Genomic DNA, 60948 nt, shown 5'->3' on the forward strand with positions numbered 1-60948 from the left:
CATTTAAAGTAAGCTAGACAAATTATTTAAAATAGTGACGCACGGGATACTGGTGTTGTCTGAGGAACTGATTAGTTCGCTTTACAAACGGGTAAGCACGAAAGATGAAGTTTAGAAGGATGTTTGGTAGATAATTTAAACAAATTTGGCCCGTATGAATTCCATTTCATTACACAACCAATGAAGATTAATGACGCGTACAGTTTTACTTGTAGCGTGATTGTTTATTACACTTGAGGCGCCTGCAGTACCCTCCTTCCTTATTTATCGAGTGGTCAAACGACCAAATTAAATCTTTATTCCTTTTTTTTTTAAAGAAACATCTTTATTCAACCGAGACTCGTGCATAAATTGTTTTATCCCGCTCAAGCCGTTTTAAGACCCTTGAGGGGTCACTCTAGCCATTCTACCCAAGAAGTCCAGACATATGATCGACAAGAAAATTGCTGGGGCGTATAGCTCTTCAACAAATCAGCTTACATTATTAAACAAAATATACGAAACAAGAAACATAAGTCAATTAGGTACATTAATTAAACAAAAAAGCTAATATAACTAATAATATAACAAACTACAAGTTAATATATTAAAGAAATTGTCACATAGAGTTAGACTTAGAGCTAAATAGAGTCAGTCTTTCCGCTTCCTAAAATATATCCTTACTCCACACACACACTTATAAACTGGAAAATGTCTATATCTTCATAAATTGTATTGTAGTTAGCTAAAACCCGATACATTGGCGAAATACGCAGATAATTCGTGTTCGAACGAGGCACATGGAACAATATTGTGAATATTTTGTGACATAAGAGGGACTCTTTAAAAATTAATGGCAGCAAATATATCTAACCAGCCATTAAGAATAGCGTATAAAAATAATAATAATCTTGTTGATTCTGCCGACATTCCAATGAAACTAAATAAAAATATTGACAATAATCTGCATAACTATTGAAATATTACTGTTTACATTTTATATGTTACAACTTTTATATGTTTTAGTATATTATTATAGTTTACTGACTTTACGACACTTTATCGAACTTAATTATCAACGAACACTATTGTAAAACAAATAACAAGTAAATAAAATGTATTATTTATTTAAGTCACTGTAAACGACTGTAGGCAATTAGAATTATTAAAATAAAACATCTAGTTCTCTTGACTATTAAGTTCAGCGAAAGAATATTTAACCTGCGGGCATCAGAGAAGTTAATTTTCTGCAGTTTCTCACAATCTCGAAGTGAAAATTCACAATTTCCTCAACAATTTGCTACGTTATCTCTTCTGAGTTTTAGAATTCAATTTGAGAATCAGCAATCTTTATGTCCTTCGATTTAAATAATGTATACTCCACTGTGTATCTCAGTTATAACCTGTTTTTGATGATCACTATAGAGTATGTGAGTAGAGAAAAGCTAAGATTAATAAACAATGACGGACCGAAGAAGGATATTATTAAGAAAATAAGGCAAATGAAATGGCGATGGACCGGGCACATTACGAGAGATAGTAGGTTTAAATGGTCAAAATTATTACAGAATGGCAACCACGAGAAGGAAAAAGGAAAAGAGGAAGACAGAGAAAGAGATGGGCAGACGATATATAGAGGATAGGAGGCACAACTTGGACAAGAAGAGCTAACATTAGAAAAAATAATGTTAGATCTGGAAGAGGCCTATTTGTCACAGGATACGCTGATCACCAAAACCGTCATATCTGATGTACCTATTAGATTAAGTTAGGTTCTGTAACTTAAAGAAGTGGTTATATATATTATACTGGGTGGCATAAATAAAGGCTAATAATAATAAAGTATGCTTATTAAAAAAACATATAGGGATGTTCAATGTACATATATAAACATCAATATTTAAAAATGTACAATTCTCTGAGCTGATCAATAATTAAACGACAAATTTCGATTTGGCGTGACTTCAATGACGTATAAACATTAATTATATTATAGAAGATGTCAATGTCAAGACAATCGTATTATATTAAAGGTCGATTTACATCAAACGAACATAGAGCTAGAGCTAGAACAAGAGCATTCTTTCGTAATCTTTTAGTGTAAACGAAAGCTAGAGGTATCGATTTACATCAAACGAACATAGAGCTAGAGCTAGAACAAGAGCATTCTTTCGTAATCTTTTAGTGTAAACAAAAGCTAGATCGAATGTTCTTTGCTCATTCGTGTCAATTCTGTGGTTAGTATTGGTAGTGCTTCGTTATGTCTGACTCTGACTTCGTACTCATTGTTTTTTGCCTTTCCCGGCGGTAAGATGCAAGAAGCGAGTCCATCTTTTTTTTTAACTCTTCAACATTACATTCCAGTTGTTTTGCGATTTCCCGCCAAGCATTTTGTTTGTAAGTTGTATTTTCATAGTTTTCATACGTCGGATCCCACAGGCATCTGAAATTGCGGTAGGCTTCTATCATTAATAAACATTTTTCTTGAAACCAATCCATAATTTAATCGATAAGATACGTAAACAATCGCTAGAACACAAGAACGCTTTGAAAAGACCGCTCAGTGGCGCGAGCACGTCCGAACACGCTAGAACGCTCTAAGCAACTGTTCGCGCGCTCTTGCGCCGTTTACATCAAGCGAACGAGCATTCTTAGAATATTCTATAGAATCTTTGCGAACGCACTAAGAACAACGAAAGAATGCTCTACGCCTGTTTACACTAGAAGAATTTGATGTAGTGGGGATAGAATGAGCATTCGCTCGTTTGATGTAAATCGACCTTAATATATTGTTCAATACGTATCTTAATTTCGTCCCTCTTCTTTATAAAGAAACGAAGCTGTAATCAATTAAGAGTATCAATACTCTTTGATACATGACATCCACTTAATGAGACACATAACAACACATATTTATTTATTTTGATTAAATGAGTTCAGTCAAGTTATATTGCGATTCAAGCCATATGCTATATAAGGCATAACAAAAAACTTTCAAGTCTATTAAATTTTGAGTTTTACTGCACGATTTGAAGGTTGGATATACTACCTATATCAAAATTGCATACAAAAATGTCTATTATCACTATCGAAGGTTACGCAATTGCGTCGCCATCTGGATATAAAGACATTTCATTACTATTTAAATGTTTTTACTAATATTTTTATTTATGAAATGTTTTGTGAACAGCGAAAAAATTTGCGAGTTGTGTTATCAAAATAATGGCAGCAAAAATCCAATATGCAAGGTGTGTTAATGTATTTATAAATATTCCAGCGTTACTAGTTGTTGTGGAAGTATAAATTTTGATTTTGATTCAGACTAACATGTTTTGTCCAAATGATCTAAATATAAAATATTATAAATAACTATATGGTGAACTACTAATAATAATAAATCATTTATTTGCAAAGAAAGTTATTTTTCAGATTGATTAATTATAAAAAACCGCACAATCAGCCATATAAAAATAGGTTTGCAAATGTCACATTAATTATCATGATGTCATATTATAAGATTTTCTCAAGCTTAAACTAACATAAGCTTTGGGAAAACTGTCAACGCATCTTTATCGTATCTTTTTTCTAAAATACCACGCTCAAATCCCGGTGTTACATTTTAATAAATTAAAACAGAAACCAAATTCCTTGAAAATACTATGTTAATGTAATTTCACTATGAGATAACGAAGGATAATGAATGCCTAAACCTTTTCCTAAAACACCTGCGAAAATTACGTCAAAAGCCTTCATTTTATTTCAACAATTTACTTGGGCGGCAAAATATTTTCTTAATACCATATTCGTGTATATACTTACACCATTATTTACTCAAAATATATTTATTTTAATTGTATAAGTTATAGAATTTGGTTGGTTGAACGCGATTATTTCAGAAACTACTGGACCAATATTTTTTGTAGACTTTACTACACAACAAATGTTGTGTAAATGGGAAACAATATTTCTTATTGGAAGGTACTGTTGCGCTGTGTATAAACGAAATTACACTAAAATTGTTACTATTGTTATTATAAGGTTTAACTGTAATTTAATACTATTTAATAATTAAGTAAACTAATCGAAAGTCAATAGTTTCAGAAGAGCCCAGCAACTAATTGTTATATGCATGAGACATTACTAAAAAGTGACAAAGATAAAGATGAAATTCTGGATAAAATAAATAGCCGACGAAATAAAGTAGCATCGGGTGCCATACGGTCATTGCCACCTGCTAAAAATATGCTGAAATTGGTAACTTATATAATATATAACTGATATAAATATTAATAGTCCAGTGGCGCTACAATCCAATGGAACAAAACGTATGAATGGCGCCTAAATTGGAATGTCATAGACAATAGAAATCAACCTCCTTTCTGATACAAACTTTATGGAACGTTTTATTTAAGTCTAACGAGGATCATTGACTTGTAATACTATTGTTTCCTTCATGTTATAATGTTTTATCCGTATCTTCTTCCGAGATTCTATCATAATTAATTGCTTTTTGATATGTGAAATCGTTTCTAAAAGTTTAGAATGAAGTCTTAACTGCGTATCTACGATCAACTTTTGTATTGCATTACATGAATCCGTGAGATTAGTTTTTAGGTTTTTTTTTGTATTATTTTAGATTAAGTTTGGTAATTCTATCATTTTTAGTGTTACTTGTGATTTTGTTTTCGTTGATTTGGTGAACTTCTTGCCTTCTGCAAAGGGTAAAGTACCCTTACTATTTTTTTTTTTTTTTGTTTTTTTCCTTACTAAGATCGCTAAGGCCGCCCGTTGCATCCGTTATAGTTTTGATGTTATTTGTTTTTCTTTTAATGTAACGAAGTATAAAAAATAATTAAAGTATAAAATTTTTGAATTAATCTAATTTGTTAGAAATGATTCTAATACACCGCCGATGCATCGTAATTTGTAATTTAACTAATGTATACTTTATTAATCATTTAGAGTCTTGACCTCACTTTGCAAATCTTGATCATTGTCTTTTTCATGGAGTAGGTAAAAGCAATCTACATACACACATAATTTCTTGGTTTAAGACGCCGATGTTTACTATCACCGCATGAGCATTTGTTCTTGTGGCATCCTCATCTGACCTCATTGCTTAGAGATGCAAGGATTGCTTAGGCTGAAATGGAACCTAGCAAAATGACCAACTGAAATTGTTATTTTAATAATTATACTAAACTTGAATAATCAAAACAAGATAAAACAATCTAAATTCTTATGTAGAACATTTGATTTGAATTCCTCCACAAATTATCAAGCAAAAATAAGATTTGTTAGCGTACAAAAGATATATTACGCAAGTAAGCATAACGTAGGGACGTTTTTTGAAGGAGAGATTTTTTATGAAGTATTAATCATACTGTATTTGTCATCCTTTATAGGGGCACGAGGCCACTGAAATTCTTTGAAAATAAAATCAACACCGGCCTACGTAGTTCCTTTATAACTCAATTTTAAAGGTTCCCTAGTATAGACAAACGGTTTATCATAGACACTTGGTGGGAAAAATACGGAGGCCCATTCGATGAAATAGAGCATCATCACTGGATGACGTGATGATGCTCTATTTCATGAACATGTATAAGACTTGTGTTTGATTAGTTGTAACACTAAAAATACTTTTTCTCAAATTTGTTTCAAAAAAGTACCATGTACCACTGACTAATTGTTATCTAGGTACCCACAACACAGGGACTCCCTAGTGTGGGGACTAGCGATATATGAAATTTGTCTTAAATAAAGTTTCATATTTATTATTATTATAAATTTTTGTATTTGTATCACTAACAGTACAAAAACTGCAATACAATGCATTTTTTTTTGTTTTTGTATTTATTTTAAAATTGTATGTTTTAGTTTTAGCACTTCATCACAAACTTAATAAATTACTATTTATTAAGTTTGTCATCATGTGCTTTCCGTAATGAAAATTGTTGACTGTGTTTTGTTTGTCACTTCTAAGAAATTTTGATATATTAAGAAATTTAGGCGAGCAACCGTGTATATTTTTTAAAGTCGTAATCTTCGGTTAAGATTCATAAATAGAATAGCCTTTTTAGTACCATGAACGTATTTTAATTTCAAGATCTAGTTTGTAAATTTTGTCGTTTAATCTGGAATGTAGGGTCAAATTGGATGACGGAATGCCTTGTCTATATGGGACACGAATGTTAAATTTACATAAAATGCTGGAGCAATCGTGGAGAATGTAATAATTTGATACATTTCTCGACTGATATATATACATATATATATCTAATGAATAGCAGTCATTATCTATTCAATAATGTATATTATAATCACAGGAGTGGAATGATGAATTGGCGCTTTTGGCACAGCGTTGGGCTGATCAATGCTTGAGTAACGACTTGATGGATGAGTGTACAGGTAACATTTGGCATGTTTCTATTTCCTTTATACAAGCTAATTCCGTTTGTTTTTTTTAATATAACAGTGGCTCGGCTCAACTGATGTTAAGTGATACTGTTACCGGCAAACATCTTTTTTCAAATGTTTGCGCAGAATCGATTTTTAGGTATCTACTTGGGGGATAGTGACGTGTCGATTGCGTGATTGGTAAATCAGTTGATGTTTGTGTTTGTGTGTGTATGTGTACGATGCGCAAACTTTCCGTAACTCTCTTGTTTAATGCTCAAGAATTTTGCCGATATCTGTACCGCCGCTTAGCTTACATTGCGAGAGAGCTCGCAGGTTGCCGGCCTTATGAAGATACCTACAGTTCCGCGTCACTATGTTCTCTTTTATACAGTGCCAAACTTAGAGAGTCACACGCTTAACCACTAGCCTTACACTATCATATAAATAGTAATTCAATTAGTGCCTTTTAAATAAAATTCTTTTTTTATTTCATTCTTGTATGGCGGTGAATTTTTAGGATCCTGTAGTGATGCAGCATCTTTTAAACATGACTTGTAATGGTTCTTACATAACCAACTTAAAATTTACTATCTTCTTTTACTTCATTAAATGACCGTTTTCTTTTCTCTGTCTTTCCTGTATTGGATATAAGTTTTTACCTACGTTTTCTAAGTTCTTTCAAAATTCTTCAACAATGAAAACCTTTACTGAATAATTGAATAAATTAAAATTATATTGTATACAACATTTGCTGCTTCACGGAATCATTTGAAACTTCTTCAACTTTGTTGTTCAACTAAATTTGAAAAGATATTAACAGCTATAGCTAATAGCTAGCTATCTTACAGTTTTTGTATTTACTAGTATAACAAATTGAATTACGCTATATTAAATATATTAACTTACGGTACATTAATTTATTATTGTACGTATCATAACAATAATTACCCTTTAGATAAAGAGCAGTGTAACCTACTTACCTCTACTTACCTATTAGATTAACAAATGATCATGAAACAGATACAAAAATCTGGGGCCCAGACCTAAAAAGAATGGAGCGCCACCGATTAAATAGATAAATACAGTGGTAAAATATGATTCTTAATCACGAATATTTAATACAAGTAAATGGTAAATGGTAAATAATTTTATACAAGAAAACGTTAATCAAATAAAAATCAAACGGGCATCTCATAGCCATGAGTTAGCCCGAATCTTACCCTATATTATGTGAAGGCAAACGCCTGTCTAACTAGTATTAAAAATGTAAAATTTTTTATTTTTCAAGGTAACGGAACAATCGGTCAAAACATAGGCACACTGTACGGTGAAGCACCAAGTCTCAGTCCCGCCACATTAGTCGATCTGTGGTATATGGAGCTACTTAGTTTTAATTCAAACATCATATCTGATTATCGACCGTAAGTACGATTTAAGTGTTACCCCCAAATAATCATAACTGTGTTATTTATCTTTATATTTATCTAATATATAACATTTTTGTGTAATTAAACTCCTCCGAGAAGGCCCGATTGATTTTCGTGAAATTTTGTGTGCATATCGTTAGGTCTGCGAATCGGACAACATCTATTTTTTATTCCCCTAAATGTTAAGGGTCCACCCTTACATTTTATTTTTTTTTATTTTTTAGATCAATTCTTCTCGATCTTTGATCTTTTTTTTATGATACAACATAAAAAAAACATACAACCCTTAATTTTCACCCCTCTACGATCAACCTATATTTTTTATTTGTTAATTTAAAACTTATGACTCATTGGTTTACTGGTTAGTACCCTGACTGCGAATCCATGGGTCCCGGGTTCGATCCCCGGCTGAGACGAACATCGATGTGATGATTATTTGGTGTTGTGCTTAGGTCTTGGGTGTTTAAATATGTATTTATATGTCAATCTATCTATATAATAATATGTATGTATATCCGTTGCCTAGTACCCATAACAAAAGCTTCACCAGCTTAGCATGGGACTAGGTCAATTGGTGTGAATTGTCTTTAAAAAAAAAAGACTTAAACCCTTAGGCTTAGGAGAAAAATTTACAGAAAAACCTAAAAAGTTTTGATTCCGGAAAACCGTCTCTAGGGTAGCTTAGCAAAATGTCCCATGTTGGTTTGTACTAAAAAGGTAGGTAAAGTAAAATCACATTAAGGAGAAACGAAGTTCGTAGCGGCAGCTAGTATCTCTATATATTTTATAACTAAAATACCTATTTTAATAGTTCTACAACGACACGCCACGCACACTATGAGTATTTCACCCAACTTATATGGGCAAACAATAGACAAGTTGGATGCGGCGCTGTCAAATTTCAGGTAAACTTTTGCAGTATAATTCAGTTAAGCATGGAGCAAACATACTGTAATTATAAACGTGATAGTTATATGTTACAAATAGTATGAAGACGGCTGTCTTGCTGTTGGATTTGCCACCATCATTATTTTTTATAAAATAAATCAGTGGCGCTCCTCTTTAGGTCTTGGCCTCAGATTCCTGAATCTATTTCATGATCATTTTTAAGGCAAGTAGGTGATCAGCCTCCAGTGTTTTTGGGTCTAAGACATGTCGGTTTCCTCATGATGTTTTCCTTCACGTTGTTCGAGCGAATGTTAAATGCGCACATAGAAAGAAAGTACATGGGTGCACAGCTTGGGATCGAACCTACCTATCGACCTCAGGTATGAGAGTCGCTCATTATTTTGTATACTTTTCAATATTAGCAATAAAACTTTTTATAAAATCTTAATTTTCAATCTTATTCTAATGCCATCTAGTCTGAATTTTTGTATGTGCACTGTTATGTTATAAAAGATTACCTGTGTTTTGTTCTCTATGTTTTATTTTTGTTAGAGTGTAGGGGTCTTTAAAACCTGGGTCGCTTAAACCCTGGACGCCCTTGGATTAGGTTATGTAGCGTTTCATCGATTGAAATTTGGAAACAAATATTTTTCCGTACTATCAAATGTTCTTTGCTAAAAATATAACGTATAAATAATGCTTTTCAGGAAAGATCAGGAATTAAAAATAGAACAGTTCAGAGACTAGTGTGCAATTTCCTGCCCGGCGGCAATATAAAGGAGCAAAGTGTTTATAATGAAGGAAATCCTTGCAGTGACTGTCCTTTTAAAAGTGACTGTGATTCAAAATATACATTTCTTTGCGGTAAAAACTTAAATAAATGTGTTTATAAATATATTTGGTCTCAGGTTTTGCTAATTACTTTTAAGCATTAACGAAAGCAACTTGGTTAGGCTTTGTTTGTAAGTGACATTGATAAGTAGTATAAAATCACCTGCGTCTTATTCCCTTAATATATGGAACTAGCCGTTTCGCGCCCGCTTTGCTCTTTTGTTTTTATTAGCGGGAAAAATTTTCATAAAAGTAAAACAGAAATAAAAAAATGAAGGAACGTTGGAATTTAAATAAATAGCCATAAACCATCTAGGAAAAATTTCGCATCGAATGGTGGTAGTTTCATGTCGATACGATCAGTGGTTTAAGCGTGAAAGAGCCTCAAACGAACACCATTTTCTTTATATATATATATATATATATATATAGATATAGATATATAGATAACATACGTATTATAATCGACTCCTAAACGTGACAGTAATAAGTTAATGGATATAAAAAAATCGTGTTAGTATAAATAGGGACACACATAGTATGGTTTATGTTAACTGTAAAATTTTATGATATATTTCTTCATACAGGGCAGATTAGTGTCTTGAAAGAAAATGTCGAAAGGAGAGTCAACGACCTATATTCGAATATTTTAATAACCAACACTTCGACAGACTTAGATACCAATAAAGATTATTCCAATGAAAAATTAAGAGAATCAAGCAATGATACAGAAACAGATATCGCATTTGATTTGTATGCACATCTCTTTAACGTCAGCAACTACGAACATACTACAAAAAAGGAAAGTACTACTTTTTGTAAAAACCTGTTGGCTGTCGATGAGTTCATAGACTTATTGAGAAAGAAATTAAGTACAGATAATATATTTAGAGAACTATTACTTACAAAAGCTCCTGGCGGAGAAAGTCAATATACTGATGCTAAGATAGATGCCATAGTAAGTAAAATATATAGCAAAAAAACACAATCCACAACGACAAAGCCAACGGACAGTGATGTCATGAATTCTACACTACTTGCAAATTTAATCGAAGCTGTCATATTTCGGAATCGAGGTAATATTATAATTAACTTCATATGTAAATAAAAAATATTATTTAAAAAAATAAAACCTGGAAGAGATCGCTCGAAAGCGATATGGCCGCCAGTTGCTCTCCTTTTTATTTAATTATGTCAATAATTGACATAATTATACAATTATTGTACTATATTTATGTATATGCAACGAAGTGTTAATAAATAAATAAAAATAAAACGTTTATTTTCTCACAGATAAAATGACTACACTTGAAGTTGTGTTTCCCAGTACAGAAGTTATAGACGCAAAAACAGTTCAGATGCAAGCCGAATTAGGTGAAATACCACGTAACTTAGAATTTACTGGACATTACTTTTTCCCAGAAGATAGTGAAGAGGATCAAACTGATACGACAGAATCTTATTATGATCAGTCTAATATACCTGTATCTGAGATAATTATGGAACTTGAAGAATTAAAAAGAAAACAACAAACAAAAGATTTTGTAGAAGAAATTCTTGAATCTGATTCTAATCCAAACACAATAACAAAAAGTCATATTATACCAAGTGATAATAATATGAATGGTAATTGATGTAAAATTTAAAGAGTAGAATGTACCGGTTGACTGATATACACTGTCAATACAAAAATCTTTAAATGTTTCTGTTTTGTTACTTACAGATACAATTACATTAATAAGAGACAAAAATAATTTTGAAATTTGGAAACATGTGTTTATTGGTCCAAAAGGTATTGACAGAGAAAAGCGAGATAAAAGAAGTAAAACTCGACGTAAAATCGTTAGAAAATTATATCGCTACGGAGAAACAATATTAAGTTACGACGAACTGTTAAAAAATTTGGCGACAGATTTGAAGAAAATTAAATTAAACGCTAAATTCCATTGCTTTCATCACACAACTTCAACAACGACCTGCTCAAAAACTATATCCAAAATAAATTTATTTTCGTATATTATTTATTTTTTAAATAGTCAGTGAAAAATATAATTACTAGAAAATAATGTTAATATTAATAGCCAAGCATTGTATTGTTTTTCATTTGCCAAATTACATGAACACTTGTCTGATTGTATTTTTTTGTTTAAATTCCAATTTTTCATCAGTTTATTCACGACCAAATAAAATAAATCTCCATACGACAATGAACCATAACTTTCAGATTCTCTTTTCTTAATAAATTTCTTTTCACTAGTTGTTCTTTTATTTCTGAGATAATCATTTTCACATTCACAGGTTTCCGATTCTATACCTTCGTGTTTGCTTTGAGCTAGATCTTTGTCCTTATTCTGTACAAAAGGTAGAATAGTGTTAGGGGAAACATTTAAAATTTCTTGTAGCTTTGAATCCCTTCTAACATTTAATGATCGTTTTTCACAATAATCTTCATCACTTCCATCTTCGATTTCAGGCTCAGTACTGGGTGTTGGGATTGTGTCCATTTTATTTCGATTCATGAAGTCACGTGTACAAGTTGAAGTTCGCGTGCAGCCTTCAACATAGCCAGGAGGAGTTCGAGAGCCTCTGTTGCCGACATCCGCATTTCCTTCATTATCCCCTAACGATGCAGCGGTCCAAGTACACGTTAACTTTCTCGTGCAATGTTTTAAACGTATAAAAGGGGTATTTGCTGTATACTCTGATGTGCTGGATTCGGTTTGTGTGGCGGTTTCTTCAGATTGGGGTGGTGCTGATTCACCTGCACGACGTGCATTAATATCAGCAGTATTAAGTTTTCTTAGCCGTAACAGTTCATCGAATGACAAAAACTTCTCGGTGGCAAATTTTTTATGGCTTACATTCATGGATATTGTAATTGGTTCAGTCACTTTAACAAGGTTTTGTGTATTAGATGATTTTATTGGCTTCCGTTTACGTGTTCTTTTAGTAAAGCCTAACGTGGTATATCTTATCGATTTTAATTGGTGCTGTTTTTTATCAAATTCATCTTCTTGCCAAAATGGTTTAAAAGTAATGTCTCCTCTTCTTTTTCTTTCACTACAAATATTTAAAGACAAACAATTAGCATTGTTCAAATTGAAATATTAAAAAGGATACAATCTAAGCTTTCTACCTTGAATCGAGCAACTTTTTGGATTTTCGTAATAAAAATCGTGTAGGTACATCTGATTTCGGAAATTCGTTATCTTTGAATTTTAATTCTGTTTTTGGTGTATCAAACAAGCTGTAATCATTCGCAGCATACTTATCGTAAGGTTTTTTATATTCATCTATTAAGATTTTACTTGGCCTGTGTTCTTCCAAATTTCTCCTCATTGGACAGTTGTTTGATTGTTGACCGGCTGTTATACATTCACAATTATTGTTTTGAAGGCATGGTGATAGATGAACTGAGGTTAAAGATTGACATTGGCAAAGATTTTGTGTATTCTGGCAAAAGAATTGTTTGGTAGTAGTATCCATTTTTTGATCGTATGCAGCACAATTATTATTCTGTCCCCTAGTGCACAGCTTTAGTGGACTAAATGAAGTCCAACAAGTGGGTGACACGTAATCGTTTGAAATCTTTGTATCAGATTTCCGAGTGCATTGTTGAACGCGATTTCTTCTATAAAATCCAGTTGAATAATATTCCGGAATAGGGCTTGCGGTATCGAACTTTCTAAATTGACTTTGATCCGGATGCAGATAATCAAACTCATCGGTGTGATCATGACTATGATATATGCGGGAATGCCCTCTTTCTCTTTGGATAATATGACTCTCAGTTCTTCCAGCATTAGGTGGGCTCCAGCGTACCTCCTTATTATCCCTCTTTAAAACTGAAACTAAATCCTAATATTAAATTTTCTTCTCTATTACCTATAGCAATAAAACAGTGAACTGTTCTTACCAGAATATTTTTTACTGTTTTCAGTATTTTGACCACTAATTAAATCCTTTACCATATCGTTATGAAGATATCTGATAGGATCAATTTCACTCGTGACTGGATTAATAAGCAAACTAGTTGGCGTTGTTAACCCTGCAATCCAATTACGTTCAGAGGCGATTATATATGCATTACACATGTATAGCGATGAAACTGGGATACATCCTAGTAGTATTGCATAGATTTGGAAAGACCCATACATTTATTACAATGAATATAAGTTAGAATGTAAGTTTAGGTGAAGATCACGTATTTAGGATTGTTTAATAATTTAATTTGTAAATAAAGTAAATAAATTGTGTAGCTCCGTAATATTGAGTGCTAAAAAATAATTTCGTACACTGTTCTTGAGACTGCGACGTCACAAAACACAAATCGAAGTGTCGTCCGTGTAGTGGAACTACCGATTTCACACAATATCACGTAAGTTCTTGAATTTCAACAAAAGTATCTCCAAAAAGTGATAATTAGAGGTTAGAAATTCACCAATCATATTGAGCATAGACAAAAGATCAATGACATTGACACTTGTCACAGCAACAGCTAACTAGTGTTGCCAGAGCAAGTAAATAAAAACTACCACTAATTACGTTCCATAACACGCAGATTTAGTTTACAAGAATGGAAGATCAGTTTCAACTATTGTTTGATAAAATGAAGAATGAAATCTTGAACCAAACAATAGAATTGAAAGATTCGATAACAAATAATATAATGGAGAGATTAGACGAAAAACTTCAACCTATTATAACAGAAAATAGAAACTTAAAAATAAAAGTAGAAAATCTCGAAAAGGAAGTAGAAAGTTTAAAAAGAGGAAAGAAGCAAAACAATTTGATAATGTTTGGAGTAAATGAAGGCGAAAGGTCTACACAAGAATTAATACAAAATACAATACATATTTTCAAAACTGACCTTGACATACAATTACAAGAACATGAGATAAACAAAATATATCGTCTAGGAAAGGGAAAGTCTTCTGGAAAACCAAGACCAATTCTGATTTCCTTTACGAGCGAATGGAAGAAGAATGAAGTTATGGGAAAGAAGAAAAACTTCAAAAATGTATATGTTACAGAAGACTACACAAAGGAAGTAATAGAGAAAAGGAAAACGTTGCAGGCGCAGCTAAAAGAGGAGAGAGAAAAGGGAAATATCGCGTACCTGAAATTTGACAAACTAGTAGTAAAAGAAAAAAATACTAACATAAATAAGGAAAAGCGCAAAAGAGAAACGTCATCATCCCCACAAAACAATGCTCAACCAAGGAAACAACAAACTCTAATGCCGCCGATTAACAATAGACCAAATGCTTTCGACGTAATGAGGATTAGAGCTAATTCTCTTTCGTCTTTTCCCGCTAAGACAACAACTAACAAAGAATAACAATTAACTGTCGGTAAACGGAAAAATAAACAGCTCAACATGAACCAACATAAAATAACAAAACAAAATACTTCCCCAAGCCGACTGGTCATCGTGGGGAAAAATGACCACGACCCTCTAAAGGAAAATAACACTAACATGAAAAATAACACTAACATGAAAAACAAAGTAAATGACATCCACATAGCAACTATTAACTGTCGATCTCTTAGAACACCTGAAAAACTCCAAGAACTAGAGCTGGCAATAGAAGAGTTAAAGTGGGATATTATAGGTATTAGCGAAATGCGCAGATTTGGAGAAGGTATAGAAAACCATGGCAAATACGTACTACATTATAAAGGGGAGACGCCCGGGCTGTATGGAGTTGGATTCATGGTGAAAGCAAATCTAGTCAACAACATAGAAGAACTTAGTGGATTCTCGGAACGTATTGCAATCCTTAATATAAAACTGCCCGTGAACGGAGATAAAGAAGAGAGATGGTCTATTATACAGGCATATTCACCAACTGAATCTGATAAAAAAGAGGACGTAAAAACAATTGAGGAATTCTATGAAAATCTCCAAAACGCTATTGATAACGCACACAAAAACGTCATCGTGATGGGAGACTTTAATGGACAAATTGGGATTCAAAATAGTGGGGAAGAAAATACCATAGGAAACTATGGGTATGGAAATAGAAGCAAAAACGGAACAAGACTAGTAAACTTTGCACTGGAAAACAGATTAAGTATTCTAAACAGTTTTTATAAAAGGAAACCATCAAAAAAATGGACATGGATCTCACCCAATGGACAATATAGGAATGAAATCGATTTTATTATGTCTAATAATAGAAAAGCCTTCAAGAACATTTCGATCATAAACAATTTAAACTTCCACACAGACCATAGGATGGTTCGAGTTGCGATGTCAGGAATGTTCAAGAAAACAAGACGATTTCAAAATAAACAATTAGCGGTACAATACTCAGGTGACCCTAAACTATTACTTAATAATCTTCAAACATCTCTAGATGCCGCGGAATTAGAGAAGAAAGAATATCCATCGATACAAGAAAAATACAACCTATTACTAAATCAACTAAAAACAGTAACCAGAAAAACAAACAAAAGTATCAAGAAAGAAGTCTCACTTACAATCAAACAATTATTACAAGAACGAAAAGAACTTTTACGACAAAAGGAAATTAAAGGAAACCGCCAAAGAGTAACAGAAGTAAGCAAAAAGATCAGTGAACAACTTAGGAAAGAAAGAAAAACTAAAAGATCTAATACAATGAAAAGTTACATAGAAAAGACAGGAGGAATAAAAAAGGCATTGAAGGAGTTAAACTACAAAAAGGACTGGATACCAAGTATGAGAAAGAAAGATGGCAATAATACAGGTAAAAGACTCGAAATATTAAAAATCGCTACAGAATTCTACCGAAACTTATACCGAAGTCAAAAAGAGAAAGACACTATAAAAGAAAACGACGAAATAACTAATGAAGAATATATACCGGAAATAATGAAGGAAGAAACCATAAAAGCAATAAATACACAAAAACTCGATAAAGCCCCTGGATCTGATCTTGTTACAAACGAACTTCTAAAAGCAACGTTACCAGTAATCGCTCCAAGACTTACAGATATATTTAATGAAATTATCAAAACGGAAAACATTCCAGAGGATTGGACAAAATCTACAATTATACTACTACATAAAAAAGGTGACAAAGGAGATATAGCAAATTACAGACCAATCAGTTTAATGTCCAATATTTACAAAGTGTTTTCAAAAATAATATTATCTAGAATCACAAACACACTTGAAGAAAATCAACCCAAAGAACAAGCTGGATTCCGTAGACATTTTTCAACAATAGACCACATACACGCCCTTAGACAAATACTCCAGAAATTTAAAGAATATAACAAAATTTACTACATAGGGTTCGTGGATTTCAACAAAGCATTCGACACACTTGAACATAGATTTATCTGGGACGCATTAAAAGATCAAGGCGTACATGCAAAATACATACGGATACTGAAAAACGTATACACAAAAAGCACCGCACAAGTAAAACTAGAATCTATAGGCGAAGAATTTCCGGTTGAGAGAGGTGTACGCCAGGGAGACCCAATTTCACCAAAAATATTTGCAGCAGTTCTGGAAATGATATTCAGAAATCTGGATTGGACGAATAAAGGACTAAATATAAATGGCGAAAATCTGAGTCACCTACGCTTTGCAGACGACCTAATCTTATTTTCGGAAAACCCGAAAACCCTAAAGGAAATGTTGCAACAGTTAGCGGAAGAAAGTAAGAAGGCAGGCCTGTCAATGAACTTAACGAAAACAAAAGTAATGTCTAACTCCTCACAAACAGAGTCCATAACAGTAAATGATGAAGAAATAGAGTATGTAAAGGAGTATGTGTATTTGGGACAGTTAATATCTACTGAGGAATGTATGCAAAAAGAAATAGAAAGAAGAATAACTAATACTTGGAAGAGATATTGGTCACTCAGTGAAGTCATGAAGAACCAGGATATGTCTATGAGGAACAAGAGGAGAATATACAATATGTGTATCTTACCATGCTTACTATATGGGTGCCAAACATGGGCATTGACAGAAGAACAAGCAAGGAAAATAAAAGTTTGTCAGAATGGAATGGAGAGAAGCACAATAGGAATTAAAAGAAAAGACCGAGTTAAACTAAAATGTATCAAAAACAAAACAAAATTTAAGAATGCATACACAACATACAGGTGCTTAAAGTGGAGGTGGGCTGGACATATGATAAGAGAGAAGAAGGAGAAATGGACGAGAATAATAACAGAATGGCAACCACGAGATAGTAAAAGAAACAGAGGCAGACAGACTAGAAGATGGGAGGACGACATCAAAAAAGTGGCGGGCCCAATATGGACGCGCATAGCGAAAAATAGAACAGAGTGGAAATCTTTAGAGGAGGCCTATGTCGAAAGACAAGCTGAAATGTAGAAACGACCGTTTACCGATACCGGATTTATGAAAAGAAAAGAAACTGTTAAAAGTTATAAACGTATTTGTAAGAAAAATTACTGTAAAAATAAGTTCAGCAATAAAGGCTATTTTATTTATTTATTTTTATTTTAATAATTTAATTTATATATATGTATAATTCATTGTTCAGAAGAAAAAAATCGTATTTTTGATCTATAAATATCATTCTTTTAATTGTTGATCACTATCGAAGAGTTCTATTTAATATTATCATTATACTAATAAAAAGGCCTTTAGATATTATTTTAATGCTTTTCAATAAGATTGAGTAACTATATTAGATACATATATAAATAAACATACCGTTATCAGGAGAGCATAGCCCTGGATATATTTTATCCGGTTCCAAACGCTCAACACACTGCGTTGCGGGCAAACCAATAGTGTAAATGGGACGACGGTCAATATTTCCTTTAGGCATAAAGTTGCAAACCAATCTATCAACCCGTCGACGAATACCATTCATCCTAATCTGAGGACACAATAAAAACATATTATGATGTACTAAATGTACATACGATTGCAGTGATAAACATACAATACTGTTACGAAATATTTCTCGACTTTTTAACTGAGACGTTTTCAGCTACCTGCCTTGCGATTCTGTAACTCACTTTCAGAACTCGCACAGCGGTTTTCGCAGCGGCGGTCGCGCTCAAATCAGTCGTGAAGCAGTCATTTTACGATTTGGCATTCTGATCAAGCGAAAACCGCTATGCGAGTTCGAAAAGTGAGTTACAGAATCGCAAGGCTGTAATGTTTATGACCGGCTATTTTCTTTCACATACCAGAAAATTTGAATTTACATAAAGTTACTGGGCTGGTACATTTTTAGGCTATTTCAAAGTAGGGTACAGTATACAGGAAGACCCTTTTTAGGTGTTTCCGGGATTATTATTTGGCAATAGAATATTGTAGAGCGACAATTATAAGTGTGGAACGAATGATACGCAAGAGAGAAGGAAGATCTGAACCTTCTCAAAGCCAAGCAAAATGTGTGGAAGAGATAAAGAGAACGTACGTTCTAGAGGTGTGCGATAAGAAAAGAACGCCAGCTCAGTACCACTCCCACCAGAGAGTTTTAGAATATCGTTGACTTGGATTATCTACTATATAAAAATAAGTCGGGTTTTCCTTCCTGACGCTATAACTCCAGAACGCACGAACCGATTTCCACGGTTTTGCATTCGTTGGAAAGGTCTCGGGCTCCGTGAGGTTTATAGCGTATAAAATTCAGGAAAAATTTCAAAAGTAAAGCGGGATCACCAAACGAAACGTTACATAAAACGAAGCCATCTGGTGGCGAAACGGAGTTCGCCGAGTTTGCTAGTTCTTTATATAAGCAGGCCGAAACGCGACTGTGAGTGCGATTCCGAGAGATAAACAGCAAAGAGTTCAAACTGCAAATATTGTGACAAGTGGTAAGTACTGGGAAAGTGTTAAGCGATTATTAAAGTAATTTGCGACGGCGTTGTGTCTTTATGAATGTCATTCTCGTTGAATATTTTTTAATAATCCTTGAATATTGAAGAATATTTCGTTTCTATCCGATTTTCTTGAAACAGGATGTTCAAAATTAATTTAAATGTTTATACCAAATTATCTTTATAAAACAAAGGTTTAATTTACATTGTTAATTTTGTAGAAACCGTTGAATATATCAGGTGCATTAATTATGGAGTCAACGTTTCAACAATAGGTGGCTTAAAATACTCACGTGAAAGACGGCTCTTCCGCAACCGACATTATTTGTTGGGGCCCAAATTAACTGTACGAAGTTATTACATTTATTATTTTCTGACCTGTTGAATGAAATTGGTAATTTTATATTTATTATGATAAAAAGTAAAATTCTCAGTGAGGAATATAGTATAAAATAAATTTCTGTAGTAGGTACCTAGTGCTTCATATCTGATAAGCGTTGACTTTTGGTACAGAAGGGTACTTCATACGATTTCGATCAAGTATTATCAATCTAAGACCATAAACTAAACTTACTTTCTAAAGTATTTTAATAATTATTGGAATTAGGGTGTCAGATTATATAAAACTAGATAACCTGGTGAACTTCGTATCACCTACCATGTGTCAAACCTCATACAAAATTATCAAAACAGACCAAAGAGATAGATAGGCCTTATACTTCAGCTATGAAACCCAAATTTTAGATCTTCAGGTGGGAATGGTGGTTAAAACCAGTGATTCCCAACATTTTTTGTGCCCCAATTTTAGCCTTTCTAAAATTCTATGAATCTAACATAATTTTTAATACAACAAAATTGAAAAGTTCACTTAAGAGACTCAAATGATAGGTTTTAGGAAGAACTAATAGCTAATTACTAGGAAATTGTAAACCACAGAACAGTTTTGAACTAATTTCACTTTGATATGTTATTAAATTATAATGGAAATGGCAGCTGATACCAGCGCCAATGCTCCGACATATATATAGATACATTTTATGTAGACATTGTGAAAACTTACGAATTATAGTACACAACATTTCCTCTAAAAGCAAGCGATTCCATAAACCATATATCGATAAAATTTTTCACATTCAATTCGTTGGTTACCCCCGTAACAGTTGCTATGTTTTGTCCAACTTTCGTTCCTTCTAAAATATATAATTTAAAAGTATAAAATAACGCCTATCACCGGCAGTAAATTAATATACTGTAATGTAATTGTGTAGTTATATGTCATAATTAAATAAAAATCCTGTAACAATCTGGTCCTGGATCTAGCTGAGTACGAGTTTTATATACTATTTTCCCTTAGTTTTAACTTTTTACTTTGTACAAATTAAGTTCTTATCGGACGTCAAGGCAGAATTCAAAACCATCCGTATCACCTCGACGTCCGTCGTTCCACAACTTAGCGTTTCTTACGGCAGTTTTTGCCGCGGTGCCGACTGAAGAATTTTCAAACCAATTCAACTAGTGTTCTTCAAGAAAAGATCGTACCAATTCTTAATATAATTACCATAGCATACAAACATCAGTATAAGAAAACATGGATTTCCTATTAAATTATATTTGTTAGTAAGCGTGTCACCGCCACAAACTGGCTGTCAATAATGCCAACCTAAATCTCTACAGTCGTCCTCTTTGTCCGGCATGATTGATGGATCACACTGGTTTGCCCAACGTTGGGCAATCTCCGCCAATTCACTGGACCATGTCTGGAAAAGAACGGAAGTCTTTATACTTCTGATAAAAATGTCGATCCTAGTACAGAAAATGACCGGAATTGGTTTTCCTATGAGATCGACAGTTTTAACAACAAATCATGTGGATATTTCTGCACAATTCAAAAGAAAATTATATACTTATATATGTATTATAAATATATCATCTTATCCCACTTAATTGAATTAAATTTTATACGAAGAAAAACTGAACAAATTTTTTTGAACGCTTGACAATTCGTACAACTAGACTATATATATATATGCTTTTCATAGTAAAAGTTCTAAATACTGTTGTATTACTACAATTCAACAGTAACAACTTTACTAACTGTACGGCTACACGACTAACTACTGTTACTAATTATGACAAGACCTAACAAATTACGAAATAAGTTATTTAGGTACAATGTGAACGTACAATTTTCTTCATATTTGCGGCTTGAGGAAACCCTCTCAAATATCCCATCGCAACATAATTTCTCTTTTCATTTATTCTGTCTACAATATCCTTGATATCATTGTCTGTGAGATTGTGTTCAAATCCCGTACACCTGTGATGTGGTCTTGAAACCTAGCGATTTTATATTTGCAATCAGTCTCTCACGAACCTGACTGTGAACGCCCTAACCTCAGAAACTACTGGTTCTAATTGAAGGAATCTTTTTGTGTTGGATAGTCGAAATTCACGTGAGTGAAACTTAATCTTTAGTGAAGGAATTATTTGACTTACTCTAATAGATACAAAGAACTAGTCAGAAATGATAGATTTAATTTAATTTACCACTACATTTTGATTTGACGTTTACGCAACAATGTGATTATTGCTCAGTAATATACACTAGGCGTTTTACTTTAGTTTCAGTATATTCAATATACAAATATGATTATGTTTTACTTATAAAAAAAATCACTTTTAAGGAAATATATGATGAATTCTGTCTGAAACTTTTTTGTATCCAAACGATTTAGTGACAAATATTTGGGACCAAAAAATTGAATTTTGAAATAATTTAAACAGTTTAGTTAGTAATCAAACCACTTACTGTATATTTGCACATTGTATGATTTAAACATATCTTACAGTATTTATTACTCGATACTAGAACAGCGCACAAAATAATAACGCACAATTTAAATTTAAACATAACAATAACATACAAGTGAAACACAAAAAACAAATCAAAGCCTTATAGATTTTTATATATATGTTCCGTCATAAAACATTAAAATGTAAAATTTAGTTTTGGTTATGTTTATTGTGTTTTTCATTATAATTTTAATTCAAATTAATTATAAATCCACGACCGCTGCGGTGTACAATTATGGATATCAGGGAGAACCTAATTATAATGGTAATTAAATATTATCAAATATTGTTATTTTTATACTTAAACCACTAAAGCGATTTCAATTAAGTTGCATACATACACTTCGAAAATCAAAGTTAATTTATTTGTAACTATTTTTCGAAATAAATATTTAGTGTCACATTGTTTCAGTTCCAACAAAGTCAAATATGAACACAGCAACATTACCTTCGAAAATATTATTTGAAGTTTCCAAGCTCCGAGTCAATAGCAATTTGAAAGATTTAAAGGCAAATATTTTCGATAAAATGCTGTCAGATGAAATGCTATCAATAAAGCAACAAATATTTGAAAGAAATTCGACACCGTCCACAGTACAAATTAGCAGCAAACGATATGTTCCTACACCAATACTCGAACTACAACAGCGATGGCCGATAGATAGAATACAATCTAACAAGGAAAAGAAGTTAGATTTTGAAAAGCACATGAAAAGAATAGACGAAATTGCAGACACAGAAGAAAGTAACGAACAAGAAGTGTCTAAATGTAAATCAAATTGTACAAGTGAGAGAGTACTCGAGCTACGAAGTCTTTCCGATAAATTACATAAAATAGACATACCCACTAAATATCCACGTTTATCGAAGCAATGCACATGCACGAACGGTGCCGAGCACTCTCATACATCTGTACATAAGCATACCAAGCACACTCTAGGTTTCAAAAAACCAGAAGAACAAAATTCTAGGAATCCTAATGAATGCACCAGATCCACTTCAACAGTCCCTCCAATAACATATCCTTTTTATATTACGTATTCACCCTACTTTGTTGGAACCGTAGCAGACTATACAAACTTTTACTATCATCCGGATGCAATAAGTGATTTAAAAATACCCAAACATCATAAAAATAGAAAACACAAAAAGCCTGCATCCGAAGAAATTGATAATAGTTTAGAGAACGACAGGGATTATGTTTATGACGAATATGATGAATATACCAAAAGTACAAGAAGACACAGAGATAAAACGAAACCTGATGATAACTTTAACATTATCGTTCATCCTACAAATGAACCAGATAGTTTAAATAATAGAGAAAAATTTCAGGTCGTAGATAAAGATAAATTCGTCGAAGAAATAGTAGAAGATTTGAAAATGTATTATAACGAAGCAGTCATTAAAGATTGTTATTGTTCATCGACTACATTTAAAATAGGTTTACAAATAATTATATTTGTTTATCTATTGCAATTTTTAATATAATCATATAACTTTAAAACAGTTGGTTTTATTGATACTAATATTATTTATAGTGAGGATATACTTATATTATCTTTGTATGCTTCTAACAAATTAACTACATAATGGAAAAATAAAAAATTGAGTTACATAGGCGACGTGTAATTCCAAAATATTTTATAAAATAAATGTCCAACAGTGCAAGGCCAGAACATGCCGTTAGCTATTAATAACTATACGTATGTACTTAAAAAAATAATAAAAATTGTTAAGATTAATAATTATCTTTAAAAATGTATAACAGTGACATCTAAAGGGTATTTCAACAAGAAGTTTGTTTTTCAATTGTGGCAACACCGAGAACGTGATAGTTTTGACATTTAGTTTTTGGCGGTATTCGTAGCAGGTGCTTTGGCAATTATTACAATGAATTCAATTTCGCTCGAAAATCGCATTAAAATAATTCAAATCCACTATAAAAATGGTGGTTCTGTTAAAGTTACATTTCGTAAAATTCGTGATATTTTCGGCCAGCATAATCGTCCTTCTGAGACCGCTGTTAAGAATTTGGTCGCGAAATTTGAGTCGACAGGCTCGGTACAAAATGTGCCAACACCAACACGTGTTCGACCGGGTCGTTCAACAGAAAACATCGCCGCCGTGAGCCACAGTGTTGAAGAAGATCAAAATTTGTCAATTTCACGACGTTCTCAACAATTGGGGTTATCCAAAAGCACAACATGGCGAATTTTGCGAAAGGATTTGGCTTTGAAGCCTTACAAGATTCAACTGGTGCAGGAATTAAAGCTGATCGACCATTCAAATCGCCGCAGATTCGCTCAGTTCATTCAGGAACAACCTGCTGGTTTTTCTGAAAAAATCATTTTTTCAGACGAAGCCCATTTTCATTTGTCAGGGTACGTCAACAAGCAAAATTGTCGCATTTGGGCTTCTGAAAATCCTAAAGCAATTATTGAGAAGGCTTTGCATACTCAACGTGTTACTGTGTGGTGCACTATGTGGTCTGGAGGCGTGATTGGGCCGTTTTTTTTCGAAGATGAGGCTGGAAATGCGGTAACAGTCAATGGATCACGGTATCGCGAGATGTTAACCACTAAATTTTGGCCTATTATTGATGACATGGATATCACTGAAATGTGGTTTCAACAGGACGGTGCCACATGTCACACAGCCAATGAAACGATCAATTGATTGCAAACCAAATTTCCCGAGCGCATAATTTCGCGAAATTCAGCTGTTAAGTGGCCAGCCAGATCGTGTGATTTAACACCACTGGATTATTTTTTGTGGGGCTATGTTAAAGACAGAGTCTATACGGAGCCAATCGAATCGATTGCAGCCTTAAAACTCAAAATCCGTGATGTCATTAACGAAATAGACCCTCCATTTTGCCAAAAAGTGATTAAAAATTTTGATGAAAGAATCAACATCTGTCAGCGTGGTCGTGGTGGACATTTGCCAGATATCATTTTTCATTCATAATTGCCAAACTTTTCTCTTTGTAATACAATAAAAATTTTATTCATTTTCCTCTAAATTCTTTGTTTTATTTTGTTTTAGAAAACAAAGTTCTTGTTGAAAAACCCTTTAGTAAGTAATGTTTTTTGGTTGATTAGTTTACGCAGCTGTCAATGTCAAATCTAAGCATGCTTACAAACAATTGACATTTTAAAATAAGTTTTACTTTGTTTTCGGTTGGAACTTGGAATCATACTCGCCGTTTCAATTTGCATAAAGTTTCATAAGAGTTCTCGTGTTGGTATGGGGTTAAGTTTGTTATTATTAGGTGAAAAAGATTCATTAAATATTCGTAAAGTACTTTATAAATAAACAACATACTTTTTTATCGCTATGGAAGGATCACACATTAACAACTTCGCATTATCATTTAAAAACAATCGGGTGAGTCCTAGTTTCTTTAATAAAATATTTGAATAAACTTATATGATATACTAATAACTTTAACTATCTATATAATATTTTTGATATAGGTATTTACTATTTACAATTTGAGTAACAGTCTCAAGTTCACTCTTAAGAATCTTGTGATTCTTAAAAAATAATCAATTTCCTCTAAATATGTTTAATTTCTTAGTTTCATTTAAATTTATAATTTTTGAAAAATCACATTGTTTTAAAGTTTCATTAGTAAAACTTACTTAAAGTAAATTCTTAAAAGAACCAGCATAGTGTTTATGGATACTAATAATGTAGTATAATTCTTATTTGTTATTCGTCTCTTTATATATTTACAGAAATTATATACCTACTTTATATTAATTAATTATTAATTTACTTATTTAAGTATCAAGATGATTACTGTCTAACTACATTGACATAAAAGTGTTATCAGCTTAGCAGCAACTTAGCACCGCAATATGTCCAACAACAGATTTCTTTCTGTACATACTAAAAACCTATCAGCGTAATACAAAAATGTATATTGATTTATTCATATAAGTCACCCTAAAGAAAACAGAATTATTGAAAAACACTAATGGTAAATTAAAGAGATTGTATACACATTTTTGAAAAATACTGTGATATAAAACTAACAAATAGAACAATTAGCTTACTATCAACAGAAATGTGTGAGTTAAATTGATTTAAAGTTATGATTATAGAGGTTTGTTTTCTCCGCAAATTTACTTTGAATATGATACTGCAGCCAGGATGTGCCCAGATATTTTTAATCTAGGGCGGAGGGATAATACAACAGCAGGCTATAATTTAGTCTGGTCGGTTACCATTCTCAATATCTGTGGCCCTTTAAGCATAGTCTTAATTTTTAATTCTAATGATGCCTTTGTTGTTGGTCATAGTTTTATATTTATGTATTTCTTTTTAAACCAGCCGCCATACTGTTATCTCATTATAAAACCTCGCTGTTTTTTTATTAAATTATGGACTTACAATGTCTATGTTGGTTTATTTGCATCAGTACATGATATCCGCGTCGTTTGTTATACAAATAATAAAATGTTTGTGTTGTTTTCACTAATATTCTCTTACATAAGGAATATTTTTGTTGAGAATCAGATAGCAATATTTAATATGAGTATTTTATTATTTACTGTGCTTGAAAGTTATCTTTGTCCATTAGCTATAATAAAATTAATGGTTATAATAAGTAACTGGAGTATGTTGAAAAGATTTAAAAGGCCACAATATACATATAAACATACATACATTTTGCAGTTGAAAACTTTTAGTATTAGTGATAATGTGTGCCGGATCTCATTCGTTAGTATTGTGATGGAGGGGCGGGGAAATATACAATATTATCAGGTAAAGACTATTTAACTACTTACAGCCATACTCAGAATAGCTCATTAAATTGAATGTATATTAACTAATTTTAATTATTATTATCTAAAGAATGCTGCAATGTAGGTAAGAAATTTAATGACGTATCTAATTAATTAATAAGGCAATAAAAGACCTTTAGGATATACGGAGAATGTATGTCAATTAATTTAAATGATCCTAATCCTTGGGATTGTTTTGCTCCAGTTCAAATAATTTGTATGACTCAAAACTTAGCGATTAAAACGAGTGGCGGAGAGTTCCTTGCCAGTTCTTGCCCGCTATACGCCCTTGACTTGCGAACTGGTAGTAAATGTAAATTTAGAATCAATTTATAATATTTTCTGTTGACGTTCATAAGTGTACTTTTTGAATGATGAATAAAGTTATTTTGTGTTTGAGTTTTGCGTTTAAAATGTGTTTATTCATTGTTTAAATAAAAAAATGTATCTCTTTTTATCTCAAACAATATAAAGAAAACATAATTATGGATAATGAAAGGAAATCCTTATTTACTGTCGTCATCAATCGGCTTAATAGGATTATATCTAAATACATCTCTTTAATGAGATTATTGTGTTCTATTCAACTCTCCGAGATAAAAGCCTTTTTACAAGGCGTGACGATTCTCCCAGGTAATGTCGTGAAATGTGTAAGGAAATCGATGATAGATGGAACAGTTTTTCACGTAAATGCCAACGTCAAATGGATCTAAAAGATTATTTTGGTTATAGATAATGCCAATGATTGAATGAATGAACGAGATAGTGGTAAATAAAAAGAAATTGAAAAACTTGTATTTATCTGAAGACTACCCGAAAGAAATATTGGACATGAGAAAGAAACTACAACCAAAAGTGGAAGAGGAAAGGAAGAAGGGCAATTACGCATACATAAACTACGACAAGCTAATTATTAAACAGGGCAAACCAGGTAACGAAAAACGCAAAAGGGAAACATCAACCTCGCCTAACGCAATAGAGCACCCTCACAAACAACAACTGTCAACAAAAACAGCTCGGTTAAATGCATTCGACATAATGAGGAATAGAAGTAATTCCTTACCTTCTGCCAATGTGCCAACCGTTCAGAATCTATAGGATATTGCCATCAGCCACCGGAACAAAACATTAAACAGACGAGAACTAATAGATAAAAGAAACAAAACATTCCCCAATCCGACTTGTCATCGTGGGGAATCAGACTACAACCCTCCACCAAATAGAGAAATAGATCATGGTATGAAACAAACACTCAAAATCTGCAATTATAATGTAAAATCGCTGGGATCAATAGAACGATTCCTTGAATTGACTAATGCTCTAAAAAATATTAACTGGGACATTATAGGCCTTGCAGAAGTCCGAAAAATGGGATGTAAGATAGAAGAGCACAGCGACCTTATATTTTGCTATATTGGCGAAACTAAAGGACTATATGGAGTGGGATTCCTTATCAAGAAAATGTATAAAAATAACATCATCAACTTTATAGGAATCTCTGAAAGAGTAGCACTTCTACAAATGAAGTTTGATTGCTTCTCTTTTTCAATAATCCAAGCATATGCACCGACAGAGAGATCAACAGAAGAAGAAATTGAAAATTTTTACAAAGACATTGAATTTGCTCACACAAAGACAGAAGGGAAGGTCATTGTCATGGGAGATTTCAACGCGAAAATAGGATGTCCAAAAACAAACTACTATCCAGTAATGGGAAAATTTGGTTACGGAGTGCGGAATGATAGAGGGGAACGGCTCTTAATTTATGCTCATCAATACAAACTATCCATAATGAACTCATTTTTCAAAAAGAAAGCAAGCTCTAGATGGACATGGTTATCACCCGACCACAAAACTAAAAATGAAATAGATTTTATTATGATAACCCACAACAAACTTATAACTAATATTGAGGTACTTAACAAAGTTGAATTCTCTTCCGATCATAGATTAGTGAGAGCAACATTACTTTTGAGTAGTCCAGTAAAGAGCAGAAAAACCTATACAACACCAGCTAATATCCCCAAGACAGAAACAGAAATAAAGTGCTACATCGGAAATCTACAAAAACATACAGAAAATATAAAAACAGACAGCATTGATATCCAAACATACTACAATATCCTGGAAAAAGGCATAACAGAGAGCTTAAAATACAAAACCAATATGTATCCCCACCAACACAATATCTTCTCAAAAGACACAATGGAACTTTTAAAAAGGCGCACGGAACTACTACACACAAAGAACAAAACTAAAGATATGAAAACAGAACTAAGCAGAATATACAAAGAGACTAATAGATCAATCCGTAAGGACTACAACAACCACAGATACGAGATTATTACAAGGAACATTAAACATTTTAGAAGTGCCAAAAAAGCATACAAAGAACTAACTACACACAAGTCCTGGATTCAAAAACTTGAAAATAACTCACTAAAAACAAAATCCAGAAAAGATGTAATAAATCACGCTACTAACTTCTACAAAAACTTATATAGTAAACAAAATAACCCCGAAATCATATCGCAAACAACCCATACGAACACGACAGATCACATCAGACAAATTGAATACTCCGAAGTTTATGATCATATGAAAAAGCTGAAAGCCGAGAAGAGTCCCGGACCAGACGGAATATGCAATGAGGCACTTAAAATAGGAGCACCCATTTTAACATATCATTTTACTTGATTGTTCAATAAGATACTAGATGAAGAAAAGGTACCAAAACAGTGGTGTACATCGGATATAATCCTTCTCTTCAAGAAAGGAAATCCCTTAGATATAGGGAATTACAGGCCCATAAGTCTGCTGGCAAGTATTTATAAACTATTTTCATCCATAATCTTAAAGAGAATATCTGACGATATTGATAAGCAGCAACCAAAAGAACAGGCAGGATTCAGATCAAGCTTCAGCACAATGGACCACATACAGACATTAGAACAAGTCATAGAAAAATACAGAGAATACAATAGACCTCTGTATGTGGCGTTCATTGACTATAGCAAAGCTTTTGATAGCATTAGTCACTGTGCAATCTGGAACGCTTTACAATATTCAAATATCAACCAGAAATACATCAATGTTTTGAAATATATCTATACAAAAAGCACGAGCAGAGTTAAACTAGAAACTAGAGGTGACGAAATAAACATAGAACGCGGAGTTAGACAAGGTGATCCTCTTTCCCCGAAGCTGTTTATAGCAGTCCTTGAAACTATCTTCCAAAAACTAGACTGGAAGAACAGCGGAGTGTACATAAACGGACAATACTTAAACAATCTGAGGTTCGCAGATGATATTGCTGTTATTGCTGAGACTGCAAAAGACTTAAACGAAATGATGAGATCACTGGACTGCGAAAGTTCCAAAATCGGCCTTGAAATGAATGTAAATAAAACGAAGATACTAACGAACAATCGGGAGCGCCAGATAGTGATAAAAGGTAATAATATAGAATACGTCAGGCAATACATATACTTGGGCAAACAAATTTCCTTCAAAACTTCAAATAACGAAGAAGAAGTGACAAGGAGAATCAACACAACTTGGAAGAAATTCTGGGCATTAAAAGAAATCTTAAAAGGCAATTACAGCTCACACATGAAAAGGACAATATTTGATACATGCCTGTTACCTTGCTTGCTGTATGGCTGCCAAACTTGGACCTTTACAAATAAAATAAAACAAAAAATTAAAAGTAACCAAACAGCAATGGAAAGGAGTATGCTGAAAATTAGGAGAATACACAAAATTAGTAGCGAAGAAATTCGTCAAAAAACCAAATTAACTGATGCTCTCAGGCACGCACTCTTACTCAAATGGAGATGGGCTGGACACATCTCACGATACCGAGACAGAAGATGGACCATTGAAACCACACGATGGAAAGGACCCATGGGGAAGAGAAATGTTGGTCGACAATTAAGACGGTGGGCTGATGATATAACACACGTCGCAGGAAACGACTGGATACAAATAGGCAGAGACAGGGAGTCATGGAAAAGGATGGAGGAGGCCTTTACCCAACAGGGATTCAAACCTTGTACATAAATAATAATACTAACGGTAATTATAAGTAACCATTTTAAATTTAAGCAATTAAGTACTAACAACATTGTAAAACATAAGCAAGTTTTGGAATAAATGGCTTTATTATTATTATTATTATTAATGCCAATGATTTATTAAAATTCTGTTTTTTTATCGGAAGAACACAAGATCATGTTTACAAGACATTCATGGTAATAGGAATTTACGATTTCAAATTAATGATTTATTGCCCGGTCATTTTAGACAATTGAAATAAAGAAAATTCCGACAAAGCCAAATCTTCGTAGAGACCTTAGATTTACCACAAGGAATAAAGTGTCAAAAGTCCCCATCAGTCCCATGTGAGCTTAGGGACTTATTCGGGGTCCAATGTCAAAATTTTAGGTTTTTTGGATTTTTCTCGAAAACGGTAAGTTTTATCGAAAAGTACCTCAGAGCAAAGTTGTAGATCTTAAATAAAAATGGTCTCTATGATTTTTTCTCTAAGACCCACTATTTCCCAGATATTGCGCTTGTAAGAATCACGTTCTACATAATATGCACACATTTCCTCACCACCTGTGAGGTAGTGTACTCGGCGCGTTTTTTTTAACGTGGTATCCCCGGTTGGCCTATTCCACGAACCTTTCTGACGTTATTTTCAGGAACAATAATTATTTAATAGTATGAAGATTATTGATATGGGTTACTGAGTTTAACTGTCGTTCAAACTTTTTTTTATTACTTTAATCTGACTCATACTCTTCATATTATTCAACTTCAACAATCATGTTTTCTTCAATTTCTTTTAGTTCTTCTTCTTCTCCTTCCTGTTGATAAGCGCTTAGAAATTGTTCAAATGAAGATGAATCAGTTGTCTCTTCATCAAAATCACATGAATCTTCCTCTCTTTTATTTAATTGAATATTTGAGCAAGAGACACCTTGGCAATTGGTACACGCTGGAGAACACTGCAACCCTACTTTTTTACAGCCACATTTGGCACTACAACCTTTCTTGCAATTGCAAAAAATTGTGTTAAGAAGTTTTTCTGGAGCAGGGGGCAGTAAAGTTCGAATCGGTTCCAAAGTATTATTTATCAATTTCCAACCCCAGACTTCAGGGTTCAGTTCATTGCCTTGCCATGTCTGAACTTGATAGTATACTCGAAACAAATGTTGACTAGCAGATGCCGATGTTGGAGGAAGACAAGATAGCTGTACTTGCTTTTTGTTTCGTGTATTATTTACAAATGTTAAATACCTGTACGTATCTATGCAATCAATTTTTTTTGGAGCTCCATAAACCGCAAGAAGAAACCGAATTCCTTTAGTAATTAGTATTTGAGGTGAAGAATTAATTTCTGTAAATACTTTTGCGCAGTCAATCAAATCATTTTTTTTTTTTTTTCAAATAATTTTAATACTGAATTTTTGCCCCTTCTAAACATTTCTGCCGTAGTATCGCATCCGGTCATCGCATGTAAAAATAAAATAAAGTTTTGGCATTTTGGATAAGCTCATAAACTTTTAGAAGAATATATTTCTGTCCGTTGCTGCGCCTTCCCAGGTTATACTAATAATGTATACATAAAAGAGACACGAGTAGGCATTTTTGCTTGCTTGAGTACCTAAATATGTATATACGTGGCATATGTGTGCATACTATGTACAACATGATTCTTACAAGCGCAATATCTGGGAAATAGTGAGTCTTAGAGAAAAAATCATGGGGATCATTTTTATAGAGAATTTTAAGATCTACAACTTTGCTCTGAGGTACTTTTCGATAAAACTTACACGCATTTCCTGTCGATTTATACCGTAAAATATAAATCACTTTAATTAAACAGTGAACACACCACGGAATAAATATAGCCATGAAAGTGAAAGAAAATAGCGCAAGTTTAAAAATGATTTAATAGATTTTGAAAAATCATTACCTACATGTGAAAAAATTAAAAAGACCAGTCAAGGAATAGTTCCGGTACAGATTTCAATATTTCAACCCTATCTATCTATTCCATGATACACACACAATACCGTCTAGTGGAGCCTATAATTTATGAGATAATTATCTATTAAATACTTAACAATAGGGTATTAAGAGTGCTTTTATAGTCTTTGTATGGCTTTACTATCAATGATAGGTCGTTCAAAGGCTGGCAATCAGCTTAATGGCTCTTGCAACCGGAAAATTTAATATCTTTAAAAGTTGGTTTGTTGAAAATCATTGATACCACGTTCTTTTATCCCGTTACTGTAAACTGTACCTTAATTTATTTTAACATTTAGATGATAAATTCATGGGCGTATATTCTATCTTTAAGCCTTTTTTGTACATAGAAATACAAATAAGGCTCGCCGTGCTGAGCACTTTTGTTAAGCGACCTTCATGGGTTTGGTCCCGTTAATTATATTTCTAATTTGTTCTCCGCCTCTGGTAGGTTAAGAAAACCCGACCCCAAATGATCCCTTTCACAACGAAGTTCAATTACTGCCGTAGAAAGGACAGACGTGTTAAACACATCTATCGGAGACTAAAGCTATTGTATCTACTCTGAATTTGACAAATATGAACATTTGTATGCAAGATCCGCGCAACCATAAAACTTGCTATCTAATTTCGCATACGAGTATATACGATAGAAATATTTTACGCAGACGGTTCAATGCTTTATAAAACTAGAGGTTCCTCAAAATGGCGTATGCTTGTAATTTTTTTAGTAATCAGCAATAATAATTTCAGTCTCTTAATATATTCGCTACAATTGTAGCGAAGTCAATTATTCATGACACACTAGTCACGGGCGTCAATAACAGGTTTTTACAATCGGTGGGTAGAAACAGAATAATTTTAATAACGTTCCACACCTTATTAAAATAATTAATTGTACACACACATCTGTAAAATATTATGTGTAAATTTTTATTTAAGTAGGTACTAATTCTGGTTTTAGATCGGTATTTGTAAATCGACGGTAGACAGAAAAAAACTGAATCAATTCATATTCCATAAAGATTTTTGTATTAATATTCACTCTAAAGGACCTTGATTCTAGTATAACACAACACGACTCCATGATCTCAACGCTAGGTAATATTAATTTAGATAATATATTGAGTTTAGTTAAGAGTTACACTTAACCCATTTTGCTACGTTAGCTAGCAGAATGGCTTGGGTCACTTTAATTAGAGCAATGTACACTTATCAATGTTTTTATTGTACTTGTACTACACATTTCTTTGTAACATAAAGTAATCCAAGGCTACGTGACCTTTTGGAATGGGTATACAATAAAATATAATATACAGTTTATATATTTTTAAACTTGTTAACAAAAGTACATTTTTGGAATACAATTTAAGCGGCAGTACGTTATAGACTTTATCTAAATAATTTATTATTGATTTCTCAAGAAGCACCCGCTGCCAAATATCCGATGTTTTCGTCCAAGAAAATTTTGATAACTCTTTTCGAAAGTGCGTTACATATCTTTGCATGCATAATGCGAGTATTTACGAGTTTAGAGGGTACTTAAGAGAAAGTTTTGAGGGTACCTTTATCTTTTCAGTGGTTAATAGAGGAGCACATATTTGGCGTTGATAAAGTTTAACGTTAAAACTATTTTTACGGTGTTATTAATTACAATAATGGGTAGCGTGGGTATCACTAGAAGTAAATAACCTCTAATATATCATCTGTATACCAAGGAAAACACAATTTTATCCAAAACTTTTATCTTAAGTAATATGCCGTGCACTCTATTGGGATACACCCGACTGCCTTACCTTTGAGTTCCAAAGCATGAAAATCCCTCGAATACCATCTACTTTCTTTTCTTATTTATAAAAACATCGTGTTTTATATTACGCAGTACTAATATAATTTATTTACCCTTTAGTAATTGAATTGGGCTACCCAAAACACTAACTTATTTGACGACGAAATTTCGTATGGACTAAATATAAATTAGCTGTTAACATTAATGAGTAAAACTGGACGTGTCAAAAGTCTCTGTGAGAATAGATGATTTATTAGGCTAGATATTCAGTTATTCTAATGTTGGTATGACGGATTAAAAGTTAACATTGTAAATTGATTTGGCTGTTGTATTTATAATACTTCTGGATTCATTCTGTGCTTAGCAAATTGCAATCGCTCAAGCGGTTTCATACAAATTATTAAGACGTCTAATCAAACCCCTCAATCGATAACTCACTGATAAGATTGCAAACTTAGTTGTACGCTTAGATATTTCGATGTTCTTTGACAAAGTAAGATTTGCCACTTAAGTTCACAACCCTTGCTGATACCGTACAATTGTAAACTATTGAGTTTCAGGAATTTGTGGCTTCCTATTCGCACCCTCCTTTCTGTGTCTATGGAATTTGCGACAAGCCAAAGCCCGCTACATATCTGTTTCATACATATTAATGGAAACGTAATATTGTATCCATAAGGTTGTAGGATCGAACCACGGCTGTCCAACAATGGAATTTCTATGTGCGTATTTAACATTCGCTCGAACGGTGAAAGAAAATATCTTGAGGAAATCGACGGTGTGTGTCAGGCTCAGGAGGCTGATCATCTACTTGCCCATTAAACACAAATGATAATGAAACAGATACAGTCTGAGGCCCAGACCTAATAAGGTTGTAGCGCCACTGATTTATCGACTCACTATTTATGCTATAGTAGCTTCATGCTCCACACTGAGATCTAACAAATGGATATTTATTTCTGTGAGCAAAAATCGTCATATGTCGAGAACAGAATAGAATAGGCGGTTAATCAGCTACTTGTCTATAAAATAAAATGATCAAAAAACAGAGGGAATCTAAGGTCATATAGTTGTATCTAGATTCTCATTATGTGATATTTATGAAAATTTTCAACTGAATATAAACTACGTTTTCGTTAGTGATACATAGGGATAGATACATAGGCGATATGAAGTTTAATTAAAAAAATGTTTTTTCCACCTCAAATTCTCATTACAAACAAATTCTCTAATTTTTTAATAAAATAATATGAATAATAGTAGTAAGAAAAAAAAGCAGATAATGTTCGGGCGGTGTTACCGCTAAGAGCAGTTTCTTCCTGACAACGAAGTCTATAGGTCTAAAGATAAGAGACAAACGGCTAATTATACACACATTTATACATTTAACATTAAGTATACATTTTAACATACGAATTTAAGACAAATTTTTGTATACCAGACTTAGCTCGAAGTACGCCTATATGTCAAATGCTGCATTGAATTGGAGCGCAAATTCTTGACTCTGTGTCTTACTCAACCGTATCAAATCGAAGCGTACAAACATATACATATACAGATGTATGTTTTTGCGACATTGTACAAAGAGCAATTTCATATAGGTACGTGTAATGAAGTCCTCGGCAAATAAATGCAAACATAAAACCGATAAAGTGACCCGCGATAAAGATAACGCCGTTATAAGACACGATATAACGACAGAGTATAAACCACAGTAGAGAAATTCATGACACCAACGCTTGCAATCGCGTCTAAAAAAGTTAATCAAATATCTATGCAGTGACCGCAGATTTTTGGGGCGGCATTTGGGAACCGAATTTTTTTTTGCTACTTCATAGAAATCAAAAAGATTTCTTTCTGCATGACGATTTCTGATGTTTCGCAGATAGATCTGTTGTCTGTAACAAAATTTGCCGATGACTCACTTGTCATTGTGCATTCGGAGTAGCCATCCCATATTCTAGAATAAAACAGCTAGTAAGCCTCCCAACCAGTAATCGATGCCTGCGCTGAGGTCGATGGCTAACACTGTGTATGAGTGAAATTGCAGAAAATGGATTTCCCTCTTCTCTCTTCCCCTAACAACAAGGAGGCTGAGAACTGGATGGTTTGTGTATAATTTTGTGCTCAAAATTTAACCCAAAATTATGTTACGTGCCGTTTCAACAAAATTGTTGTATTGTAGATGCAAGGGCTAACTTCACAGCCTATAATACCGTGAAAATGTGTAAATCTGCCACTGAATCATCTAGTCCACTGCAGAGGATGGCCAGTGCGGGGCCTACTGGAGGAAGATAGAAAAGGCCTACGTCCAGAAATGGACCAAAAAAAAGAGGCTGATAATGTCGATGAAAAAATTAACTAATGTGTCTTAATAGATAATTTCCTGCTTAATCCATATCGCCCTGAAATAAAAATGGTTAGCTAACCAACGTAGCTACGTTTAAAAAAACCGCAAATGTCGGCACTTACCAAAAATTTGGCTGAAGATTGGGCATTGAAAAGATTTATTTTCTATTTTTTCAGTAACTCTCCAACATTTTCGCAATAAATATTCTACCTCTAAAGACCTTAAAAAGATATAATGTTATGATCCTTACCTCTAACTTGTTGTAACTTACCATACCCAAGGGCCAAGACAAACAAAGTTGGATGTATCTGGGTAAAATGATATTGAGAGTACCCACACCCCATACATATACCTCTTAAATTTGTTTTAATACGCTCCACCAGTAAAGATTTTTTTTCTTCTTTTGGGCCCCAAATCATAGAGTTACATTCCAAGTGACTTACAATGCCATTATGGATTTTATATTTGAATGTGAATTCTTTTGCTATACGCAAAATAAACCCTAAATTTTTATAAACTTTTTGCAAATTCTTTTTATGTTATCCCGAAAATACGTTTAAAAGAAGCCCCAGGACTTAGAATGTTTGTTTTACCTAACTGTAAGTAACTTGGCTATAGTGACCGGAGACAAAATGGTTAAATTTGATGCGTTCAACTTATGGTGTCTATCCGGAGTTACGACTGGTAATATAGGGTTTAAGGATACATATTGTGTTTTTTACATTCTTCATTTCACGTCTCTTATATCATTTTACAGCGATATTTTTTACAAAGAAGATAAATAAAAATAGCCTGTACTCGATTACCATAATAAGGATTACATTAAGTGTTATATTTAATATTAGTACGACCTTCGACGGAGTGAAAGTGAAGTGCCAAATGCTTCCAATCATTCCCCGCTATCTCTTTTCATCTTTCCAGGGTTTTGGTGGGTGCCTCTCTCTTTTCTTCCCACTGGGCCATTTCAAGTTAGAGTATTTTTGACCCATCCGTCACCACAAACGCCGGCAATATGACCGCTATTTCCACATTAACTTTTTTGAGTGGTACACCACGTCTGTTATGTTATCTATTATTTTGGCCGGCCCCTGTCAAATATACCTTCGATATTTTATATTAATACATACACGCTTATGATTATTGATTGTTCAATTACCAACAAGAGTGTGCAATGAAACTATCCCCCTTTATACATAAAAACATAAATCAGTGTAATTATACCATTATAATTTCTTCAACTCTTCCTGACAAATCGTGTTTACGCTATGATGAAAAGAGATGAGTACTTTGTTAAAAATGTTCTATTAGGCTTTCTATAACGAGTGGAATAGTTCAAATTACACACGTAGTAAATTAACCAATTGTATGTAGGTAGGTAAGTGTTTGGTGTTTAAATTTGTTTTAATTTTCTATTTATAAATTTCTTATTATAATTATTATTATTAATGTATAGCATCAATATATTTACACACAAATATACAGTATTTACAATATTATTAAGCTATATAATAATAATTAAGAATTGATGAGGAAATGCTGCCAGCATTTCGTCGCTGTATTGCGAAACTTATTCGTTGAGCGAGGAAAAAGCGTTTATTATTACTATTTAGGTTAAGAATATTTACAATACTGTATCTTTTTGTTGGAAATAAATGATAATTTTATTCATTAACCTATCAATCTTATATAATACAGTGAACTTATAAATACCTATGTATACTTATATAGTCACATCTAATCTTCGCGTTTTTACTCTCATCACCTTTGGGTGGTGGTTTCTATTGATTTATTATATTAAACACCGTAGACAATTTATCAAAGTCTATAAAATATATTGAAACACTCCATCACATATCACTTATAACACCGCTGTCAAACTGTCTTTCGCGTAGTTTGACAAGTTTTATAACGTAGTTAACGTTCAGCCATCCCTAGCTTTATTGGTTTACGAACAGCGGAAATGGGAAAATCTTAAGTTTTTGAAAGAAAGAATTACGATTATTGCACACTATCTACTAATTTATAGAAGAATAAAAAGTGTATTGCTCTCATAGACAACTTCGTATTAAATTTTATTACGTTAAATTTTATATTATATCATACTTTTTTTATACAGAGCAAACAGACAGAAGGCTGATGTACCCCCGCCCATGGACACTCTAAAGCTAAAGGCTTGCCGGCCTTTTAAGAATTGGTACGCTTCTTTCTTGAAGGATCCTAAGTCGAATTGGTCCGGAAATACTTAGGTTATTAGCTGGTTCCACATAGTGTTGGTGCGCGGCAAAAACTTCCTTAAAAACGGTCAGTTGTGGAACGACGGACGTCGAGGTGATACTGGTGTAATTTCGTATTCTGCCTTGACGTCCGAAGATGAACCTCAGCTGCAAGTATTAATCCGAACAACTCCTCTGAACATTCTCCATGGTAAATGCGGTAGAAGATGCAGAACAGACCCAATATCTCTACGTAAAGTTCCTTGCTAAGCTGTCGAGACGTATTGCTAGTCTCGATAGTGGTATGAAGTACCTGTAACCTTTAGGACCAGGTTGCGATGGCAAAATATTCTATAGGAGGTTACAACAGACAAATTGGATTTGACATATGAGAGTGATGCTTAGCGCTAAGTCGGGAATGAATGTTAAGAGTGGTAACAATTTATTATATACTTCTTTTTATGATGTAATGGTCAGTCTACGTTTCTTTCGTTGTTTATGAAAATACATTTTTAATATAAAATATGTAAAATGCGAACGAAATTATTATCACACAAAGTAACTCGTAGGAGTTGAAATCATTCAATATTTACAATTTCAATAAATTTTTCACAGAAATAAATTTCGTCTAGACATTAAATACTGCGTCTTTGAAATTATATATTAGAAAATCTTTCACATATTTCGATTAAAAAAATTAAATTATTTTATTTATTATTAGCGTTAAAGGTACACCACTGCCACTGGGACCAAACTTTTTAAATTTGTTTTGATTTTCATTTTATTTATTTTTAATTCTTTTTATTATTACTTTGTAGGTTGAGAAAATTGTAAATACTATATAAATTAATTATTAATGAAGATTTTCGATTATGTTTGTAATATTGGTAGAATAATGAAGATATATAGCGTATCAAAAAGCTTTGTCTAAAGTTTCTGCCTTTTTTCTCAGTTTATTTTATAATTTACATGATATGATGAGCCGTCTTGACCTAACGCTATTTTGGTTATTAGGAAGATAAAGTCGAGAGCGCGCTAAGAAAGATATTTGCCAAAAAATGTATTGGATTTTGACATACAATAAAAATCATTTGACAGCCTAAATTAGCACGCACACTACTATCTTATAGTTATACATAATAGGACATATTTTTCTTCAACTGTCCAAAAAAATTAATGAATTAGTTTAATGTGGTTTTCTTTTTTAATTTTGAATTTTGTTTTGCTTAATATCTACCCGCTCACCGTCTACAATATAAAAATACGCAGTGTTAGTTATGCTTCTGAGACCACATTTGCACCCACACACTTGATCATTCACTAACATACACCCACACAATCAATCATGCACTCAGGCGTGTTGATAACAGTTGAAAAATAAAAAAAAACAAAAATAAATAAAATAAAAGATGTAAAATATATAATAAAGCTGGGAACCCTGACACCGGTATTTTTTTACTTAAAAGGGTTCCCAAATCTTACACATAATGCATATGTACTTGTAATGTATAAACACATTTTAATTTTTTAATTAATTAATAATAAACCAGCGTCATGGTACCTATTTCTTGAAAATAATTATGTATTAGAATGTGGCTTATTTATAAGTTTATTTGTATTAGATGGGATATACCACAACCAACGCACTCGAAAAGCATGCGAAGCGTCGGCACAGTTTTATAATTGTATTTTTTTAAATCTTGTCATAAATTAAACTTGTACCATAAACAAGATAGCCTGCAGGTTATAATTATAAAACTTTGTTATAAATAACATTATTGTTATTATTCTGTTACAGTTAAGTTACTGCGGTCAAGACTGTAAAAAAATCCCACCAGCTTTATGGAACATGTATGGTGCCAAAGTCAACTATTTAGACTTAAGGTATATATAATATTTGCTTTTAATCATCAAAGTATAAAGAGGAAACGATTTGTCCAAATAAATATAAATATGTATACAGTCCACTACTCTTTGTTATTAAAGTGTCATACGATGTCACACACTACAGTGAAATACTTTTACGTTGGACTATTCCGTGTTTAAAGTGAGTGTGAGTATTCGGATAATTACGAACTATGCTCATAGTCATAGTATGCGATGAAGGGTCTTTGAGAATGTGTAGGCGGAAACACATTATTAAAACGCCACACGACCCGACGAAACACGACGCGTGTTGACGAGAATCAAATTGTACTATTTTCTATGACTAGAATCACACTTTGAACATCCGACGCGACTCTAGACGAGCACACACCACCTGATCATGGCCTTCCAGATCGATGTGTTGTCAATGGAGGCCACACGACGCGACCCAACGCGACGCCTCGCGCGTATTGTGCTTCTTGACAACACCAAACGCCACGCGTCAGTCGTTCGAGTTTTTCGCACGAATGTCACATACACACATTATGACATCAGAAGAATAAAATACAGAAATAAAAGTTGATACTGAACAGCCGCAAAATGAAAAGTACAGTTTGAAAGGATTTAATGACAATTTTGTTCATATACATATAGTATCTGATATTTACCCAAAATATGCATCAAATCTTCTTCAAAATCTTCATTTGACTCGTTATTTATTAAATCCATAGCACAATTAGCATATGACTATACACCTTCACTATTTTCAGCTAAATGGATTCCTAAAAGCGTGTCGTGGTGTGTTGGTAATGTGCACGATGCACATCGGGTGTCGACACTTTTACTAAGGTGTTTCCGCCTTAATACGTAACTAGCGATCTCGCCAAATGTTCAGAGTTTCCATTTTAATAATAATATCATAAAATAACGAAATATACAGGTCTTAAAAATGAAATTAAAAGGTGGACTTTTATCAAAGTTTTAGTATATATGAATGGTACAATTTTGTTCTTCACTTCTTTTAATATCCGCAGCGAAACTTCGTAAGACAACTCCACATTGAAATCGAGAATGCAATCGCTATTCAAAGTTACGTGCTTTATGTTTCGTGAGAATGATAAGTTTGGAAAATCTGTACAAAAATTTTCTTAAAAGCAAAATGAGGTGAATAGTACTTTAAGAAATCGGGTTAATGTTTATTGAATAAAAATTAGCCGGTTTTAAAGGCGATAATCAGACTCTTATCCTCTTATCAAAGCACTATACCTAATCCTGAAATAGCTACTAAATGTTCTGTTCTTATCGCTCTAGTGTAAATACACTTAAATGTCCAAGACTATTGAAGATTCCATTGTCATTTTCCTAATACATAGTTTAATAATAATAATTAAGTTTATTTTCAATCATTACAATTCAATTAGCGGATCCGACAGACGTTGTCCTGTTACATACAAAAAATCTTATATAAATCATTCACGACTCCACACACAAACAAATCATAACAACACAGAAGATTTATATATATACCAACTGTTTATTTGCTGTATACATAAATAACCTAGATACCGACTGCAGCGCCATCTGCCGGGCTGATTTGTGAATCTAAACCATCCAGGCGCCACCCAAACGCATACAAAAAACTTCATTCAAATCGGTCCAGCCGTTTAAGAGGAGTTCAGTGACATACGTACAGTAGTATTCTACATATAAAGATAAACAGTTTTCTTGTTATTCGTTATCCTAACTTCCTTCAGTAAGTACCATTGATAGGAACCCCTTCACAGCCGTCTCCAGCTTTTTCCAACTTCTCTACCCAAATCTTTCTTTCTCCATTCGCTTCCTGCTAACGCTTCTATATCTTCTATTCACCTTTTAATAACTATTAGTATAGATATTTTTAATAGTACATTTGGTTTCAGTTACAACAGTATAGAAACATTGAAGGGGCTGGAAAAATTCACAAGACTAGAAGAACTCATTCTGGACAATAACAAACTAGCCGATACAGTTAACTTTCCCTTCCTGCCATTCTTGAAGACACTGTCTTTGAACAATAATGAGGTAATTAATAATGTCTTAAAGCAATACTAAAAGTTTGAACCAAAGGGGAATGGGGCAGACACAGATCGGCCTTTTTTGACAATGTCATAGAAGACTGATCAAATCCAATTCTGGTCCAAGACGTTTATTTTTATTTCTTAATTAAAACTTCGTTACATCTTATATATATAAAAGAAGTGTTAGTTACACTTTTTATCCTTCGTGAGCTGATTTGGGTGAAAATTAGTGACATAAAACGCAATAAACAGAATTACGAAATATTTAACAGTCAAAATATCAGTCTAGCCGTTTATTTGTTAAAAATGCTATAACTAAACGCAACTGACAGCTAAACGTAATGTTATCAGTGGAAGTGCATAATTAATTTAACAAATCAATATTACAAATAACAATGAAAAATTATACAATCAACCTAAATTCAAAAAAATTTTTTTTATTAAATTTAAGGTTCATGAATCACAATTCAAAAATCAATGCAAAAAGCTAAAAATAAATATGCATTTTAAACAAATTGTCCAACTGTTCATTAATTAATTAATTAAAACATAAGCAAAAAACAGATATTTAAAATAACATAAAATTTACCAAGTGCTTTGATGTAAGAAACGCTTATATTAATTGCATACATAGAATCTAAATTTATGAACGTTAAATTAAAAGTATAGATTGCAATTGTGTGCTAAGAAACGAAGTATTTGCAATTTTAAATAGTTAATTCGCGTGTTAAAACTTATGTAATGGTTTAGAAAGTTTTCTATTACTGGTTCACGTCATGTAATGATTTATGTCTTATAAACGTTATAAATAAAACATTTTGATGGATATAAACGCGAATTTATATACATATTTAAATAACTCGACATATCGCGTCTATAATTTAAAAAAAATACCAGTAGCGCATGTTCTTGGGCTCGGATATGTTTTGTCATCATTTGTTTTTTTCTAATAGGCAAGTAGGTGATCAGCCTTCTGTTCACACACGACTTTTTCTGTCTAATAAGGCATGCCGGTTTCCTCACGATGTTTTCCTTATTATTATTTTATTATTGAGATTACGAGACTTATTCTAATATGAAATACTTCCCTGTCAACTTAACTTACTCTCGTTGTCTAAGATTGTAAAAAAAATAAAAATAAGAAGGTTTATTTATAACTTAAATATACATATATACATACTAGCAGACCGGCCAAGCGTCGCTGTGGCTAAGGTTTTAGTTATATTACATATTAGTAACCTATTCAAGGGAAACGGTAGGAGAACACCAGTCATGAGGCTTTTTTGGTGGTAATGCCATTAAATTGTTGCTTATTTGAAACGTTGGTACTTTCAACACAAGCACAAGCTGGTGGTGCTATTAATAAATAAATGGTACCAAAATTAGTCATATTGCGCAACCCTATTCCAGCTCTATTAAGAGTCCTTTAAGAAAAGAGCGTAATTATTCTTAAGAGGTCGGCAACGCACTTGCTAGCCCTCTGGCAATGTTTGTATCTATAAACAGCGGTATCTTCATCTTAACATCAGGCGAGGCGGCCGCCCGTTTGCACTCGGATATATTTAAAAAAAAATGATGAACCCGAGGATCTCCTACCTGGGTCTGCTCTTGGGAAGAAATTATCGTAATATATTGCATATAAACACATAAAAAATATAGTGAATTGAAAGTTAAATTAAAAGACCATATCATTCGCACAATAACTTGTCAATACATATAATTCTTAGTCGGTCCAATCTATGGAAATCTGACAGGATCGTTAGTGTACTTACGTACACATCAAAGGTTGAAACGCTTTCAAAATCTTTTTAATATTTTAATTTTTCTTTGAACATCGGATAGCGTTGTTATTTTCGGAAGATTGAAAATAACAACGCTAAAACTTTAGAGTTTGTTCATTATTTAATTTTTTACAGATAACAAATCTAGAGGATCTAGTCAACAAGTTGTGTGATGCATTTCCGGAGCTGACATACCTCAGTCTACTAAGCAATAAAGCCTGCCCAAACCAGCTCTCAGATCTGGAGAAAGACGAGTCAGACTACCAAAGATACAGGTAAAATATCATATGTTATCTACAGTGTAAAATTACATATAATAAAAAACAATTACACTAAAAATATAGCCAGAGATGGATTACATAATATTTACCTACAAAAAGGTTCAAAAATTTACAAAAGGGAACAAACAATAAAAAATATTCAATACATTTAACTAAGTGATTACCGCCGCCCGTTGCCTTATAACTTTTGTAACCTGCTCTTTTATTTTTGAATAAGGTAATAAAGTATAAATAAATAAATAAATAAGTGATACCTAATTTGGCTGTGTTGTGTGGTGTAAAAGTAAGGGTAAGTACGTGAAGGTGTTTGTGCTCATGATGCAGGTGATTGCACTATGGATATTCTTAGTACTCCTTTTATTTTACGCGATAGCTTAAACAAGTCAAGACTTAAATATTGGTCGTTGTATGTCAGGGCTGCGCGATACAAAACTGTGTTTTTTGCATAGTTAGTGTTGATGCGAGGAATATGAAACAAAGCACAACTACGAGTCTGGTAGGCTGGAGTGAGCTGCAATTAATTTTATTGGAGATGATGTCATGTAGTAGCAATAAATAGTATTGTTTACGTCGAGAGTCTAAAGTATCAATTATAAAATGTTCACACGCGTCTTTATATGTATTAAACTTATTATAGGGCTTATAGGAGATTTTATTGGAGAGGAAATTTTATAAAGTTTATTCCTCTATTTTTATAATTATTAGATTTTCATTGTGCCCAATTAATACATGCTCTACGGTCGCAAACATAGTGAAGAAACCGGCATATCTGAAAAATCTACATGTGTCAGGCATAGAAGGCTAATCACCTATTTGTCTATAGAAATAAACTCCATATAGAATAGCGCTACGGGATCAATGAATCTACTAATCAAATCCTTAATCGATTCTACTAAGTCTCCTATTGGTAACATCGTATTGATGTCGCAGCCAACTATTTCTGGTAACTTTATTGTATGCTTTTTTTATCTTGTATATTTTTTTTGTAACACTTTTTACTTCAATTGTCACACATTTTAGATGGATGATTTTGTAAAATATGCCGTAGATTGAGTACTATGTATGATGTGGTAAACTTTAATAAATAAATTAGCTTAATGAGCCGTTCAATTAACAGCCTAGCCTCTTTACTAAACAGTGCCGTGTAACTAGCAGCCTGAATTATATTCAGCCGTAGCATTTGTAACAACATTTAATAAACTGGATGGCTAATGCTTAGTCAATACGTACGATCATGTTACAGAAATAAAAATGCTGAAATATCTGACATAAGAAATTCTTTATTTAATATATTTAAAACGTATCTTATTAGTGTTTATACGCTTACTCTTACTACATTCTTCCGTATAACTTTTCATTAAACTTTAGAAAACATCGCAGACGCTTTATTGACAGTTGGAGTAGGTGGTAAAAAGTGAATTGAATAGGATAGGCAAGTAATGTAATGTCATCGATTCATTCGCCTAGCTGTTTCATCAAATGGCTGAATATCATTCAGGCCGCTTGTTAAACGGTACTGTTTAGTAAAGAGACTGTTAATTGAAGGGCTAATTAAGCTAGTTGGCTGCTACATCGGTAAATGGATTATCCAACACAAAAGATTTTATACACAAGATATCCTGAGGTAATCTCGTTCAAAGAAACTCTAAAGCTTAATATAGGTAGCTATAAGTTAGTATAAATATTTAATGCGTAAAAAGCTTTTAAATCTTTTGTCAGATGCGCGATGTTATCTAAAATTACTGATCCTATTTGGGACTTTCGTAATTCATGACAAAGAAAATATATATTAGAATCTGATAATCTTCGGTCTCAGACTTGAAAGGTCAAATCTTTAAACAAAATATTATTTATAGATCTCTATAATGTGATCTTTATCTTGTTACTCTCTATTTAAGAGAAGTAGGTTAAGATTTTAACGAACTACATCAAAGTCAAATCATTTATTTCAATTAGGCCTATTTAACTCTCACTGCCAAAAGGTAGTTTCATATGGAGAAGAATGGGCAAGAAACTCCATACTTACTCTTTTAAAATAGTTTTTACAATATTTTGCATACATTGATTTGATAATTATAGAATAAAAAATCATATATTTTTATTGTGATATAAAAAACAATGCATCAGCAGCTTATTATGTAGATACATGGTGTTCTCATATTTACAAATATTGTACCTATAAATTTTACATTATTCTTTATAAAAAAATAAATAATTAAAATACAGTCAAACAGTGTCACGTCTACGTGGTTTTCGTTTTCAAAAAAAAGTGCGTGCGTACAAAGTACACTGTCAGAAGTAAAACTTCTTTGGCAAACTAATTTTTAAGTCTTGTTCATATTTATAAAAATCTAAAACTTAGATGGAGAGAAAAGGAAGATATGTTTGGAATTTAACTGTCATAAAAATATTAAGTGTCGAAAATGAATACAAATAATATATGTCATTTTTTAAATTTATTTCTTCGATAATAAAAACACGTGGCATTTTAAATTACAATTCGTCATTTGAGATTTTAATAAAACATAAAATACTAATATTTCATAAATTCTCTTTATGAAATTTTGTTTTTAAAAATAATATTTCTATAAGGTAATTTTTTGGATGGGATTCATAATCTCGTTTTTGACACATCGGAGACTTGTATTTTAGGGTGTGTGTGTGGATCTTCGCTTTTAATATATAACTTTAATGGTTAATCAATACCAAAATAATTTGCTAATATTATACTTAAATTGAATATTAGCAAATCATCGTCGTCGATCAATGTCGTGAATTAAATAGATGAGCCGTTCACATTTATAGCTCTACTAGGTGCCCCCGCGAACTTCGTTTTCATTAATATGATTTTACTTCCCTACCTACCCTACCTGCCTCTCTTTTTAGTACATACCAACATGGAACATTTTGCTATGCTACCCCAAAGACTGTTCATTTTTCTATAATGTAAACTTATTAGGTTTTTCTGTGCATTTTTCTCAATATTAACCTCGAGAGTTCAAGTCATAAGATTTTAATTAACAAATAATAAATAGAGGTTAATCGTAGAGTAATGAAAATTAAGGGTTGTATGTAGTTACGCTGTATCATTAAAAAATAAAAACAAAAAATTGTATCTAAGAAATTAAAATTTAGGGCTGGACCACCCATAACATTTAGGGGTTTGAAAGATCATAGATAGTAGCCGATCTGACTCCGGTGCCGGCTGACTAAATATGCATAAAAAATTTCATAAGAATCAGTCCAGCCGTTTCGGAGGAGTATGGGAATCATTATTAATATCATTAAAACTTAACGCTTAGTAGTCATTAAGATGAATTAGTTCACGTTAAAGAGAATTTGCTTCAAATAGATCTAAGTAAGGGCGGGTGTTCAGTAATAAGTGCGCGACTTAAAACCTGAGGTCGTACGTTCAAATCACGCATGTGTACCTGTGGGTTTTTATTTCCATATGCAATTAACACAGTGTAGGAAAACATTGTGAGGAAACTAAGCTTAGATGGTTGTGGGTCTGCTGGTAAAAACTAATAACAGAACCATTATAAATCAAATTTTCCAAAAAACATCTACTAACTCAACAAAAATCTCCCTAAAACTAGTTTTTAATCCGCCCAAAAATATTTATTCATATTATTAAACGTATTTTCTTTAAAAGAAAAAAAAATGTTATCTCTCATTTTTTTTCTTTGATTATTGTTATTTTGTGTGGTTTTTGGTGGCAATAAACGTTATGTCTTTCTAAATCCAAGGACAAGGGCGTCATTAGTTTTTTTTTAATTAATATAAAATGTCAATAAAAGATTCCTAAATCAAGGTCGAGAAGATTTGGCAAGATTGTTCGCTACTTCTTTATTTAGCTAAGAATTTTGGAGTTGCATTACACATTAATAGTTAATTCATTTACATTGTCACAGTTGTGAATGGTTGAACCCTGTCAATTTCACATAAAGACGCCGTGACTCTGCATAAATTACGAGTACAAATTATAATTATATTTTAAATATAAGTGTGATGCCATCTCAGAAATGTGCTAGCTCGCGTTTTTAAATTGAAAATTCATGAAATACGTTCTTGGGCGGACGTAATTTTAAATTTCACTTCATATTTTCCGCTTATTTTTGAAAATGAGTTTAATTTGTGCAAATGTGATAGACTTTTGCAGGTGCGATTAGTATCACCTCGAATAATATAAACTTGTCATTCTGGACGTGAAATGTTACATACCATTTAATCCAGGTCTGACAGGGTCAAGCTTAATATGTACAGGTGCTCACAGCTAAGCGGCTCCTTAAGAGGATTGTTAACCCTGGATTGATTTTGGAGCGCAAATCCAATTTAAAATGTATTTCCACCTCTAGTCAAAGAAGATTTTGCGTGAAGCCTAAAAAGAATATTTATTAGGGAATATCTTTTTAAAATTAAAATTACACATTGACACTTAAAGTTATACTATAATAATTAACCTACTTGCTAGACAATCAATAACCGGCCAGTTATGGAATGTTAAAAGGCGTTTTAAACCGGTTTGGTAGACTTCCTATTACGAAATCACCTTATAATCATAGCACAGAGCCGCTTATTAATTTTACGAACTCAATTTCACATTATACCTACTCGTCCATTCATGGATTACATTTATATTTGATACTTTATGTGTGTATAATGTATATATATCTATCTGTGTGCCCTTTTTTGCAAAGGCCTCCTCCAAACCCCGCCATTCCTCCCGGCACGTACCATCTGCTGTTTCCTTTATATGCTCTATCCACCTTCTAAATTGTTACTGTGCAGTGTTACTGTACCTTGGGTTAAATACTTACTTTCTCCACTTTTCTGTTCCCTTTGCCATTTATATATAAATATGTAAAAACATCAGAATGGTTTTGAGTTAATAATAAAAGTAACATTGAAATTCCGTCGTAATTAATATCTTTAGTAAGTCTGTAGTTTTTTTTAAATAATTAAGGAGGCTTTACGATGGTTATGTTGGGAACTCTTAGAATGTCCGTGGATGTTGTAATAAAAGGAATATTTAATTATGGTAGGGGAGCCCACGATGCTAAATGGGGATTTACTCGAGCGTCGTAGAGACCTATTGGGATGCAAAGCTTAGATAAAAAGAAGAAAAAAATGTTATATGATAAATTTCTTTTCATCGGTGGGGGAAGCGGCTATAGATAGTTAAATATGTAAAAAAAAACTGTTGCATGGACATCCTCGAGCGCGTCAGATATTGATAGCATCTATGCCCTACGTATTTTTAATAATGTACGTATGTTAATCTGATCGTTTGCATGATGCGGGTGGTTGTATTTAAGGGTTGAAAATGAAAAAAAAAAATTTTTATCGAGCGCGTCAGATTTTCTAAGGGAGTGTTAAGTGCACCAAAAAAAAGCTCTCATTCACTAATCTGACGATTTCGATGGGACGCAAACCCACGGCCATTTTCATAATATGCAAAAAAAAATCGCAAATTTGAAATACTCAAGCGCGTCAGATTAAGATATATGTGGTTCATCTTTATGTTCTAAACGTACTGTCTCATAATCTGACGATTATCTAGAGGGATTCGCCTGATCTGACAAAAAAAATTTAGAAAAACGATTCACCGAAAGGGCCATTCCTGCAACTTCCCGCTACTTCCATTCCTGGGCGCTTAAAATTGATATTTTGAGCTCGCTGAGTTCAAAGAAATAACATGTCTATGCATTTGAGCTCTCCCAGCTCGAAAGTCTGATAGAATTTTCATAGAACCCTATTTTTGGAATTTTCAAACCGCAATAACTTTTGAATGGATCAAGCAATTTTCACGCGGTTGGCGGCATTCGACGCAGTTTTATCATCATCATAAGTAATTTTGCAATTTTAATTGATAGAACCACAAATTTCGGAGTAATCCCGAAAAAACACTTTTTCGGGTTTCTTTCGTTCACGATATCTCTCGAACTAATCAACCGCTTTTGACGAGCTTGGTGGCGATCGACGTGGTTTTTCAAGCTCAAAGGCGGATTAGTTTTTGAAGTTGATCAATATAGAAACCACTTTAAAAAAAATATTTCTTATTTTTTTAAGATTTTTCAAAATTTCTCAAAATCTATCGGTCCGAATCGGTTCAAATTCACAGGAAATGTAATTTTGAGGGAAATATTTAGAACGCCGTTTAGTAGATTCCGATCGGTTAAAGGAAATGTAGGCATCACGCAGCTGCACGCATTTAACTTTATCGACGATTTTTTGTTATTTCGGCTTGCGGAAATCGTCAGATTATATATTTTTCATTATTCTTGAATTATTTCCTTCAAAATAAAAAAAAAATTAGCTACGCTCGAGAATGTCGAGATGACGGTTTTTTTTACAACTTTGTTGCCCTCCCCTTTTTTCCGTCACTCTCAAATTGTCAGATTAGTGGAATATACACTTTTTAGGATGTAATTAACTCACCCTACCTTAATCTGACGCGCTCGGGAATTTCTGATGGTCAATTTTTTTTTACTAATCTGATCCTGTCTTTTTTTTTTTTTTTTTGAAAGGGATCTCGCTGTTGGCCTTTAGGGCCTTGACAGCTCAGCTCGGGCTGTTTTGGCGAGCGTAGCTCGACCAGAATGAGCGTTTTTCCCGCGACTAGCGCAAGGGCGTCTCCTGTGAGACTCGAACCTCGGCTTGGGCCGTCACGGGGTGGTCAATCGCCTGAAGGGCAGGACGGAAACTCACTGGAGTGAGCGAAGTGCGAAATAAAGGTCCTCGCCTTCCCCGGTGAAGGCGGTTTTTAACCCTAATCTGTGTCTGAATACTTTGATTGTTATTATTTGCCGCGCGGGCGGCTTTTAATTTATTGTTTGCTACAGTAATTGGATCATCCGGATCCGTTAGTGTGTGTCGGGGCCTCCTATGACATTTTTTAGCCGGCGGGAAAGGATAATAGTTGATGCTTTTACGCACCAAAGGGTTGGGATGGTGTTTAGCCTTGTCGAAGTGGCGTGCGGACGCCAACTTCATCCATTGGGCTATGGTAGGGACTGATCCTGTCTCCTTCACGGGCGGCCTTATATATGGGCCTCATATTTTGTGGAGGTACTTAACCGGGTACAAGGTATCCCCCTATATATTAATCTGCCGCGCTTTAGTAAATCCCGAAATCCCCTCTTGGGCTCCCCTACCATTAATATCGGGTGTTTTTTTTAGAGGTATAGAACTTTAAATTGCAATAAAACAACGATGGGTTATTGGACTGACATGATTTTTTTTTTATTTGAAAGGTAATCTTGTGGCAATACATTTTAAATATGATTTCTGGCATATGACTGCCACGGCTGGCTCGGATATAGTCCAATCTGGACGTCCAATTTTCCCGTCCGTTGTTCTCGATTTTCATAAGCGAATTTTGTTTAGCGATGAAGCACACTTTTGGTTAAATGGCTACATCAACAAACAAAACTGCCGCATTTGGAGTGAAGCGTATCCTCAAGTGTATGTCGAAACACCGTTACATCCAGAAAAACTGACTGTTTGGTGCGCTTTATGGGCTGGTGGCAGCATTGGTCCATACTTCTTCAAAAACGATAATGGCCAGAATGTTAAAGTCAATGGTGATAGGTATAGAGACATGATTACTAACTTTTTCATTCCTAAATTGAACAATCATGATGTCCAAGAGCTGTGGTTGTAACAAGACGGCGCAACATGTCACACAGCTCGTGCCACAGTCGATTTACTGAAAGACACCGCCTAATTTCACGTTTTTGACCTGTGAATTGGCCTCCAAGATCTTGTGATTTAACACCGCTAGATTATTTTCTGTGGGGCTATGTAAAGTCATTGGTCTATGTGGATAAGCCACAAACGCTTGACCATTTGGAAGACAACATTCGCCGTGTTATTGCCGATATACGGCCACAAATGTTGAAAAAAGTCATCGAAAATTGGACGTCCAGATTGGACTATATCCGAGCCAGCCGTGGCAGTCATATGCCAGAAATCATATTTTAAATGAATTGCCACAAGATTATCTTTCAAATAAAAAAAAAATCATGACAGTCCAATAATCCATCGTTGTTTTATTGCAATTTAAAGTTCTATACCTCTAAAAAAAACACCCATTACAAATTTTGACATTTTGTGCAAAAATAATAGTAGTAATTAAAAGATCTCTCGAGACATAATTAGGTACCTACTAAAAATTGGTTGGTTTCTAAAATACGTATTCTAACAGAAACAATACATTCTTTCTAAATGTAATAACAAGTAATTTTAACAAAGATTATAATTCATTTACATTATGATATCGCATCGGATCGTAAACTAAATTTAGGATAGCCGGTTTTGAATACCCGCGTCTCCGATATATCTTCAGTACCACGCCTGTACGGTACAGGTAGCGGCCTTAGGCCCTTTCTCCACTGCTCCGGTCCGACGTCGGATACCGGAATGAGTCATGAGAAAAATATCGGAAGGCCGGATTGCGCTTCTCCACTATATCCGATCCGACAATAATCGATACTTGTGTATTTATCATGCAACACTTATATTAACTAAAACCCAAATACTTAATTTTATTAATAAAACGTTCTAAATTCTGATATTTTATTGGCCTGGCTAGTTTATTACTTTTTTATATTGTCTATCTTGAAATATTATAATCTACTTAATAAACAGTTCACTATTACTATGGTATAAAAATATAAATAAATAGCAACATAATTTGGTTTGGTCCAGGTTATCCAGGTTCTTTCAAATTAAAGAAACTATAAATAAACCTGTGAATAATAATTTTTAACCTCTTGGATATACTTGGACCGATAAAACACCGCGTTCCGATCTAGCAAGTTATCGGATCGATAAAAACCGGATGCCGGAGTAGTGGAGAAGCACGTAAGTACTGTTGTGAGTTTCTAAATCGGATCGGTAATTAACGTTTGCCGGACCGGAGCAGTGGAGAAACGGCCTTAGGGTGTACGGTGTACCTAACATTAGTGATAATGATACCGACTTTTTTGTATAGTTCTTTTGTTATCCTTGGAATCCCAAATAAATCTATATTATATAACATGGGGAAATGGACACACTCCAGCAGTGCGACTGATTTGTCGATTTTGGTATATGTAGGCACTAAAACCCCACCAATCGATTAGGCGGGACACGATAACAGCTAACCCAGGTCTTCATCAGGTCAACTATAATATCTCCTGCATATCCGGTAGCAATTACTAGAGTAAGCAAGAACAATTGAATTGCTTAGGAGAACATTTTAAAGTGTATGTGTGTGTGCGTGTTGTATTGCAAGTTACGTGAGGTAGGCTTTTAAACAAATTAGAAAGAAAAACATAACAATAACGCTTTATAGCGTCGTTTTGATGTTGGGTTTCATGATTACTCGATGTGATTACATGTACTTTACTTTTTATTATATTTTTTTAACATTATATTAATATGAAAAATAAATGGCCAGAGGTTTAGAAAACTATTACTTATATTTAAATAAGAAAAGTATGCAAATACTTTTATATATAACACGCTTAAAACATATTTCAGGCGTAAAACTTTTTTACATTTTTGTTAAAACACAAAGGGTTCAGGCCCTTTGTGTGTGTCGAAATATACCATATAACTTAATTTAATGTATCCTCATACTAGTTAAATGTAAATTTACATTTACTAAAGATATTAGAGCGACTCATGGCCATATGTAATAATACCTTGTCAGAATCCCTATTAAATGCGCCAAAACTTGTGATACAGGGTCACTTTTCGGTAGAGTAATTTTTTTTCACAGTGGGGTCCGAAGTAAACAAAAAGTTATGATTTGAAAAAAAAATATTATAAATACCTGTGAACCACTTTTTGTCTCGAAAACTTGAGTTATCTGTATGTCGTGGCCAACTTGTAGAATTGATTACGATGGTATTATTTATATGTCACGTGATCAAAAAGATGTCTTTGCACAAATAATACGGAAACTCTAATAGTTTGATGGCTACTATAATGAATATAGTCAAAAAAAGGTGTCATAATATAAATAAATAAATAAAACTAATATTTCACACTCGTGCAATTTCTCGTAGTATTTGTTGTGTACACCGTAGAATGTGCAATTAACGCCATTTACACATCTAAAACCAAATTAACCCGAGTTGAACAAATAAACTGTTAGATGAGTCTGCAAAGTTAACTTGATTACACGATTAAAATTTAAACGACACAAAGTATCCTAAAACACAGGAATTGTATGTATGTGTTTAATTCGTTTTGGAATTTAAGTTGTTAGAGATTTTGAAATAAAATGCTATGTTGATTTATGTAGATGAATAATTAAGACTGTTCTCTAAAAAATATGATGTTTAAATATATCTACTATGCCAAAATAAATAAATATAAATTTTAAGTAATCCTCCTTCGAGCTTAATCATCAGAGTAGCTCTGTGGTACCAGCATTCATGGGTGGTCCAAAGAAATTGATTTGAAAATAAATACTCATTGCGTTGAAGATGTCTGTCGCAGCCAACAAAAAGATCTTCATAAATTGTAGCTAACATCTCCACGTCGCCGTCAGCTTTCTATAAAAAAATCGGTTGTCTGTAAAGTCGGTTTACTGACGATAGTTGAACGTGACAACGTCACGAATCGCTCACTCAAGTAGGAGAGAGACAGATGTCGAACGCTGAAGAGCGCGGAGTCCGATTGTGCCTCTCTGTCGCTTCGCGCTCTCGCTTCCACTTCAAGCCTTAAATGGAACGCCTAAGAGCGAGGTAACGCCGCATGAGTCATGTTTTTTCGTGCGTGCAGCCGGCTCCATCGAATTATATGACGTTGTCACGTCAAAAACCCGCTTCATAATCGGTCCATTCCAACTGAGCTACGATGCCACAAACAAACATACACGTCTAACTTACAACATTACGTCAAAAGATTAATATAAAAAAGTATATTATAACAGTAGAATATCTAAAGGTTGGACAAAACTAATTTTAATATAGCGATTATCTAGGTTTTTTAGAATTTCTGAACGTAACCATGTTATCTTTTATACAGATATTTTGTGATATACAAGTTGAAGAACCTCCGGTTTCTGGATTCGAGGCGTGTCACGGATCGTGAGCGTATGGAAGCGAGCGCGCGTGGAGAATTCATGCGCGTACGCCGACCGACTAATGACGTCATTCCAAATGATCCCGGCTCGCCTGAGCTTCGTGCCCGTCCTCTGCCGTTAGACCTCAATGCGCTTGGGAAACATAAAGGTTTGTATTTATTGTCGATTCTTTTCTTGCCAGACACCACTAAACGATTCAAAGCTGTTTTTTTATTTCATACGCTTGCTTATCATCTGCCTTAAGTTTTAGATACTTTTATTATCTACAACTTTGCCACTTGACTTTATTCCATATGAGTTTTAGTTTTGCCGGAAATCGAGATTAACCGATTTTTACCCTTAAAAACTGACCCCCTTCCCCTTCCCGACCTCAGATCGCCCGTAAATTATTTTTCTTTAATTCTTATAATATTCTCCTCATTTTCCAATGGTTTTCATCCTACTATTATCGACCCTGGTCTATAAGCAAAGTTTCCACTTTCCAGCAACATTCTTGCCACTCATCAACAATGTTGATCAACTGTTGCCCAACAAATGTCTACCATGAATACGAGGTTTAAGTTTAAAAATAAAAGAAACAACAACATATTTTTTATTCTTTATTCGCCTAAATTGAATAGTCATACAAAATATATGCAAAAATATTCATGACTAGACAACGTCTGCTGGGTCATGTAGAATAATATTTTTAATCAACAAAACTTATATAAAACACAACGTTTTATTAACTTTTCATTGATTTATTTTTATAGCCGATGTTCCAACCAATGTTGGCAAAATTACTATGCAAGATAGCTTTACGATATTTACTTCGGCAACGCTGTCTAATCACATAACTTTGTTCCCAAACTCAATATAATGAAACCGCTACCTTAGACGCCCAATTGAAGCAATAAATTTAGTTAAAATACCAACTTTGAAAATTTCCATATTGGGTTTTTCGTAATTGAAAAAATTTGGTGAAACTGCCTTTTAGTAAAGTAGCATCTACGTACGATTGTGACGTTATAACAGCCATAGTTGACCACTAGATGTAAAATAATTAATTTAAATTTCGGGTGTGCTTTTGTAGTAATTGGCAGATTTACAATTTTTTTCGGTGAATTAGAATTACCTTATTTAAAATTAAAAAAAAAAATATAAACCTTAGTCAAGTAATTCTAATCGTTTAGGATTTGTTTAGGACACTTTTTCCATATATTAAATAGATTATTGGGGTAAATATAATATTCCTCTACCTTGCTCCGGTTTGGGTTTCAGGAAACTAATTCCTTGCTGTTTTTCAGGTGCTTACGGTAAATGTCTCTACAAATACACGGGAAAGCACTCGGAGGGGAACAGATTCATTTTGAACAGTGATTTGTGACAGACAGTTCTCTCTTTGTGCCAGGATTAATAAAATTCAATGTAGAACTTTTCTCTTACTTTGAAATTGACCATATAAAGTGTCAAAGTTCTTATGTGCATGTATTTTGTATTTTTTTATTGTTAAATGCATGTTATATCTAAGCCAAACAAAATTGTTTTGATTATCTTAGAGGTTTTACTTTGGAAACATGGGCAGATGGGACTCCACTTGTCGAAATTTTGAATATTTTATGTTTTTTTTAATAGTCCAAATACGGAAGTTATTGGGAGTTATTGGGGAAGTGTAGATATACGAATGTTGTTTTGGTGCTAAAAGTTGGGGCGATAAGTATTTAGATAAAAAGACTGAACTTTATAATACTAATACGTAAAATATTCGCTGCCTGAATTAAAAATCAAAATTTATTGTCACAATGATAGTTACTAGATAAAATATATTTCTGTTCTCAACACTTGTTTTTATTAAGTAATCTTTTATTGTTTATAACCCTGTTTCAAAACAAACCACTTTACATTCTTAGGAAAAGATACGGAGTCGAGAGTAAGCGCGAACTCTCGTATATCAAAATCCAATACCTTTTGACATACCCCCAAGCTACATATCTTTATATTAAATCAAGCCCCTATTTTGTGATCGTACCATTATTTTTGTCATATTATTTTATTATTTATTTATATTATCATTTTATTATTATCATAATAATTAAAACAGCTATTGAATGGTATGTCGTTATCCAAAAAAAAAAGTCTGGGCCTCAGATCTCTGTATCTGTTTCGTGATCATTTGATTGTTCTGTGCTTGACATCCACTTTTTGTGTCTAAGGTTACCTCACGATGTTTTCCTTCGCCTTACGAGCCAGTATTAAATGCGCAAATACATGGAAAGCTCATTGACTGGGAATCGAACCTACTCAACGAAGCCGCAAGCTCATGCCATAATGCCAACACTGCTCAATGTTGCTACCATAAATCTTTTATGAGTGCACAACCAAACTCCACCATAATTAACGTTGGATAACTGTTTTTCGCCCACCAATCAAATAAAATTAACTAGAAATATCGTCTTTAAGTCAAGTGCTAAGTATTGTCTGGAAAAACAATGTTGATAAAAAGGAAGAAATAAAAAACAATATAATATCATAAATGTAATTATTCAATGAATACAGTACCGTAATAAAAACATCTGGAATGCAGGAAGTAAGTACTAAAATATTAAAAAGTCACCTTACACTAGGTTTATCAAATAAACCTGCGAAGCCTATATACATTTGGGATTATCTATTTAATACAGGGCATTGCATTAAAACATTAATTTGGTTAGATCATTGTTACAAAATAAGGACCGGGTATCATTGTTGGCTAGTACTCGCAGTTGCTATAGGTATAACAGTTTTGAATCTTATTACATAATAATGTACAAATTTATTAGCTAAAAACCCGTCCCAGAATTACTTATGGAATTAACATTTTGATATTAAACTAAATAGTTTAATATCAAAATAGTCCAAATGGACACACTCAAGATTTTTTAACAACACTGATACCAGCTATCAAACCATTTTTGACGTGACGATGTGTGACGCTCATTGTACGCTTGCGCCTTCTATCTCTCTTCCACTCGAAGAATTAAGTATGCACTCATTTCATCAATGTTTTGTTACGACGTTGTCACGTTAAACTATCGTCCGTAAACCGACAGACAACCATTTTTTCTGTAGGACTGTGACTTGAGATACGAATTAGAGTATGGGCCTGAATATTGTTGATTGTGACATAAAATTTTAAGAATTGTACTTATTATCGGTTAAAATTGTCTTAAGAACCTTATTATATATATTTCTAAATAGCGACTGCGATTTTCTGCCAACACTTAACCCAGCTGAAATAACGACCCGTTTCACTCGTTCCTGTTCAATGTTTAGCTAAAAGACGGTAATTGTCTTAATATACATTAGAAATAAGTAAAACAGTGTTTATCGCAAAATAAATCGATACCATTACAATGTCAAAGATATGAGAATATAAAACGCAGAGGGAAACGATAGCGTTTCATTTTATTGTGATTGGTCAACATCTCTAGCCCAATCACAGAATAGAAAAATGTACAAAATCATGAATATAATGTCATCAATAAATAGCTTAGATCATTGATATCGATTTATTTAAACATTCAGTGAGTAACTAAACGCAAAAGTTAAAGCAAATAGCACAATGTACAGTTTTCAGCTCAGGTACCGTTCTTTGTTTGGACAGTTTGAGAAAAATAACTTTGTACCGTTAAAACTACATAAGCTGCGTATATATTGAGCAATGTAACAAGCATGTAGAATTTGCAAAACATAATTTGTACCTACAAAAATATTACTATAATTATGAGCGTTCGCACATTCGGAGCGTGCACGTACGAGCGTATACGCATATGAAATTTTGCTATGACAACCACAATGTATGCACATGTAAATAAAAAACTTTTATTGCAACCTTCATTGATAATATAACAAATTTAAGGTTGTTATTTTTTAAAGTGTGTGCAAAAAGCTTAGGATTTAAATGGTTTAGATTCGTTTTAGTTTATGTTAAATTACACTAGCACCCCTTCGTTTCGTATCCATAGCAAAACTTTCATTGAGTATTTGTATACGTCAATATAACATAGATTTTTATTTAATACTTGAACAGCGCTGCGTTTGTATCTAAACGGGAACACGAACATCGTTCGAATAAAATTGTGTAGTGTAAACAAATTTTATGAGAAATCGACCAGTCAGAAATGGACATTATTGTATTGACGTATACGATATTAACAAATACTCCGTGAAGTATATTGAACGATACATTTCACGAAAGTATCGTTACGCGATACGCCGAGTATGCGAACGCTAAAAACGTTTGTGCACGATTAAAGCCTTAGAAGTGTCTATATTATTTAGGCAACATTTATCACAATACCTAACATTACAACCTATAGAATTACGAGAACGTAAATAAATTCCACTGCTTTACGTGTTATCATAAATTCAATGCAATCCAAGACGATTTCATTCGAATTTATTTCACAAAATTATTTAATTCAAATTTACTTCAAAAAATTATTTAATTCAAATTTATTTCACAAAATTATTACAATATATTATGCA

At 33.2% G+C, this 60948-nt stretch overlaps 5 protein-coding genes across 6 annotated transcripts; 3 read left to right on the forward strand and 2 right to left on the reverse strand.

Moving 5' to 3' along the window:
• The first annotated feature begins 3091 nt into the window (after window positions 1-3091).
• Window positions 3092-11259, forward strand: LOC125063350 (peptidase inhibitor 16-like). Its single transcript, XM_047669761.1, has 8 exons — window positions 3092-3227; window positions 4075-4233; window positions 6309-6390; window positions 7670-7802; window positions 8620-8713; window positions 9404-9560; window positions 10115-10603; window positions 10821-11259. Exons 1-8 carry the CDS (start codon window positions 3126-3128, stop codon window positions 11159-11161), a joined length of 1557 nt encoding a protein of 518 aa, XP_047525717.1. The 5' UTR covers window positions 3092-3125; the 3' UTR covers window positions 11162-11259.
• A 106-nt stretch (window positions 11260-11365) lies between these two features.
• Window positions 11366-12625, reverse strand: LOC125063419 (the record flags this gene model as incomplete). The annotated part of the gene is made up of 1 exon (XM_047669848.1): window positions 11366-12625. A coding segment is annotated over one exon (1062 nt), but the record flags the coding sequence as incomplete, so codon positions are not given.
• A 30-nt stretch (window positions 12626-12655) lies between these two features.
• LOC125063349 lies at window positions 12656-22276 on the reverse strand. Its single transcript, XM_047669760.1, has 8 exons — window positions 22147-22276; window positions 21522-21674; window positions 20998-21094; window positions 20398-20527; window positions 19631-19715; window positions 18217-18385; window positions 13444-13575; window positions 12656-13378 (listed from the first exon to the last, which is right to left on the reverse strand). Exons 1-8 carry the CDS (start codon window positions 22246-22248, stop codon window positions 12660-12662), a joined length of 1587 nt encoding a protein of 528 aa, XP_047525716.1. The 5' UTR covers window positions 22249-22276; the 3' UTR covers window positions 12656-12659.
• Window positions 22277-22315: 39 nt separating this feature from the next.
• LOC125063359 lies at window positions 22316-23691 on the forward strand. Its single transcript, XM_047669771.1, has 2 exons — window positions 22316-22455; window positions 22603-23691. The coding sequence occupies exons 1-2, from the start codon at window positions 22353-22355 to the stop codon at window positions 23679-23681; spliced, it is 1182 nt and encodes a 393-aa protein (XP_047525727.1). The 5' UTR covers window positions 22316-22352; the 3' UTR covers window positions 23682-23691.
• Window positions 23692-25367: 1676 nt separating this feature from the next.
• LOC125063355 (leucine-rich melanocyte differentiation-associated protein-like) lies at window positions 25368-58260 on the forward strand. Of its 2 annotated transcripts, none has more exons than XM_047669767.1 (6): window positions 25368-25580; window positions 41173-41258; window positions 43160-43301; window positions 45214-45353; window positions 56385-56590; window positions 57729-58260. In XM_047669767.1, the coding sequence occupies exons 1-6, from the start codon at window positions 25530-25532 to the stop codon at window positions 57806-57808; spliced, it is 705 nt and encodes a 234-aa protein (XP_047525723.1). In that variant the 5' UTR covers window positions 25368-25529; the 3' UTR covers window positions 57809-58260. The 2 variants fall into 2 exon arrangements, with proteins under 2 accessions (XP_047525723.1, XP_047525721.1); XM_047669765.1 differs by lacking the exon at window positions 25368-25580 and adding an exon at window positions 26853-26966.
• Window positions 58261-60948: the final 2688 nt, after the last annotated feature.

The sequence above is a fragment of the Pieris napi genome, chromosome 3 (genome assembly GCF_905475465.1).
Source record: "Pieris napi chromosome 3, ilPieNapi1.2, whole genome shotgun sequence".
NCBI classification, from domain to species: Eukaryota; Metazoa; Arthropoda; class Insecta; order Lepidoptera; family Pieridae; genus Pieris; species Pieris napi.

Excerpts from the sequence above, each read along its gene's own strand:
- LOC125063355 (XM_047669767.1), top strand. The coding sequence starts at position 25,530 with ATGGAAGGATCACACATTAACAACTTCGCATTATCATTTAAAAACAAT. Across the intron at positions 41,259-43,159 it reads GTCAACTATTTAGACTTAAG|TTACAACAGTATAGAAACAT; the intron begins GTATATATAATA and ends ATTTGGTTTCAG. Across the intron at positions 45,354-56,384 it reads TCAGACTACCAAAGATACAG|ATATTTTGTGATATACAAGT; the intron begins GTAAAATATCAT and ends TCTTTTATACAG.
- LOC125063349 (XM_047669760.1), bottom strand. The coding sequence starts at position 22,248 with ATGTTTAAATTTAAATTGTGCGTTATTATTTTGTGCGCTGTTCTAGTA. Across the intron at positions 19,716-20,397 it reads AATGTTGTGTACTATAATTC|GTCAGAAAATAATAAATGTA; the intron begins GTAAGTTTTCAC and ends TTCATTCAACAG. Across the intron at positions 18,386-19,630 it reads GCGGAAGAGCCGTCTTTCAC|ATTAGGATGAATGGTATTCG; the intron begins GTGAGTATTTTA and ends TTGTGTCCTCAG.
- LOC125063359 (XM_047669771.1), top strand. The coding sequence starts at position 22,353 with ATGTTTATTGTGTTTTTCATTATAATTTTAATTCAAATTAATTATAAA. Across the intron at positions 22,456-22,602 it reads GGGAGAACCTAATTATAATG|TTCCAACAAAGTCAAATATG; the intron begins GTAATTAAATAT and ends ACATTGTTTCAG.
- LOC125063350 (XM_047669761.1), top strand. The coding sequence starts at position 3,126 with ATGTTTTTACTAATATTTTTATTTATGAAATGTTTTGTGAACAGCGAA. Across the intron at positions 7,803-8,619 it reads ATCATATCTGATTATCGACC|TTCTACAACGACACGCCACG; the intron begins GTAAGTACGATT and ends CTATTTTAATAG. Across the intron at positions 9,561-10,114 it reads AAAATATACATTTCTTTGCG|GGCAGATTAGTGTCTTGAAA; the intron begins GTAAAAACTTAA and ends TTCTTCATACAG.